The sequence below is a fragment of the Manduca sexta genome, chromosome 21, assembly GCF_014839805.1.
Source record: "Manduca sexta isolate Smith_Timp_Sample1 chromosome 21, JHU_Msex_v1.0, whole genome shotgun sequence".
NCBI lineage: Eukaryota > Metazoa > Arthropoda > Insecta > Lepidoptera > Sphingidae > Manduca > Manduca sexta.
In genome coordinates, this window is record NC_051135.1 from 12823870 (window position 1) to 12883528 (window position 59659).

At 33.3% G+C, this 59659-nt stretch overlaps 1 protein-coding gene across 2 annotated transcripts; it reads left to right on the forward strand.

The window, feature by feature from the left end:
- Positions 1-6660: 6660 nt before the first annotated feature.
- LOC115447790 (neuropeptide CCHamide-1) lies at positions 6661-38006 on the forward strand. 2 transcript variants are annotated; one of them, XM_030175021.2, is made up of 8 exons: positions 6661-6721; positions 21972-22082; positions 27711-27785; positions 33072-33107; positions 36169-36260; positions 36721-36815; positions 37150-37258; positions 37781-38006. In XM_030175021.2, exons 2-8 carry the CDS (start codon positions 21989-21991, stop codon positions 37802-37804), a joined length of 525 nt encoding a protein of 174 aa, XP_030030881.2. In that variant the 5' UTR covers positions 6661-6721; positions 21972-21988; the 3' UTR covers positions 37805-38006. The 2 variants fall into 2 exon arrangements, with proteins under 2 accessions (XP_030030881.2, XP_030030889.2); XM_030175029.2 differs by lacking the exon at positions 27711-27785.
- Positions 38007-59659: the final 21653 nt, after the last annotated feature.

Below are 59659 nucleotides of genomic sequence, written 5' to 3' on the forward strand. Positions count from 1 at the left end.
ACTGAGAGTGTAATGGCGTTTAGTCTATCATGCAGACCCAATGAGGATTGATACTTGGCAGAAACCTTATTACGTCGAGATTTTGCGTATTTTTTATGTGTATTCTTTTTATTACTGTGAATGACGAGACGAGCTTGCTGTTCGCCTGATGGTAAGCGATACGACCGCCCATAAACAGTAGAAACACCATCCAACACCTTGAATTATAAAGTATTGTTTGGTATTTTACTGCGTTTTGCCATCCAGAGAAATGAGATGTTATGTCTTATTATGTCCGATAGTTACACTGGCTACAATGTCCTTCAAACTGGAACACAACAGTGCTACACAGTGTTGCTTTGCGGCAAAAATAGACATTGCGGTGGTACCTACACAGGCGGACTATCACATATGAGAAACGTGCCACCTGTAATACTATACACGTTTTTCCGATAAGGTACAAATATTTTCAAGTTTACTAACCGAATTATTTTAGAACTTTAATACAAAGCGATATGAATTCACAATTTTATGGTTTTTTTTTATACATTTATGACATAAACTCATCTAACAACGCTTAGCGCGTACTCTAATGTTAAAATCTTTGTTTTTTATTACATGCGAGTGTAATGAGTAAGAACATGAAAAAAAATATAAATAAACTATCGCACGTAATACGGCTCTTTGATATTTTAATCAACAGTTTTTTCAGATTTTCGCCGGCCATCTCATCACTGCATGTAAAAATCTTTTCAGCTATTGGCATCAAAGTAATGCATCCAAACGAATATTAATTAAAAACAGCGCTCATTTCTAACAGTGTTTTCTTGGTTATTAATTAGTTTTCATAATGTTAGAATTGTGGTAAAACTGGAAAAGATTTTATTTAAAATGAACATCTCGTTAAAATAATTGCATTATAGAGATTTTATTTAAATATATTTTATTAATTAATTTCCACAATTTACTGGTGGTAGGCTATATTTCATATCCGCCGGTGCACAAGGTGTTAAAACCCGCCATAGCGGCCCCCGTAAGTGTGTTGTAGTCCAGGATCAGGCTGAGTATATCCAGTTCCAACAGACTGGCATAAGTATGTCCAGAGAGGTAATAAATAGTCTCTCGTCGGTCGACAGTCTATTGGACCCCCCTCCACTTACCACCAGAAGTAGTGGAGTCACTTTGCCGTGCAATACTGGCCACTATGACGTGTTTTAACACCTTGTGCAACGGTAGTCGCTATCCGGGCGGATATAGAATATATATACCATCTGCCTATTCTTAGATAGTTGTTTTCTTTAACACTGAAGGGATATTGATAGGAGTTTTATTCTCTAGCGTTCTTACTAAAATTCTATCATTTATAAACTCCAACCTGGATAAGACCAATGTGGAAGATAAAACGCATAAATTCTTTAATTAGTAGAAGCGGTCCATGCACTACAATGGAACTGTAAATATATAAGATAATTAATAAAAAGGTGAATTTTTAACGAATTATTTCTCTTGTGTAGTAATTTTACAGAAAAAATAATTGTTCGACAATGTAATTAAAAATATACTTTAAAACTAAAATATAAAACTGAAAATTAAAAGCTCATGGTTGAACTTTCATAGAGAATTTTTTAAACAACTCTTTCAGTAATGCAACACTACAATTATACGTCAGTGTGAGTGATTTAGGAGGGTATTGCTGTTATTATATGACATGTTGATGAGGATGCATTGGACAATGAAAAAAAGGCGTATGCGTCATAAAATATGGCGGTGAAAATAAATATTATTTTCATATTGGGTTACATTTCTGAACTAGGTGATGCTCGTGGCTTCGCCCGCTTAAAGGGCGGTATAAAAATATGTAAAGTAGTCTGTATTTCCGTACAGTATGTGGTATAATTGTGTGCTAAATTTGCATTTCATTCGTTCAACGGTTACAGCTTTACTACTAACATCATAACTAATTTTATTATTATTTGCAATATTAGGACCGAATATAGCCCGGTTCCTAACAAAGCGCACCATCCATGTTTTTGTTTTTTTGTGTGGTAATACAAAGCATATTACGATTTTAGGTTAGGTCTTTTATACATTAATTTTATAATATATGGTGATATATTGCAATGTAATCAAAGATTTTTCATTATATTTTTTCATGAAACGATTTTATGAATTTTTTTTATTTAAGTGGGCCATTAGTTGTTCCATTATTTTATTAGTAAAATTATTTATCAATAGGTAATGCTGGGACTAAATTAAGGTGTAATGTCATTAATTATCGCGCTAATCGAGCCAACGACATAGCGCAATAATTTGACAATGGCAGTTGAACCTTGACATTTTGATTTTAGATGCGACATTTGTCTGATTGTCGCGTATCGTGAATTTACGCTTTAATTATTGCGATAATGGTTATTCCTTTAGTCGTATCACCACGAAATCACTATTTCACCTAATGTACCTTTGAATTATATTCACGTAAAACAAAATTATAAACCATGAACCAGTTAAAACTATTATTTGAAACATTACCTATAACAATCAGATTTTTTTTAAGTACAGACCCCGCAGTCTGCACCGCGGGAAACCTGCGAACGGTATACTGGTTCCCCCCAGCTTAGCCACTGCGGGGCCCTGGAGGAAGAGAGGAAGAGGAAAAATAGGGGAAAAAAGAAGGAGGAAGAGAAAGTAATAGGATGGGCGGAGTGAATGGGAGCGGAAATGTTCACGAGTCCCTCATAGGCCTCTATGTGTAATTGCAACCATGGGGTATACACTTCACTGTGTGCCTAAGGCCGCGACAAATATCCCCCCGTGCATGGGCGTGCATTCGATGTGAAGACCGAGCGCACAAGAAATGTCTAGGAGAGTGGGGGGGGGGGGTAAGAATAAGATAAGAGTGCTTATAGATTTTATCCATGTACAATTGGTTTTTCCTGTTTTCCACGCTGCTGCCCGCGCCGCCGCCTGTGGCTGAGTGCTGACATGCGGTGCATAGTCCATTTGATGCTATGGATTCATTTTACTATGTGTGCTCAATAATATTTTGTTTGGTTATGTACGTATTAAGCTTTTTATAGTGTTTTTAGAAGACCTTAAACAAGCATATACAAATATTTTTTGGGTTCTAAATTCAAATCGTATATTAAAATTGTTAACTGTCTGTATGTTTGTACAAAAATCACCCAAAGACTACTGCATAGAATTGCACGCAATTTTCATCGGTGTATTACTACAGATCCAACTTAAAATATAGGCCACATTATATCCCCGGAAAATATAAAAGAGGTCTTATATCCCTGAAAAACGTTGGCCCGCGAGCTGAGCCGCAAACAGAAGCATTCTTCAATAAAACGATACTACATTAAAAACAATCAGATTCAAACAACCGAAATCATATGCCAAATATGACTTTAGAACTTATCTAAATATCTCTCCGGTGCCAAGTTTCTGGTAACCTGTCCAACGTGGGCGTCAGTAGGCGAACGGCATAATAATTCGCATTCGGTGTCCAATATTACAATATGGACTTTTGGATATGCGTCTTGACTCATTACAGATATCAAACCAGTGACAAGTGTAAGAGTTGTTCGACCAAGACCATAATTAAGGAGATTACAGTTCCCATTAGTAAGGACAAGGTTTGTAAGCCCTAAAAAGTGCTTTCTCCCATTCGATTAAGGTGTAGTGTAAATCTAAAAACAAAACCGGAGAAGTGCAAGTTCGACTCGCACTCAGTGGGTTCCGTATGAACTAGCTTTTTGTTATTAAAGTGTATATTTAAGGTTTTTAAGTTTTCCCTTAACATGTACTGTAAAACATTGCTTCTTGCCCAATTTCATGATTTTAGGTTAATAAAAAGCGTCCTATAGGTTTTGATTTCCTTGTGAAATCGCAATATATGCAAAAAAAGTGATATAAATGGTCATATCATTTGATGGCGTGAACTTACAAGTTTGATTTTTACAGCTAAAGAGACCTTAGATACGAGTATTTGATATTAAAATCAACTTGATACCTCTATTGGTCTCACGATCAATCATAAACATTAAAATTAAACATGGAATTTCGAATCGCATTTTGGGACATTCGAAGTGCTGTATTATCTCATACTAAGATTGTAACATCATCTTTATACCTTAGGGCAGGGATGGCAAACCTTTAATGATGACGTATATGATGACGTACAATTGATTATTAAAAAAAATATGGCCTGTAACGTGCCTTTCCTGACCGGTTTTATCTATCTGAGTGCCACTTTTTAGCGGTTTTTAATGACCCAACTAAGTTTTTTTTTACTTCAAAAGGCCTTACTGCACCTGATGTTATCAATCAATCAATCATTTCAGCCGGAAATCGTCCATCGCTGGACATAGGCCTCCCATTGAGCGCCACAGGGACCGGTTCTGAGCCGCTCTCATTTATCAGACTCCGGCGACCCTCACCAGATCGTCGGTCCATCTCGTGAGGGGCCTGCTTGCTGTTAAACGATGTGAAACCCAAAGAAAGATACATATATAATATTTGGCTTATTACACGCATGCCCGTATTTTTTCACGTGCCACTACTGACACGCTTGCCACTGGTTGGCCATCCCTGCCTTAGTACGTCAAAGACTGGCCCTTTGCCTTTAAGAATGAAAGAGATAATTATTCTACACAGCCTAACGCACAAGGCTAAAGTGTTTTACACCCACGGTGTGAAACCCTGCAAAGACTTTTGAGCTATAGAGAATCAGCCACCATGACTCCTGTGTCTGCAATATACGAAGAAAACTTTATGTTATATGTCTAGATATCAGTAAATAGAAGTTATTATTAGCAATAGAAATAGTATTTACATGAACAAAGTAACCTATGCTAATTTATAACGCTGTAAACTTTGTATGAAAATACTAATCTCGGGAACTACTGAACCGATTTTGATTTTTTTTACTAATAGGAAGCATTACTCCTGAATGCTAAAGGCTACTTTTTACTCCGGAAAAAGTATTTTACGCGGACGAAACCACTTGCAAAAGCTAATATTGATACTGGTATTATTATACTGGTACCTAAACAGATATAAATAAAAAAAAATCATAACCAAAAAATAAACTATAATCAGAAATAATCTTTCATCTTTTTATACAACCTAATGACAATAGTTTAACACCACCTGTTAAAAGCGGCCTGCATCCAGCGAACTGCGAACTCGAACGTTAATCTAGAAATCTTTAGGGCTAGCCTATGTTCAGCAGTGACTTAAAAACGCTGAAGAAGTATTTTTCTATACGTGCCCTGTAAAGTGATCCTATTGCACCTAATGGTGAGTGAAGTTGGGTCCAATAGAATATTGAATGACGAGAGACGATTACCCCTCGGCAGTCGACACAATTATGCCGGTTTATAACCGCATATGCATAGTCCTACTCCAAAACGCGATTTACTTACGTGGGCCACTATGACGTTGCACCTTGCGTACAGTCGTTGCTCTCCGGGAAAATACAATATCCTTTCACCAGCAAGGATGTGTGTTTAGTAGCTCCGGCTATCTCCATCCTCATAAGAAATTTAGCAACAGTCTGTCTCAGGTTACTTTATTTTTATTTATTTTATTAATCGCCAGTGAGTAACACATTAGGAACAAAAGAAAGCAAACACTCAAATCATACTACTCAGTTACAGAACACCTCAATTAAAATAAAATATTACATCGGATATAATTTACACTAAAGGTTTTAATATGATTTAGTTACCTTTTAAAAAATATATCTAGGGTGTTTAATTGTTTTAATTTAACGTTTCAACCCTAGAATTAATGATAGATAATTCACATTCCATAAGGAATATAAGACGCCTAAAAACGACCATAAATATCACGTTAAAGATCGTATTTCAAGTAAATTATATATGTACGGAGTCTTGTATATACTGTTCAAGATTATAATCCTTAGCGATTCCGTGTTTCAAAACCTCGGGAAATTCGCGCGATATAGAATTACTGATGCGACTTGTAGCGCAAAGCTCAAAAAGGGTCTTAGTTCGAATAATCAATTTTGATATAAACTTTTTACACAATTTTATATTTAAATAGCTTAATTTTCAAACGCGTTTTCAAAAAGGCTCGCAATTTTAACCTATTGCATTCTATTTACTATATTTATATGAAATATGGCAAATTCAAGTTAGCAAACAAATGAAATGGTAATCAGCCATTAATACTAACGAATAACATGTTCATTATAACACAGTAGGTGTGGTATATACCGGGGGCACAATAGATTAATTGCGAAGGTTCCAAATTATATTTTTTTCCATAAAAGTTACACTAGGCTTAGATAACCCATTAATACCAACACTTAAAAAACAATAGCCTTGGGCATTTTGATTACAGCTTCTTGTAATTGTATTTTCTTCTATTTTCCGTGACGAGTTTGTTGAAATTCATTAAAATTTAAATATAACCATAAAGTTTTGTTTATTGACTGAAAACTCCCATTAATGAAGATTATTTTAATATGCGCAAAGAAAATAAACATTCTTAATTTAAATTTATTTCTAACGCACAAATCTCCAAATTTTAATAAATTCTTAATAATATTAAATTTAAAAAATGAATATGTAACGACAAAATAATGTCGATATGAATGAGCATACATTAGTCGAGCTCTGTGTGGTATATAAGGCGCGGAGACGCGGGCACAACAAGTAGATACCTGTGCACCGTGGTCAGTGGTGGTCGTTTCAGCAACCAACAGTAGTCGGTGAGTAGAACGAAATTTACAAGTTTATTGGATGTATGATTTGTAAAAAGAATGCGTTCTAAAGATTTTTTTAATTTAGAATTTATACATTTTAATTTTATATTCCAAATTTTAAGTCAGAAGTTATATTATGTTGTAATTTAATATTCCAATTTTAAATGCAGAATTTATATATTTCAATTTAATATACCAAATAACAAATTCTGTGTAAATGTTACATAATATAATATTACGATTTATTAGTTGTAGTAACAATTAAAATTACTAACAAGAATAATATTATGTTAGTTTATAGCTTTTTTTTTAATTACTATTAACTTACTATTGTAATATTTTTGTATTACAATAACAAGTAGCTAAGTGCTCCATAATAAGTGACAATATGTTACATAGTTAATTTAATACCTAAATAATTAATTTCATATGTAGGTAAATCTACTTTTGAAAATATATCTATAAAATAATTTCCATTAATTTTATTAATCTTTAAAAACAAATATCTAAACACTATTAAATTCAGATACGCTCTTTAAAAACCTAAATAGTATAACTATAATATTTGAATATAATCGAATAAAATAATTATACTAATTCAAAAACCCGTAGCGTTCATCGTTCACTGCATTTTCTGAAAACACGAACTGCATACATATCGATATATGAACTTGTCTGTTTTTCCAACAAACTCAGGCACCGTGAAGCGTCGCCTCCGAATATTCCTATAAAATACTAACCGGAGTAAATAAAATATATCGTTAAAACTTCTGACGCGAAATATTTCAATTCTGTTTTATTTTTGTTGACGCTGTGTACATATTTTTGAGTTAGGTTTAAAATTAAATAAGAAATATTTTACAATATGCGTTCATTCTTACGTAATTATTATTAGCAAAACATGACAGTGGCATTAACCACTATAATTATAATCAAATTAACTATAAAATATTTTAATACCTTTGGAATATAATACTGATTCATACCTACTACTACATAATATTAATGTACTCACAATTACTTTTGAATAAACATAACGTGAATTAAATAATACACCATTGATTGAAGAAACGTAACAGTTTTATTTTTTTTAAAGTTTTATAAGTCGAAATGATCTCGCCACATCACTTTTATGTAAAATAAATATTTTTTCCTATACCCTGATTTCTTATATTGATTTCATAACATAATTCCATCACTAATAATTGATTACAAAGGATTCCCGTCATTTTCCCGTACAATCATTCCCGAAACAGTCTTGACATACATTGATATTATAAGGGCCCTATACACAGTTGGCATCATGTTTCTCAATTGTAAACTTGTAGTTTATGGTATGAAAAGTCCCATCACACAACACACAATCACGAATTATCTTCGAAGAGTTATGCAGAGGCGAAACTAAGGCACCCAATTTTCGCCAAGTGTGTTCCGTCCCATGATGTGATCCGAGCCTATCGCCATATCGGGCACAAATTCTAGACTTCTGGCTGATACTGAACAAAAATAGTAGAGAAATAGAGTCCCATAGAGCTATTAAAAAACCGATTTCCAATTACTTAAATGCCACAAGTCACTGTCTTTTACAACTGTATTCAGGACGACAACGCGGAAATAGCGCCTTATGGTGCATACATAACGAGCGTTTGAACCGCAACGTTTAGCGTTAAACTTGACAGGAAACTTCAAAGAGAAAGGCATTGCTGTTTTCTGACATGACTTCTCGGATTACTTTGCTGTACACATTTGATTTGTGTAACGATTTTAAATAAGTATATTAATTTTTTTAATGTGAATTTACAGTACTTTGGAATCGTAGCTAATATCTCGAAATTTGCAATTCACATACGCTAACAATAAAGTAGTGAGGCGACAGATTACATTAATGCATTAAAATACCAATAATTGTAATGCTTTAATTTATTATTTCAAAGTTCCATAACGTCATAGCGTTTTTTTAACCGCTGCGTTTTGAATCTTCGTTAGAACGCCGCGTGTTAACGTGACGTCATCATAACCGTACACAGCATAAAGCGGCACGTCACGTTGACTTCATAAGTATGTTTTGGAAGGACACTTGGACCCTTTCTCGTGTATTTGTCTAAAAAATGGGGGGACCAGAGCAAACTTCCACCCCCGCTACGGTTTATAATAGCAACCTTATTGGAGAGTGTATTGGGTATATTTTAAGAAAATAAAGTTATTTCCTGATAACTTTTATGTATTCGAAGATGATCGTAAAGTTAACGTAAACTATGCACGATGCACATTCCTGCGATAAAAAGTAGCCTATGTGCAATTTCACGATTTGTTCTAAAAGTGTGTTGAAATCCGAAATCCTGTTTTTAACGGTTTAAGCGTTCATGTTGTACCAACTTTCAGTTTTATAATATACCTATAACTAGCTTTTGTTCACGGCTTCGCCCGCGTGAAGGAGTTTTCCGGAATAAAATACCCTCTATATAATTTCCCCGGATAGAAAGCAGCCTTTACAATTCCAGGGTCTTAAACTATCTCCATAGCAAAATTGATAAAAATCCGTTCAGTAGATTTTGAGAAAATCGATAACATACAGACAGACAGAAACTTTATTTTATAATATGTATAGATTATTAGCACGATTCTTTTTTTACGCTTCTCAACACCTCTATATCAATATTCCATCACGCTGTTAGCCAACAATATTTTCAGACCATGATAAATGCTAAACCTTTTGTCATATTCGATATGATTTCAATAAGAATGAAAGACATGCAAATTGCGCTAGAACAACCTGAGGATGAAACCCAGGAAGGAGCCAGCACTATAACAGATTAAACCTGGAGTTTAATTAGAACCTCTCGTTTATGATCGAACCAAATGTAGGACTTGTGTTTTAGTTGTTAATTTAACCAAAAGCAATAGGAATATTAATATGAGGTCTAAAGAAGCTATGACTGGTCGCGTTAAGTTGCTGTAATCTGTATGTTCGTGTGATTATCAACAAAACCGCTGCACATTGTTGACAAAATCGTTATTAATGTATAAAGGATACCCCTATAAAGAGACTTAGCTTTAATTAATGCTAGAAAATTTGCTTTACTGGCGGTAGGTCTCTCATATGTGACAGTCCGCCTGGGTAGGTAACCGCAATGTCTATTTCTGCCGCCAAGCAGCAGTGTGTAGTCACTGTTGTGTGCGGTTTGAAGAACATTCTAGCTATTTTAACTACTGGATATAGTAAGACTTAACTTGACCCTGAATGGCGAGCGAGAATACCAAACAATACTTTGTAATTCAAGGTGTTGATGGTGTTTTTAATGTTTATGGGTGGTCGTATCGCCTACTATAAGGCAAATAGCTAATTCGTCTCTACATTTAAATTAATAAAGGAACATTGAAATAAAACTAAAAACTATTTAACGGATTTTATCTGTCTAACATTCGCGTAAACATAAGAAATCATTAATAAAGGCACTAAAAGTATTTAAACGCAACATCGAGAGTGGAAATAAACAAATATTACCGTAAATTCCACAAAATCAGTTATCATTTGTTTCAATCTAATATTCGTGTAAACTTAAGAAAACATAAAAATACTTTATAAAATATTTAAATAGTTTTTTTTTAGTTTTCCGGAGTACAAGTACCGTTATATATTTCCTCGGGATAGAAGGAGCCTATAACCTTCCCAGGGTCTTAAACTATCTCCATGCCAAATTTCATAAAATCCATTTAGAAGATTTTGAAAAAATCGATCACATACAGACATACAGCTTTTGGGGACTTTGTTTTACATATGTATAGATTATAATTCTTTTCATGGGTCTGTCTGCCTGTCCGATAATATTTATCGAACTCAATAGCCCGATTAACATATCTTTTACGTGTTTTACCCTTTTCTGAACAAATGTGATGTCAAGTAAGTTATTCTATACTGGACTGGTTATGGAAGGGTAACAATTTTATTTGACGTTAAATGGTCACTTTTCAATATCAAATATTGACCTGTTATTGGTTAATGTTTATGTTTTTGGATAAAGAAATGTTATTAATTTATATTGTATCATTCTACAGTCCCTAATATTTAGTATGAGGCTCCGATTAGAATAATTTAATGATTTCTTATGTTTACGCAAATGTTAGATATTGAATAAAACTATTTTTCTTATTATTTTGCGGTTTCCCAAAGGGAGACCATTATTATATAAGAAACCGCAATACAACCCGAAAAATAGTTTTATTTCAATAGAATAATCTGGAGAAGATATATTTTTAACACCACTTCTTATTTCAAAATGAGTTCTTCATTCGGGTTAACCACGTCTTGTATTAAGTTAACTACTAAATAGCAACAAAAAATAGCTTACACGCCGTCATAAATGCCCGATTTTACGCGAATCATTGGTCTCCAACACCAAACAAGTATAGATAAAGAAATCCATTACAACATTACCTATGTGAATTTTTAGTATTGTAAAAAATAAGTCTATTGATAACATGTTGTCAATTTCTCAATTTGGGAGGCACACTCAAAAGGGTACGAGCTACGTATAAAGCAGCGGATTTACACCGCAAATTTGAAATAATAATAATTATTATTATAACTAAAAAATGTTTTTAATCATTAAAAAATTTACCAGGTATTTAAATTCAGAACAATAAAAAACACACATATATATATATATATATATATATATGTTTTTTATTGTTTTGAATGATAATTCTGAATTTCTGAATTTATATATATATATATATATATATATATATATATATATATATATATATATATATATATTGGTAGGCTCGCTCACCATACCTTCATAAAACGGTAAACTTAAAATATAGATGTAATGCGCTTTTGCCTATCATTTCGGGTGGCGTGGGCGTGAAATTATTTGACCATTTCATTATCAATACTTTAAGTAGTAGGACGCGTAACGCCTACAAATCCAATCCAATCAACCTTAGGACGTAATCAAAGGTTTTTATCAATTGTGTCCAAATATTCGGATTAATCTTCTATAAGATTTTTTATGAATGAGTACGGAATTTCATTTCCAATGGTTGTCTTCATTTACTTATTATTTCCTACGGTTTCACGCGTATTAATATTGGCGTTGGGGCTAGATGTTATTTTTCAAATCGATGCCCTAGTTGGAAGTAGGTATGATAAATAATCAGTATAAAGGAAGGTCTGCCAGGTTCAAAACCCAAAAGAACCTCTAAGTTTTGAAAAGTTACAATTCTTTGAGAAATATCGTTTGCTTTACCGATGAAGGAAAACATCGTCAGAACTGAGGAAACTTCCATAATAATAGGTATGTGAAGACTGCCAAAAGCCAACCCACATTAGGCCAGCGTGGTGGACTAATGTCTAACACGTTCTCTATAGTAGAGTGGGCCCGTGCCCAACAGTGGGACAATTTAGGGCAGATATTATTCTTAGTATAAAATTTTCTTTATATATATATATTATATTAAGTAGGGATAATATTCCTTGTCAATAAATATACTATTTATTTCAGTGGTTACACTTATAAAAGTAAGTCATCGCTGTTTAACTGATCGTTGCTTCGTTATTTTCTCTTACCTCAAGTTTTAATGTAAATACCCACCGGATACAGAAAATCACTAAACAATAATCATTGTAGTGCAAAACAATAATCTTTCTAAGTATTATAAGTTATAGGTTTAGATTCGTATATTATGAATGTGATTTATTTCTTTGTGCAAACAGATGGGATTCCGCTGCAAGGTCCTGAAGGAATGATGTTGAACAGTTAGAAATGAATAATATTTTATTATTGTATGTCCCGAAGGACGCAAGTTAAATGCATTATTGAATATTAAACTACCGTACACAAGGTGTTAAAACCCGCCATAGATGTCCAAGTATGTCGAGTTCTGAGATCAGTCTGTGTATATCCGGTTCCAACAGGCCGACATAATTGTGTCGACTACCGAGGGGTAATCATCTCTCGTCAGTCGACATTCTAGTGGACCCGACTCCACTTACCATCAGGTGCAGTGATGTCACTATCGAGCACGTATAAAAAAAATGAACACTTATGTCCTACAAGGTGTTGCGATTGCGCGCACGTTTGCAGCCTTTCTCGTTACAAAAGCCGCTAAATCATTTTACATCCAATAGATTACGACCCATACCATAATCTATTCCACAAATCGGGTAAAAAAACCTTTATTTCCTACGCGAGAAAGCATACAGGATAAATGTAGCCTATGTATTGATGCAGGACAAGGTCTATGTGTGTGTCAAATTTCATTCAAACACCCAAAAATTTTTTGCTAACTTTCGCCTTACTCATAATATCAGTAAGAACTGAGATAGTCTCAAGTAAGATTGGACTACGAATCCAAGATATGGTGATATACTTTATTTTCAGTTTAGCATATTAATATATAAATTCAAAGTGTATGATGACTTCTATTCTGCATAGAATATTGTAAAAGTATAAGGAAATTACTGTGAATCATATATTATATACAAAAAAGCGATGTAAAAGTAGTAGCTGTGTACTAAAGTAGTATTGCACACCGGCACCTATCCAATGTATTTGAACATTTTTATGTTTAAATCCACCTGTATGTTAAGAACCTATGTATATTCTACAATAAAGGATTTCTATTTCTATTTTGCGATTACTGCTACTGTGGTAAGGGTATTTAGTTTGTGAAAATATAAAAGATCCATTCTGAGAGTCCAAACCCAATTTCATCAAAATCGGTTTAGTGGTTTTGTCAAGACTTAACAAAATTACTTTCCCGTATATCAGTACGGGTTGATTTTAAAACCATATTTGGAACGTATTCATTTTAAAATATAGAATCTGTCCACAAGACAATAAACAACGAAGCAAAGACAAGAAACAAAAGTTCCCGAGGCATTCGCCAGGTTGTGTACCTTTTGTTGTTATTGTAACTCTAAAAACAATATGGAGTTGGTTTTTCGTAACTATAATTGGACGTTGTTTGATATTCCTTTTTTAAATTTAAGACTTTTTAAATTAAAAAAAAGAATTATTTAAATAAAAAAAAATAATAATTGAGATCGTATTTTTTTATTATATACGGGGGCAAAGAGTTGCGTTGCCGGCCTTTTAAGGCGATACCTCAAGGTCAATTTTCATACATTTTGTTTCACCTTTAATCTGGGTAACTAAACAAGTATTGGCAAGTAAAGAATTTAAATTCACGTCTAGTTAGTGATGTGATGAATTTAATATGACGAAATTTTAAAGGCAGAAATATCCATGATTATTAATTATTTTTACGTTTTTCTTTCAACTGCGAGAACTAATCACTAACTAGACGTGAATTTAAATTCTTTACTTGCCAATACTTGTTTAGTTACTCAGATTAAAGGTGAAACAAAATGTATGAAAATGGACCTTGAGGTATCGCCTTAAGTAGGTATTTTTAAGTGACTTCCAGAAAAGGAGTTTGTCAACTTTTTTTGCAGCTTCGAATAAGGGAACGAGCTTGCCGTTTGCTTGATGGCAAGCGATATGACCGCTCATAAACAGTGGAAACACCATCCAACACCTTGAAGTACAAAATATTTTAATACCAAAATAGAAGTTTAACGAACGCAGCCACGAGTAAAACCTAGTTACGTAATGTTCACGAAAAAGAATATTAATTCTTATGCATAGCAATCTTCTAACTACAATATTATCTATGACACAACATACTTTTCCAGTCATAAAATCTGAAGATCTTAATGCAGACCGCATCGTTTCAACTGGTCCTTTAGAAATCCCATTTTAAAACCGCCAGTGTATCTCAGAATGTCATATTTACTTGCAAACAGAATGGAATGCGTTTTACTCGACTCTGGAGAGTTAAGTATCTGCAACAGTGCATTGCGACTGATAATGCAATGTTTAAATTCTGATATTGTTAACTGCTATTGGTATTTGCATAACGTTAAAGGGTCCCAGAGCTGAAGTTGTCTATGACATAATGTTGAAAAATTTGGTAAAAACTAAAACGTATTAAAGTCTGAAAATTATTTGTATTCGTAAATTTAAAACAAGCATTGGTTGAGACAAAAATAGCTAAAAAAATTACATAGTTATTGTAAAATTAAAAATTTACCCACCTTTTATAATTTATTTATTTTAATTGTGATAGCAATATTGTTTTTCTATTTTCAAATTCAGTAGTATTTTATAAAAACCTGACATAAGCAACTTTAGTAACAGATGTGTAACCAAATGTGATTATTGTTAATGTGCTGCGCTTTGTATGTTAAACAGAAATCGTTCGAGTTAACTATTGTAGCCTAGGAAATAGGGTAGCTAATGCATATTAATTTGATTCCCTGTAAAGTATATATTGTAGAAACAATAATTGATATTTGTAAGTGCTTATGTAAATTTGATTATATAACACATCGTTCCCTTACGCCATTTTCTAGTATTGTATACCTATATATTCCAATCTAATTTAATATAAACTTTCATGAATGGAGCTGATTTGCTTGTTTTAACATAACAATCCTAAAAAAACTTTAAGTAATATAAAGCTTATTTCTGAGTGTTAAAGTTACTTTTTCTCATGGTAACGGATATAAGCGGATAAAATCGGGTGAAACACTTAGTAAAAATATTTAAAACGCGTGTCGTGAAACACATTTGTAATGTGAAAAGTATTCGTTCGCGTTTAGAAAATTTCAAGCGTTATTTGTTCTCATTGCCAAAACACGTATTTAGATTTTGTTACTCGCCATAATTTTACTTTACAAGGTTTTAAATAATTTTGCCTTGGTATTAATAATAGTAACAAGAATTATAATTATTGCTTATTGCTGGGCACAAGCTTCCTCTATTTCTTGGAGGGATAAGGCCACCACCACGCTGGTCTAAGGCATGGTAGACTTCACGTACCTTCGAATTTCTTATACAGCTTCTCAGATATGCAGGTTTGTTTCTTCTTAGGTATGCAGGTTGGCGATATTTTCCCTCAGCGTTAAAGCAAGCTATAAATCTCAAAGAATATACACATAACATTAAAAAATTCTGGTCCCTTTGCGTTTTGAAACTGCGAGGCTTCATAAATTCCAATCATATATCTTCGAAATTCTTCTCTATTCTTAGTTGGATTAATACGTATGCTAATGAAAATTTCATTCCAATTTACAAACAAAAAATCAGTTCACAACCAAAGTTGTACTAACTCGGAAATTGTTATTTGATCATAACTTTCCCATTAATGGAATTAAACCTACTCCCAGTTTTAGCACATGGGGCCATGGAAGTTACACATTCATTTAATAAAGCCAGGCCTACCAAACAGTACAACTTTAAATGTTTGACCATGTTTCGATTTTACTTAGATAATGGAACGTGGGCTGATTATAAATTGTTAATTTTTTTATCGGTTTTAAATATTTTACTTCCCTTTCAATCATTATGGACAAGTGTCTCTAGCAGATATGCAACTATTAAAACTGAAAAAGCCATTTTACCAGCTTCAATATATTTTGCCAGTTATCGTCCAGTGGTTACAATTCGCTCGATTATAATATATTTGTAAATATTATACATTTATTATTCTGCATTCCTATATGAACTTTAGTCAAGCCGATACCACACTCCTTCGCATGCGCAATATGCTCAAAAATGGGGACAACGTTTTTTCTTCACCTATTAATATAAATAGAAGACATCAGTATCCGGTATCTGGAACTACAATCCAAAACAATGATCATATTTGAATAACAAGTTCAAATGTAATTAGAGTCACAGCCTCCCCATCGCGCTCTCAAACCCCATTCATTTACTATAGGGACATTCACGGTTGACATGCGTTCGTAACCAAACTTTTTTTTCATGGGGAAAATCCTCTTGGATCCCCACCTACTATTGATAAGCTAGATATGCCGAATTTTTACTGGCTAAAAACCCCATGTTGGTCTCAATCTGTACTAAATAAATAAAAAAACAATCAATTGTATATCGATTTATGTCTGTGTATCAGTGACAAAGGTTCAATTTTCCGACAGGAAACTCAACACAACCTAGTACTAATATACATAAAAGCGGTTTGCAAATCATTCAAAGATGATTAGATTTTTATAAATTACGAAAGGGAAGCCGGTAGGAATCGAGTTATATAGACCCTTCGCCAGTGCAGTGTTATGATGGCGCTTTTGCATCGTTGCTCAGTGCGGGTAATTCTTTGAGAAAGGTTTTAGATTTTTAAGTAGTCCGGGATTTGAATCTCTATATAGGAATGAAACATTCCATCACGTAGTAACGCGTGTCGCGTTCTGGGATTAGCTAGTGTATATCCGGTTCCAACAGGCCAACATAATTGTGTCAACTGCCGAGGGGTAATCATCTCTCGTCAGTCGACATTTTATTACCATTATTACTACCATCCACATATCATGCGTCATGGGTCAATGTGCCGTGCCAATATAAAAAAAAAAAAAAAAAAAAAAAGAACAAAAAAAAACCGTCGTTGGGCGGAAAATTAAGCGATAATTGAATTAAGCTTTTCTGTCTACCACTTAAGATAAAGGCGTGGGTACATTAAGGCTAATTTACCAATCTTTGAACTCTGGCGACTCACGCAAAATCATACGCTATTACAAACGTCATCTTAGGCCATAATACCCCTGGCCTGTCGGCTTAGACCTGCTTTGTCAATACCCTAGCTAGTTAATGTTATGATATTTTGAGGCTATATCGTGTGTAGATGTATATTTAAATAGATTTTTTAATGTAACAAAATGTTGAAATAATCTAGCACATTATAGTATGTACTAGGAGAGAAGGAATAGATTGGTGTGAAAGCTTTCATCCGAAATAGTCTTAATAATCACTTTTTCGGAATCAAAATCTCCATACATGTTACCTAGGACTTGGTTTATCTACTTGAAAAAGATCTGAATCAAAAAAAACAAATGTAGTCTTCCGACATGCAATTAGTGGCAAGGCGAATGATGTAATTATTATTTATTGGACTAACTTTTGATGTAATTGGGCTATGAATTCTACCCTTTTTAGATATAAGAAAGGGTATCATAATTAAGTTATTGAAATTTAGCATGTAAGCCGGAAGCCGTTATTTATAAATAAAACATGGTGCCTTAAAGTTTAAAATATTTTCAGTCCAGATGTAAGTTTAAATTCATAATTCAATTCATTAAATTTGTTTTCATATTAAAATTATGAAATAAACGTCATGAGCAGAAACGAATTAAAAAGCCTATTTAAATAGTATCGTCTTAAGAATAAGAATTCTATTCACAAGGAAAATATGGCGGCTGTCTTACCGGTTGGAGACATGCAAATGTATTGTTGAGATAAAGAGTAAGGCTAACTATAGTGGTAAGCGGCAGCGGGAAGCGGTAATAATATTTTATGTTTTAGCACGTGGGGAAGTATTTTTAGGCTCATCAGATGTCGCTAAGAGCAAGATCATAGATTAATATGATGAGTTATTGATATCAGTGTCGTTATCATATATTTTTATTCAGTTAAGGCGATACCTCAAGGTCCATTTTCATACATTTTGTTTCGGCTTTAATCTGGGTAACTAAACAAGTATTGGCAAGTAAAGAATTTAAATTCACGTCTAGTTAGTGATTAGTTCTCGCAGTTGAAACCGTTTAAAAATTTATCAAGTGTCAATATATCTCACAATCACGTAGCACCGCTTTGGCGGTAAAAACAATAGTGCCCTTCATTACTAGCAAAAATGTTTTTCGGGAAAATAAACTAAATGTTCGTGAGTACATAAGAAAAGTACCAATCACTAAATTCCAACGAATTTAAAACATGTGGTTAATGGACATTAAATTCCTATATCTACAATATCTTGTCTACTAATTACTTCAAAGTTGATACTTAAAGGGTTTATCTTAGAAATTATATCTCCGAAAATAGTTCCACCTAATAGAGCGTATAAAATCTGTAACTTAATGCTCAAGTCTCCTATTGTTCTTACATTGAATGCTTCGGTTAGGAAGTTACATTTATTAAAATCGCTTCCGCTTATACATAATGTCTCATCCCAGGCAATGATTATCTTTTGTTCTTTTCTAAGATACGTACACCACGAATAAAATACTTAACTCGTAACGATTTATACAGAAAATTTATAAAAATATGGTCAGAGTTCATGAATTATGCAGTCAGATAAGATATTGCACTTTACTTTCATTGCAATTTTACTTGCCAACTTGAATATATTTTTCTTTTGAGCTAATTAAACCTATCACCTCAGAGTTTAATATATTTTTTATGATTACACTTCTACATATTGATATACAGGGGCATTTTGACATTGCGATAACAAGTTAAACCACATACTTCTTATCTTGACAACATTTTACCATCAGATATTGTAACCATAGATGTAAAAAGGGTAAGTTTCGAATAATATAAATATAAATAAAAGTAATTTTACACGGCCTATGGCCACTACACGAACAGAATTTATTGGATCGGCAAAATCATAATTTCAGTCAGAAATATACTTCGCGCATTATATTCGCACTAAACTAAAAAATTATATAACTAAAACTATGAATTAGGGCGAAAATATTTGTTATTCATGGTGAATTTTTGGCACAATGTTATCATAGGTAAAAATGAATATATGATTTCATTTTGTAACGCAATGTAAAAATGATCCTATATAGTTGAATCACGAGACTAAGTTTGCAGTTTTGTATTTGTTTCAGTAAGCCGAGTGTGCAATAAACCATGGCATAGCATTCACAAACACTACATTTTAAATGAAACAATGTTTAATTACATTGATCATTAACAGAAACATATTTCTAACAACTCAGTCACCTGCAAATTTTCAAGATATCCACCATAAATATCTTCGGACTTTTAACTACTTAACTTCTTTTACACTATGCGACTTCTAAGGTGTTATCGACGAAGTTGGCCATTTGCGGTAACTTCATATAATTAGAATCGACTTACTTTATCAACCATAAGTTCTTTATTAATATTGTTGTAACTTACAGCTGTATAATTTGTTTAACTATCAAAGTTAATTTTATAGTGTAAATATGAAGTAAATTTTTCAATCGAACCTCGATCAGAGCCTTATGACTATTTAAATAAGGTTTAAATTTGCGAGTGAACGATTTTTCCATGTACAGCCTTAACAGTGAGCGTAAGCTGATTTCGCAAATATTGAAGTTTGTGAAACGTGCGGCGAGTAGCTTGGGTATATTAAAATATTTCCACTGATAATAATAATAAACGTTTATTATCAAAAAGGCAACAATATTGACATAATATATCTGCGACTCTTGAATGCAACTTGTTTTTTATTGCCTTGAATGATGATGCGATCTTTCCGTTTGCCTTGCTGTAAGCGATACGACCGCCCATAAACAGTAGAAACACCATCCAACACCTTGAATTACAAAGTATTGTTCGGTATTCCACTGCGCTCGCCATCATGAGACATGAGATGTTAAGTCTTGTTATGTCCGATAGTTACACTGGCTACAATGTCCTTCAAACTGGAACATAACAGTGACTACACAATGCTGCTTGGCGCCAGAAGTAGCCATTGCGGTGGTACCTACCCAGACGGACTCTCACATATGAGAGATCTACTTCCAGCCTATCCTTAGAAACCTTGCAGTTGAAATAAAATTATTTTCCATACTCGGCAGCGTGCTATGAAGGCTGCAAAGTCTTCCTAACTTCAGACATATGCATTCTCATACTATAGTTTATGAGGGTGTTAAACTGATGAAAAATTATACAAATTGTTTTACTTTTAAAAAGCTATAATGTCTTTAGTAATATAGGGTATATTTTTCTTTGTTTGATTTAATTACTGGAAAAGATTATCTCCGGACGGAGCCGCAAGCAAAAATAGTTTTAATGTAACAATACAATAGATGTATTATTTGTGTTTCAATAAAATATGTAAGACACCACCTCGCAATCTGAACCTAAATTATATACAATTTTGGACCCTATTCCGACACGTGAGAGTGCACAATATAATTGTGGCTCAATTTCCTGTTACCTTAAACGTTCATCTCGTGTAAATTGGGTAATTTTGATACGCAACAGGTCAAGTGTTTGCAATAAATAGTCATATACTCCAACACTTGGGACGTACAATGCCCTGTATGGTTTGGAAAATAATACTACGTACTAGATCTGGCGTTCCGAACACTCACTATGTTCAACTGAATTGTACTGCAATCCAGTATTGGTTGGCATTGTACTTAAACTCTATTTAAAGCGCTTTAGCACTGCATGTTTAAAAGGTTTGATTAGACGACGATTGATGTTTTAGCGCTGCAGCGAACTTTGGTTCTAAGTCCAGATTTTGAACAAATAGTTTATATGGACGTTCGTGTCTATAGAATACACGTCAATGTATATAGCGTAACTACTTAAATTATTTATTGAAACGACAAACTAATGAAAGTTTTTTTTTTTATTATTTAGATAATACTTTTTCAACGTACCTATTACATCACGAATAATCTTATTCACGCAAATATTTACTTATTTATCGACATCCCTAATGAGTAATTCACCGAGATTGCTTGCTCAATAATTTAGTACCTTTACATTTAGACGCGTCTTTCTGTTATATAAATAATAACATTGTCTGGCATTGTGTTTATTCATTTGTGGGCGACTCATTGGTAATTCACAAATTTTTGGCATAAAACCACCGTCTTCCTTTATAACTGTTAATGGCTGGTTGAGTTATGCAGATTAAAAATAAACAGCCAGTATTCTATTTTCAAAATTATTTTCTTTTGTAATGAGAAGATATTTTTTTCGCAACGAGACACAAGTTAAATAGGTTTGTTTATTATATTATTTTCATGTTTTAATATTGTTACATCGACAAATATATTATCTTAGATTACATCAGGAAATCAGACATAGCATCGCAAACGTAATGGATGAGGCGAATCTGTAATCTTACTGAAAGAAAAATGAAAAATATTCTCTTTCGTAAAATAAGATACTTGGAAATCATTATTTAAATATACATAATTAAAAGTAATACAGTGGAAATTTATACCCACACGCTTGCATACAGTTATTTTTCAGACTACGCTTAGTATCATAAAAGTTCTTTTGCCTAATCTCCAAAAAAAACTTAAGAATCTACCTCTAACTACTCCCAACATATAACTAATTCAACCTAAGATGTTTTTATTGTTGAATTCAACCATTCTCGTTTCCGATCCAACTGCATAGCATACTTAAAAATATTTTATCCTTTGTTGCAGTACTCAAGACCGTCAAAATGAACAAAGCTTGCAAGGCCAGCACTCACAGCGCGACTGCGACCAGGCTGTTCGCATTGTTACTAGTCATATGTCTTGCTGAGTGCGTCACAGGTGAGCTTAGGACTATTGTAGAGATGTTTTTATTACTACGCATTTTTTAAGGAGAAGCGGTCGATAGAGTCGCTGTTCGTTGATTAGGAATAACATTACCGATGTCATTATTTTGATGGAATTCTTTTTTTAAATATTATTTTAAAAAAATATTTTATTACTTGTATATTTAAGAAGTTTTATTGTGTATTCGTAATAGTTTTTAAATGTACGGTATATATAAATATTCACATTTTTCGAACATTGGGACGTGTTTTACTAGACTTTTTTTTAGAATGGTAAAAAAATCTGCGGGGAGTTTAAAAAATAAATAAAATACCACAATGAAAAATAAAGTAAAATCTTTTATTTATGCAAACAGCAGTAATAAGTTTGTTTGAATAATATCTGAGATTATCCGTCTGGATCAAAGTAAATCTCATTCCCGCGCTTTTTGCCGACAATAATGGACTTGCGAAAGCGGGTGACGAAATGCGCGCGAAAATGAATATCACCTTTAATTTCATACATGAATAAATGAAAAAAATAGTAAATTATTTATGTAGTTTATTTTTATTATTGCTAATGTTGTAATAGTTTAATCCAGTAATATATTCTGCGAAAATAAACATTAATCCTATAATATACGAGTAATAAAGAAAAAATGGATTTGGTTTGTTTGTTTTCTCGTAATGTTTTACTGAATTTTGTGCAAATAAATGTTTCAAATGAAACACAAATGGACATTTCTATAAAGAATCTATTTATACTGACCAGTTTTTGTGTCTAATAATAGAAATGAAGAATGCTTTTGTATGGACAACATCTTGTTCCTTCAAAAATATTAACTTATAGAAAACATGATCTATCTAAGAAAGCGGATTATAACTCTTAGTATAATTAATATAAAATACATATTGGAAAGTTATTTATAACATTATGTTAGCTAAATATATTATTGCAAATCTTTATAGCCGTTCCTTCAGACATTAAAATGTAACACAGATGACAGGAAAAGTGACCAACTCACAAGTTTTTGCAGTATCCATTTCGCCGTATGAAGATCCATTACAACAATTGTAGGCAACAGTATTTCTTTTTTAGTAAAATAAGTGACGACTTGAATTGACGTTATACAGAAAAAGAAGTAGAAAGTAATAAAATGAAGAGAAAGTCTTGCATGTCTTTTTTCATGGAGATTTGAAGTACAATATGAAGCTAAGAAAATACCTACATTTTATTTCTAGAATACTTCTACACGAGGTATTAGATTACGTAGTAGCTTCACAACCCTCATGGTCATATGGCGAACTGAGATGTTGGTCGTCCGAAAAGTGACAATATTTATTTACACTTTAGAATAATACGTATTTAAAAATATTTTAGCTCTTGAACAATACGAAAACAATTTTATTTCGACGTCGAACATTCGCATGAACATAAGAAATCATTATTCCTGTGGGACTTTTGTTCTGGCAATACGGTTAGATAAAAATAGCACAAAAATCTAGATAATAATCATTCCGTCCACGTTTAAATTTTTCTAACACGCACGTTTTGATTTTCGGCAAGTTACTTACTGTCACCAAGTTGTTGTCCCCGAAGACAGTTTATTCAATAATAGACCTTCACGACATTTATTAAGTTTTAAACTTATAAATCACCAACGCGATATGTCAGTTATTTTATCTTGTTTTTTTTTTATTTATTATTGTCTGATGTTAAATGTCCACACCTAGACATATTCTGAAACTGTATTTTAAATTCACAATTTATTACATAGATAATACTGTCAATCTACAATAAGCTATATTTTCAATTCACGATTCATGGATCTTATTTAAAAAATATTATACAGTGATAAAAATAAAAAAATAAAAATATTATTTAACGTATACAATGCTACTATAATAGTAGTGAAATAGTTTGAAAATACGGCAACATTTAGTGAAAGTAGATAAAAATTGTTTCAGGTATCCAAATGCTTAGGGAATAAGGACGAAAATTAGATTTGTTAATTACTTCAGTGTTCGAACAACATTTATAAGAACATAGATTCATTAGTATATTTATTTTTATAAATTAAAAAGTCTTCTGCTCAGTTATAGTTCAGTGAAATAGGAGATTTCTAAAATCAAATATTTCATATTTACGGTTAAAAATGTACTCAACCATTAATTGATATCATCATCAACATCAAGTCCACTGCTGGACATAGGCTTCATTAAAGACTTTAACAATATAATAATATGACAATACTTTATGTAAATCCAAAAAAGATAGATATTTTCCACAACTCACATACAAAGTTCAGACAAAAACTATTGAAATATTTTGGTTCTTATGCCTCCAATTCCTGATTTCTTTTTTTTGTTTTTTCGTCCTGTTTGCTTATTAAGCATAACATAATATAATTTTAGTTATTTTTTAATTTATATGTTCTCATATGTAATAATATAATTTAACAATGCACGGCATTACTTTAATGGATCCTGTGTATTCCTTTAAGTTGTTTGTGCATCTCTTGTGTAAATTAACCCCCTTATTTATAGACGTTTTTTATCTAAGGACAGAGTAATGCTGTGATAACAAGTCTGTTTTTCAGTACCCAACGGGCCGTTGTGATTGGCTCATATTGAAATACAACAATATTAGCCAATTACAACGGCTCTACGTCTACGCACTGCGAAGGCTGTCATGCCATCAGCACTGAAAAACTTGTTATCACAGCTTTGCTCAGTCCTTAGATAAAAAAGTCTATTAATACGGGATAGATGTATAACCTGCTAGACAACCTAAAATAAATTAATATTTGTAAGTTGTGATATAAATTTTATTATTTCCGGACCAAAGGTTGAGAATTATTGATTCCGAAGGCAGACAATGCTGTTAAATATTTCGAAAGCCTATTAATCAGAACAATACGTTTGAACAATTAACAATTTGTTATTCGTAAACACAGCACAATTGACTTCACTTGAAAATGTATAGATCTATTATATAAGTAAGTATTTGTGTCGTAGTTACAAGATATAAAGGATTTTGAATTAGGTATCGAAATAAAAGTATTTTTTTACCGCGTTTTTTATTATTTTCTACTTTCGAAGACTTTACAACCTTTATGGTCACGGAGCGGATATAAGCCGCAAAACTAATTTGATTTCTAACATTCACGTAATTTCATCACGTTTTATATTTTTTAATTTTCTGACGGTTCGAAGACTGCAGCCTTTACGGTCATGAAGCTGATATAGTCAGAAAACTAGTTTTCGTTTAACATTCGCGTAAACATAAGAAATGATTATAGAGTAGAAGGTTTTAAGCCTGAAGAATACCTCCATATTTTTAGTTACATTTAAATCATAAGTTTTATGTTATGGATAAGCTATGGTGGTCTACTACCTGTGAGATATGACGTAATAATGTACGCCTGCACTGGCAGCTCTTTAGTCTAATAATAATCTATATAAATAAAAGTGAATCACCGAAATGTTTGTACATGCTGAACTTCCAAACGACTGGACCAAATTGGATAAAGTCGGAAAAAGATTTGTATGAAAAAAATATTTTAAAAAATTATGTGTTTTCGGGTAGGTATTTTTATGGTTTAGATTCAATATTGCACCCAATTGCGCTGTAGTTGAGTTCTAGGACTTTATTTTTATCTCCTTTTTAGGGCAAAACAACGTTTGTCACGGTCGCTAGTAATATGTATATGATAACCCATTTTGTTTAATGTTTTGATTAAAATCATTTACAAATGATGTATTGTTTACGCGTTCCATTTTACGAAATTAATAAAAATAACTTATTTTCCTCTAAGACTATTACGTAGAATTCCCTACGGCTTTGACGTTAAGTTTACCATGGAATACAAAGTAAATCTTAAACTACGTTTTTTGGGCACAATAATTTTATTCGAAATTTATACAAAAAATATTTTGCAATTAATCAGGGATTGAATGCTGCAAAATATTTTTTATTAAATTAACTTACATACTTATATTAATTTTCATTACTAAAGTCGTAACCTCCCACGCTATTTGTCAGAGATATTAAAAACGTCATAATACGTCCATAAAACTTGGCAATCATAGAGCATACTCGTAAATCTAGGGTTTCTATCAAATTAGGTTTATTATTGAAGTAAATATTGATTGATTATACAATCACTAGGTTATAGAAATAGATCAAGTTCAATTCGTTAAAATAACTTAAGACTTGATTTATTTTGATAGGAGCAAGTTTGCCTCAAAGTTATTTAGACATAAATGTACTTGTTTGAAATTCAACGTCTTTAGAAGTATTTTTAGGAATAGGCTTTGCTCACGGTTTTGTCGGCATGAAAGTTTCCCTAGATTAGTAGCCTATATCTTTCCTAAGCCTATTTTCATACCAAATTTTGTCGTAATCCGTTCGATTGTTTTTGAGTTCATCGCGTTCAGACAAACGCAACCGGGGACTTTGTTTTATAATATGTAAGGATTATAAGTTCCGCTTATATTAAATGTGGTTAATTGCAATTATTTTGTAAAAATAACCGTAAGCATACATAAACACAGAAAAATTGTTATTTTAATTTAACAGAAATAAACATTAAATTATAATATATTAGCATTTGCTCGCGGTTTCGCCGCGTGACGGGGTTTTCCGGGATAAAAGTCCCGCTATATATTTTACCGGGATAAAAAGTAGTCTATCACCTTCCCAGGTCTTAAACTATTTCCATACCAAATTTCATAAAAATCCGTTCAGTAGATTTTGAGAAAATCGATCACAAACAGACAGGCAGAAAAGGGGTCATTTTTTTATAATATGTATAGATAATAAACACCTATTAGTAATAACTAGATGTAATGCAAATATTAAAATATCCTCTAACCTAAAACACCTAATTCATGTTTCGACGTACAATGACGTCATACCGTGTAATTCCTGTTAATTCATAGTAAAGGTAATGAAGCGTTGTAACACGTACAATGCGGTGTAGGGGACATGACGTGTATTGTTGGGGTAGGTCCGCACGACATCGCATAGAGTAATTGTGCTCCAGGAATTGAACCGTTTTTTTTTTATCATTCATAATCTGTATTCAATTTTTTTTTACTGACGCTTCTTGATAGTAAGTTATTGAGAATATTAATGCTATAGTAATTATTAATAAATATGTAACATAATTTAGCAATGTTATAACGCGTTGTAAGGAGTGACGCGGCAGCCGGAATGTGCGTGATGTCACTCAGCTGGTGAGACTTTTATATAATATTTTTAAATCCACTGGCATTTATTGTCTGCTACTCTCGATGCGAGTGACACAAACGGCTGCCGTGTTATCCCGCTAAAAAAAAATTATAATTGAAAGATTTCTCGGTTTTTATCGTACTCCCCTAACACCAAGTTTAACAACAAGCATTTAACGAAGATTTGGGAAATAGCGCTGTAAATAAACAAAACACCGCTTTTAACAGCATAGTTACACAAAATGAACTACATTAGCTCAATTTAAACGAACACTATATAACGGCAATTTAAAACACAAAGTAACCAATAATATTTTTAAAACGTTATAACTACGTGGTGCGGACATTGTCACAGCGGGCTGCGGGTGCGCCGGGATTAGCTAATAACTAATACATGTTTGATCCACAGAGCAGAGAATTAACGGTAGGGGTAGCAAGGCGTCGGTTATTGAGAAAGTCAACGGCTGGCGCAGTCAACGCGGAGGTACGTCGGTGGAGCATGCGCTTTAGCTGTAAATAGCGTGCACAAGTAGTGTAGATGCGCACTTTTCGAATTTCGAATGATTCGTCGTCTATAGACGTTATTAGTTTAATAATAGGGATTGCATTAAGGCAGCGAGTATTATGAAATGGTTACGAAGATATAACGGAATTCTCATGCTAAAAGTAATAGCAATAGTAGCCATTCACCTAAATATCAATTGGTATTGAATTTACTAACAGTAAAAAACACCGATAATATGTATATTAATTTTATTTAATAACTGCTGCCTCTATGTTAGTTGTCTACTCTATGTGGTTTGAAAGAGTTAGTTAGTTTGAAATATCATTTTTAAAGGAAACATGCTATGGGCATACGCCATGCATGCGTTTGCATACAAATCTATTAATTTCCATGCACTTTCCATAGAATGTTTTATGTTTGTTTGAATTCTTAGAATTCAGTTAGCTATTAGGTTTAGTTAGAAAAATGATAAGCGCACTTGGAATTATGAATGTAGTTGTTAATTTGTAGTTATAATTATAGAGTAATGAAATGGAAAAGTCCATTTATTTTCGAAATAAACCAGCAGGTCTAATGGGAGTCGTGTATATCATAAGTATATTTTTGTCTGTTTTCGTTCAGGTAATGATGTGTTTGGGTTTGGACACTATTGAAGTTTACGAAACCAATTCTTTTTACTTACTTGGCAAAGTGACCACTACACCTAATGGTAAGTGGAGTGGGGTCCAATAGAATGTCGACTGACGAGAGATGATTACCCCTCGACAGTCGTCACAATTATGCCGGCCTGTTGGAACCGGATATACACAGGCTGATCCCGGAACGCGACACTTACGTAGGCCACTATGACGGGGTTTAACAACCTTGTGTACGGTGAGGATATAAAATATATCCTACCACCAGCATCGGTAGTATTGGATATCTCTGGAAAGGATCTTATATGGATGGCATCACCATTTTATGAAGAAACCTGGCTATTACCATCAGCGGTCTAATACGTTCTATATTTATTTACATAAAAAAATACCAACTTATTTCTTAACATGTTTCATATAAGTAATATTAAGATTAGCAAATGAAAGTGATGTTTAATTTATATACAAAAATAAACGAGACAATATTAACATTTTAATTGTGTATAAGTTAAGTTTAACTTAAGTGACTCTGATATTTATTTCTCAAATAAACGGGTCATTTAAACAGACGCTAATACAAATAGTCTTGAGAAGTACTTACTGTTTCCAACTCTTAAATAAGGTTTTAATTACTTTTGTCAGAACAATGAATATTGTTTGTATTTGCATGATTTTTAAAATCTTAATGGTTTTCCTTTATTTTTTAACAAGGCATGATAAAGTAATGTAATGAGGGACATTCATTTTTTGGCCGCAATGGATCGCTAATAGATACATTATCGATAATTTGACACATTATTTTTTAATCTGTAGCCGCACTTATTTTCAATATTATGACATGAATATTTGAAAAAACTCGTATTCAAAAAAGAATTATTTAAAAAGCTATAATACTGGCTGAATGAATGAGAATAAAACTGATTTTAAAAACAGAATTACGAGTATTAGAAAAATGATACTGGCACGAATGAATGAGTAAACCTAACCGATTTTAAAAAAGGAATTGTTTGATATTATTTTCGTGACCGGTGAAATGCATTGTATTAATGTTGTGACTCGAGTCACGTGTTGCGGTCCTAAGATCCATCTCTTTATTCAGGAAGCTGTGATGCTATGAATAGTGTCTACGTCATATTTGCATGACACAGGTGTCAGTGGCTTGTGCACACGAATCTAATGTACATTTGACCAAGATTTTCAAGTGAAGAACGATGAAAGTTGTAAACGAATATATTTAAAAGTGAAGAAGCTATGAATGAATAAATCATCAAACAACTTACCTCTTGCCCTTTATAGAGCTGATGCTGAAACATTTGGTCTTGAGTATTTTTATATTTTTACTGTATTTACTACGGTTTTTGATATAAAAGGATGAAAAACTATTTTTCGGATTTTATCGTGGTGTTTATATTATGTTACTCTTCCGACGTTTTGAATACTTCGCAGTCATCATGGTCACGGGTGGACTGAGATGTTGGTCGTCCGAAAACTCAAAGTTACAATATCTACCTACATTTTACAATTATAAAATATTTTTAGCGGTCCGATCTACGCAGATTAAGCTCATTGTCTTAAATTCGTCGGGAGGAAATCATAAAATAAAAAAATTGCGATAAAATCCGAAAAATAGTTTCGAAATTCAAATCACAATAAAAATAAGAAATCTAGCATGAAGCCAGAACTAAATATTAATACTGTTAATTATAAAAGTAACGTAAGTTCCTATATTCACCTATAAATAATAACGCTTAACACTTTTGACGGGTTATACAACATTTCCAATTCTACCAACACTAGAAGCTAACTGCAACTAACAAAGAAAACTAATCAATAAACATCTAAGACGTAGACGTCCCAGAAATCCATCCACACTTCACAGTTTATTCACAATTTCATTTTAAAACAAAGGAAAACACATTATAGGTCCACTGGGAAATCGCTATGCACCGGCACAGATTTATGTTCCGTTTGTTACGAACTTGCCTATAATCTGTTTGTTTTTATTGCGAAATGAAATAACTGATTCTGAATTGATTGTTTATTGAGGTTATTTATTTATTAATACAGTTTACATATACAGAGTATGTAATAATGATAATATTGATCCTGTATTATTTACTGTCCCACTGTTGGGCACGGGCCTCCTCGATTACTGAGAGGGATTAGGCCTTAGTTCACCACGCTGGTCTGGTGCGGATTGGCAGTCTTTACATACCCTCAAAATTCTTTTTAGAGTATTTCTGAGTCATGCCGGTCTCCTCACGATGTTTCACCATTAAATGATAATCCTCAAAGAATACTCATATAATTTTAGAAAAGTCAGAAGTGCGTATTATAAAAAAAAATACAGTCGAATAGTGTACCTCATCCCTTTTTTGATGTCGTTTTTAAATTATTAGCTTTCTGTACTCCTTTATATAAACTTTAACTGAGTCAAATCTCATACTCACTGTCCGTGTAATTTGCGTAAAAACGTGTACAAAGATTTTGCTACACATAGATTGCATTATACTGTATTTTATGTAGATTGCATAGAACATAGATAACGACACAAACTAATTAAGCATTATTCGCTATTCGGTGAATTCTATAAGTCATTGACAAGGCTATTAGATTTGAAATACGTAATTAATGCTTTTCAGTTGGTAAAATTGAGTCAGATCGTAACACCGTCTTTACTATAGCTGTTCAACAGTTAATTAGTGTTAAAAGTTTTTCGTAAGGAACCACAATAAATTCAGGTTGACATCAGTTCAAACTGTGATCTAGATATACAATAATAGAATGGTGCTTTAATAAAATTAGGAAACATTTGTTAAAACATCCAAGGTAACACATTGAACTGATAACAGACTGAACGAGTAAATAGTTTCATTACGATCACAATCTTTGTATGTTCGTAAAAATGGACCAATTAGAATCGAGTTTTTTTGACTTGCTTACAGGAGACATATATTGATTGGTTTATTTTCAGGATCATTTCGAAAATGAGGAATTGAAAATGAATTATTTATTTGGAAACGGTATATATTATAATAAACTCAAATATTAAAGACACAAAATTAATAAAATGTAATAAAGTAACAAACATTCAACGCATTCTCGACTATACACACACCTGAAGACTTAACCTCTTTACACCTATTTGAAACTATAAAGCTATCTTGGGTCAAACTGCTTGAGGTTATTAAATAGAGGTCCATAAGCGCACCGGCTGTATGATCCTATTAAGTGGACACTCCCGGCTAATGCATCTGATGGGATGTTTATGGAAGTCGCGTGTATCGCCCACTTACATTAACTGGATATATGTTCGATGGGCCGGAGGTGGAGATGGAATTGTGGGTCATGGCCTCACTTAATTTCAATAAATGTACTTATCATTGGAAATATTTGGCCTGATTTGTGACACATTGCGATTTCTTTATGCTCTTTTGCTGGCCAGTGTGGACTTAAGTTAAATGTATTACGTACATTCGTTTAGGTGCCGGGCTATTAAAAAAAAAATGGCATGCTGTGTAGTTTTACACCTGCAATATACTTACGTATTATTCGTGCATCAATGAAATGGCTACTTTAATATATTTATTTTAAAATTAAAACATAAATTTAACCCTATATTTCCATCTTCCGATAAATTATAACAATCAAATTAATTTTACATATTTTTGCCACCTTCGCCTATCCAAACTCCGCCCCTACACCCTATCTCAAGACATACGTGCACACGTTTTGTCTATCAATGTTAAATGATGGAAAGATCACGTATGCTCTTCACGGACCATTAGTTTTGTACCTAGTTTTAAATGGGATACTTATAAAAATGAGTTCAAATTTTGTTCTGTTCTTCAATACGAATACTGTGGTCTTTGTAATTTGTTCCGGTTTGATAGATAAGGAGTTGGTAGAATTAGTTGTATGGTACTAATTTCAGTAAACAAGTATATAAAGATGTGAAAGCGCAGTGCTTTGTTTATACTTCTAAATTGCATTTCGGATGGATCACGGGCAAATGTAACTGTAGATAGCCGACTAGCTTTTATTTCGGTTAAAGAAAAATGTGATAAGTAGAGTATATAAATATGAGTTAGTAAGAAAGATATTGATTGAAGATAACCAAATATAATATGTACAATAAATGAAGTATGGAAGAGGCTATTATAATATCTTGGCATGGAGAAATGGACAAATTATGTTATATTCTGCTAATTGTAATGCTCAGGTTTATAGTGAGCATGTAACCGGTTTTATCACAGACTTTCACGTTTAGCGCATTTTTTCAAATTATACTTTATCAGCAATAAAATGTAATTTTATGCACATTTTCAAATTGGACAATAAAGGGTCATGTAACAATCTTAAGGTATTAATATAAATGTTTCCTTTGTAGAGGACACATTAAGGTCCCAGAAATATTGTATTTATAGACGATCCTTCAAACCCAAAAATTGCCTCTCCACCTACAATCTAATTTAACATGAAAATTACAAGTTCTTTACATAATTCCTAAATTAAAATTATCTCAAATCCTTTGACGAATTTATTGTTTCGAAAATTATCTCTTTCTCGTTAATGAGATAATCAGCTAGCTTTGTAGGTTAAGTTTATTAACAAATCTGTATGATTACAGGATCGTGCCTCAGTTACGGACATTCCTGTTGGGGAGGTAAGTCTTAATTACTTTTTAATTCCATTACATAAGCCTATATTAGTACAAAATATCGAATTTCGTTTTAAGCCTGGTATACACGAGATAATTCTCGAATGACAGAGGCGAGATGTTGTCAAACAAACTAACAAATTATTTGCCTATTTTGTTTTCTAGTAAGTACTTAAGTGGAAGTCTGGTTATTAGTGAGAGTTAGTAAACAATTCCGTTATATTCTTGACCCTGGCTCGCGAGAAGTTTGTCTCATGTATATTAAGCTTAGCGTATAGAGTTGCACGATTCGTGCCAACTTCTAATTTAATCAGAGGGTTCGGTTGATATGGGTGTCCTGCTGCCTACAAAATAATTGTATACGTCGCTAAGAATTTACAAGAAGTATTAGCGGTTGATCATAAAAATAGTAAATTGACTTACAGAATCCCAGATATACATAAGTATTTTTGTTTTTTTTCCTTATTATATAATCATTATCAAACGTCGTCATTAGTTTTAGAAAACTAATAAATAACATACAGCCGTACATTTATGTGGCTTTACCCATTATGGCAGATACATACTCAATTCCCACTCTGTTTGATCGTGGCAAACCATTCGATTATTTCCATTAATCTCTTTATATTCTATTACAAGTTCATGATACTCTTAAACAAAACCCTTCATTTTGTACTCAACTATACTGCGTATGGAGTTTGATTGAATGTCCTAAGCACATCCTATATCCTTGGAATTCTAGCAGTGTAAATCGTGACATAAAATGTATATCCCCTATATATCACGATAGGCATAGATAAGACTTTATTATTCTCATGAAGATTAGCCGCTTCATTACAACTCGGAAATTTATTGACATCAAACTATACCATTCAAAGGAAAACGATGCAATTTGTTCACTACTAAACCTATGCCAAGATGATATTACTTACAAGCTTGATAAAATACCTCCATAGAGCAATTCCCATTCGCGTGTTTAACATCAAATCTGTTTGGCAAAGTTCAACGATTTTTCGAATGAGAGTTTAAAAGATGAAAAATTTTCTCGTTGTTCAGAGATATTTACATAGAAATCTCGTAACCGTCTTGCAACATTTTTGCATAACTATCCTCAATTACTCTCTCTCTACATCAATAACTATCTAGTAAAGATGAACCTGTTAGTTCCCACAGCAGTAAAATCCCTCCGTATCGCGTCACCATTGCCATTATCGTTTATATTAGTTCCATTTTAATCCCGCGGCTTATGGTTTATTGTGCAATAAACTATTCTTCCACGTGCTCCTCTGCGCAATATTTTATCAATGCGAGATATCATTCAGATCCGGTGGCGTAGTTGAATACAACTTTGCCACTGTAGTAGGATACTCAATGAAGTATTCTGTACGACTTCTGGCCTTAGATTCGATCCCTGGATCTAGCACTACTATGCTGAGGGTCACTTCTAGTTTGGATAAAGTGGTAACTGTTAACGTATCCTGTACGACTTCTGGTATCGATCCCCGAATCAGGTATTGCTGTAATGTCTCAGGGTCTATTCTAGGTTGGATATGGTGCTAGCTTATTATAACTAGTATTTTTTTTAAATTTAACACGGGCTCAACCATGGGTCAACCATGCTACTCTTACATTTCCTGAAGAAAACCCCAGCAAACATCCAGGAATTTGGAACTATGGCCGGTTAATGTCAATAAGCTCGTCCCTCATTGCAAGGGATCGTAACTGGTGAATTGTGTGATGCACCCCTGACCGCCCTTGCAAAGAGGAAAAGTCGACACTATCTATATAATATGTAGATATCTTTGAACTAAGAAATACATTCTACAAATCCGTCTTCTTTATGTTCAAGTTTCCCAGAGACGCTCGTCTTTTTATTCTTCTTTCCTTTAATTCGTTATTATGTAATATCTACTTCTGGACGTAACTACAGTCGATTTAGTTTCTCTCAGTGCTTGTGAGCATCTAATATTCTTGCTCAACTCCTGTTGCTTGCAACGTTTGGCGACAATGCTCGTATGATTTTTCATACGTCTGACATGATAAATATAAGTAATATTGTAGATGTTATGCGTAAAATGTAGTATTGATGTAATTCAAATGACGCCACGTCACCTATCTCTTCTTTAAATTACCGAGCTATTGTTAACATTTATATATATAATACACGTCTTTCAAAGCTCAAAAGTAAGCTCATAAGCATCAGCCCCATAAAGATTAAAAGCTCATCCCGTCACCGAAATTAACCTGATGAAACAATTTCATCACCTGTGACATTAATCCGCTAATGTCAGTCAGCCCTAATGGCACTAATTTGTACGTGACTGCTGTTAAAAATGGCAGTTTGGCGGAAAACGCGATTAGCGTCGCGAATTTTGAGTTTTTAATGAAATAAAATGTATGTTACATGTCATTAGGCTGATTTTGGGATGCTAATCTAGGATTTAATACTCGTGTTGTTTTCTATAGTAATGCCAACAGAACTCAATTGTTAAGATTAGGTAGAATTTCTTTTCGATATTTGAAATTGCCTTTTAAAGTATAGCTACACGGACATATTCAATTAACATTTGAGTGTTTAGTAAGAATCTTAGGGCCGTATTAATTGGTGCAACTGAGTTTCGCTCTAAAATGCAATATGAACCGAGACGCTGGCAAATTCAAGTCAGCATCGTAAGGTCGTCGCTATAACATAAACACATATCAAAAACATCCCAAATGGTATCTTAAATCACAGCATTTTGACAGCTAGTTTTAGTTTTTGAATAACGCCGACTTAGCTGTTAACAAGATCTCAAATGACAACTTAAGCTTTGTTTATTAAATAGTTTAATACATTAAATGTCTACTTGAGATCCTATTCAAAGATGACATTGATTTCTAATACGGCCCTTATATTTGTACTAACTTAACATATTAAATTATCATTAATTTCAGCAACTTATGAGTTAATATTTTTTATTGTTAACAATTAAAAATATTATTTAATAATTTCACAGCGGTATAAAATTAATATCTGGAAAAAAAACCGCAGTACTATTGTACTCATTATTGTTGCATTGGGTTCCAGCTCACGGCAAACGTTCAGGCAAGCCCCCAGCAGCCGCTCCCGACTGGTACCTCACCAGGATACTCCGTCGCATGGCCGCTAACGCTGAAATGGTAAGCAAATTATATTTAACACTTTAAGCGTGCAAAATAAGTACGACCAATTAACAAGGGTTTGTGAAGTATAATGGCAGTTGAATGGGAATAGCTTGATTTGAAAATCATAAAAAACATGATGAGCCGCCCATGACATGGTGGACAGACATTTAAGTCAATTTGACGATTAAATTAGTGAATAGATATAAGACGTATAGCTGCTGTTGCTAAAAGCTGAAAAAGATAAAAAAAATGTATCTAAAATTTATAACAATAAAATTTTAAAATGTTTCTGTTCAGGATAGACTGTATCCTGTATTGAATACATAAGTATTGTAAAACTGTAAGTAAATAATTACTTCTCTGAATTTTTCGTATCATAAAACCAACCAAACAATATTTATTCAAAAAGCTTCAACTTTATTTTACATATATCATATAATAGCACCATCTATATTTTGTGCTCTCAAACTTCCAGAACCGCGTCCAGCCCGAAGAGTCAAAATACGACGATCTCAACGCCATCTTCCAGGTGGACGTAGCAGACGACACTCCCGCCACAGACAGATTGCTGTGAGTTTTATTCATCTTACTCAACAGATGTCACTACTGTCTGAAATACACATAAAGAATTGTCTCAGTAATGCCCTCACAAATTGCACTACAATGTAGAAAAAGCGATCCCGCGCGGCCAATAACAAACTCTTTGCTGTCAAATATGCATTTAGCGAAGATTTCGTCTACTATTCCTAGCCTAAAACATATAATGTAAATCTTATCTAATTTCTAATAAATAGGTATCATTCTTACTTTTCTTATATTATCTATAATTAACAAAGTTATTAAAACCTCATGACACCTTCCAGTAACATTTTAATTATGGTATATATGGTATGGTATTTTCCAGTGCTGTTAGCGGTGAACGTCCAATGGAGCTGCCTTTCAGCAAGAGCCTCGATGCGAAACCAATGATCGATGATGAAGTACTCTCCAAAATGAAGATTTGGCAGATGATGGTATGATACATTTTAGCATTTTGATAATTAAAAATACTTATTTTAACTTAAAAAAAACTTTGATTAATAGTAATATAGGCGGTTAGTCATTTTAAAAGTAGTCTTTTAAATATTGTTACATTTTAAGTGAAAATCTATACAACTTGAAATTAAATTACTTACAATCTTATTTGATTATTATTTCGCTGGTTCACTATTACAAGGTTCTATGTTATATTTGATGTAAAAATTGGATTTTATATATCACATAATTATAAGTATTTTTCCGTGCAAATTTCCCATAATCCTAAGAGATAAATAAAGAGGTACCCATGAATTATTAGCTCTTCTAATTTGTACCAATATAATTTTTTTAATCTCTTTTTTGCAACATAAGTAAAAATTAACTTAGAACCTTGTAATAGTGAGTCCCTATAAACTATATCTTGTTTTCTAATTTATTTGGCGATAAATAAATCACTTATACGTCTTAAAATATTATAATTATAATCGATAAATAACCTACAATTATCTATTTTACAGAGAGAAGCTCCCGAAGACAAGTGAATAGTAAATATGATAACCCATGACTGATGTTATTCTATCAAAATTGATTTATAAAACATTTAATTTAACACAATATATTGTAATTAATACTCTGTAAGATGTTTATATAGCCAATAGCAAGGCTGGGTTGCGATTGGCCATAGTTTGTATATAGAATAAGGTTTAAAATGTGCCATTCCTAAAATATATTATTTAAACAGGGGATTGTGGTTTTATTTGAAGCGAAGAGAAATGAATTTTCGTTTCGTAAACTTTTACTTTGAAGGTTCGCTTATTTAAGTACGTATTCGTCCTTTCTCATAGAAACATTTAAGGTTATTTACCTTAAGGTCCATTTTTCATACATTTTGTTTCACCTTTAATCTGGGTAACTAAACAAGTATTGACAAGTAAAGAATTTAAATTCACGTCTAGTTAGTGATAAGTTCTCGCAGTTGAAAGAAAAACGTAAAAATAATTAATATGCATGGATATTTCGGCCTTTAAAATTTAATACGACGAAATTTTAAAGGCCGTGACTAGACGTGAATTTAAATTCTTTACTTGTCAATACTTGTTTAGTTACCCAGATTAAAGGTGAAACAAAATGTATGAAAAATGGACCTTAAGCTATAACCTTAATGAATTCTTGTTGTGCATTATTATATTATACTGTTATATATTCTTTTTTAAACCTGAACGGCTAAATTAGCCACCTGCACCTGATGGTAAGTGGAGTGGGGTCCAATAGAATGTCGACTGACGAGAGATGATTACCCCTCGACAGTCGACACAATTATACCGGCCTGTTGGAACGGGATATACACAGGCTAATCCCGGAACGTGACGCACTTACGCTGACCACTATGGCGGTTTTAACACCTTGTGTACGGTGGTCGCTATCCGGGCGGATATATCCTACCACCAGAAATATTCAGTCGTGCTAATAGGAAATATGCTATAAGTTTTTAAATTTTTCCTTACATTTTTACATTTAGTATCTCTTAGGTACATCTTACATAAAACATCGTAAATTTACTTAATTACTTATATTTAGAACCGAGCGGATAGTATCTAATGCTTATGTCCATTTAATTATTATTTAGTACAAGAAAAACAATTCACTAAGGGTCTATTATAATTTAACTAGCAATAAAAAAGGAAATTTATTCAAAACATTGTCATAAAAATAACATAACTTTTTGTTTTGATATATTTAAGAATATCAAAATGGAATTAGTACAGTCTTGAAATAAAACTATCTAAACGGTTTTTTATATTATAATTTTCTCCAGACTTTTTGAAGACTTTGCAGCCTTCATGGTCAGGTAGCAGATGGAGGAGTTGGTCGTCCAAAAATTCAAAAGTACAATATCTACCTACATTTTACAATTATACAAAATTTCATTTTTTTTTAGCTTTTACAAATATGAAGAAACCGCGAGAAAATCATTTTTTTTTTTATTTTATTGTATTACATTCGCGTAAACGTAAGAAATCATCAGTCTTCAAACAGTTTTCTTTGTTATAATAATTACAGCCCAGTATGCGCTGTCCCACTGTTGGACACGGAGTTCTGTGAGGAGTTCCGAGTTCCGTGAGTTCCTCTACTATAGAGATTATTCTTGTTACTAAGTTACTGTTTTTTCTATTGATATTATATTGTTAGTAACAATATTAATATATGAGGCTCGTTGTCTCCATTGTTTTGTACTATTTAGTTTGCTAATTTCTCTAGACTTTAAAAAAATAATTCAATCATGAATGGAGGAAACCCTAATTTAAGGAATATTTCATATAATACATTCTTAATTTAGAGACAATTTTAAATAGATATTAGATTAGATTATTAAATAGGTATTCTAGAACATTTTGAAACAATTTAATTAGCTATAATACGAAAGCTTTACCTCCAAAATCTAAATTAGGTTTTAAATATTATCTCACCTATTACATATATTAAATATTTTGTTATATTTTATTTTTTATTTTTTTTTATATTTCACAGCTATCATCATAGTACGCCTTGATTGATGAAATTACTCAAAAATCGCATTACAAATATATAAGCAACATTCCAAGTTTCATATATACAGCATAAAACAATTTTTTGTAAAAGTATATACTTCATTACCTCAACTAAGCTATACAGACTTTAAATCGATAGCATTTTACTGAACAAAGCATGAATACCTTTCTTCAAAGGGCCTATAAAGTATGAATAAAGTGATTCAAGGAATAATTCCTACTTAAAGCAAACACAAAGTAAGTCATTACGATCACACAGCGCATCATCATTACGCTACGCACGCAGATTTACAAGGCAATAACACAAGTTTTCTCTAAAAGGTTCATCTTAAGCTATAACATTAATCGCCCTTTATGTTTTGCAATAAGAGATACAATGGAACAGTTTTCGTAATTTTTGGGAATGTGAAATCTTTGTTTGTCTGATAAATTATGAAGTTTATGTGTTATCATTACTAGTTTTTGCCCGTGATTTCGCCCATGTTAGCCTAGAGAACAAAATTAGCCTAATAGACTTTTGGCATGATGAAGATTCTTTATAGGGAAATTATTTTCAGAATCAGACCCGTAGTTCCTGATATATATTCAAACATAAAAACTTTCCTCTTCATAATCTCTGTAAAGTCACTTCTGCAAAAGGTTGAGGTTTATAGAAACAACGCCATCTATAATTAAGTGTTTGCAAACATGTTTGATTGATGACGCAAAATATAACAGACATGTTTTATTTTATGACTGTCAATAATCGTTTTTTTTTTATTATGTGGCATGTGGCGGTTACATGAAGTAGTGGTCGCCTAGTGGTCCAAATTAGATCGCAATTTATTAAACGTTTAAGTTTGAACGTTATTGAGGTTCTTCCGCACTCTTTCTCTATATGAATTCTAATCATGCCAAATCTCACATTTCCCCGTGTGCGCAATGTGCTTCAAAAGAGGAACAAAGTATTTGCTTTACGTATTAATATAGAGATATTTATATCTCAATAAATAAATTACTTTTTTTTATTTTTAAATGTTATTACGAATAAAAAAGATAACCCAAATATTACCAGAGGCATGAAATGTAATAAAGATTTGTGACCTAATTAACATAAATGTAGGCTGTCTGCCCAGATATTTTATTTAGTCTGTATTCAGGTAAATTTTTAATAAACAAATAGAATATTAACGAGCATTCAACCAACTGTTTTAGCTTTATTAAGGAACCAAAAAGTTAATTAATGAGTTAAAGGGATCAGAAAGTATTTGATGGGATTAAAATATTTGATGAGCTCCAACCCCGAACTTTGTTATGTGATTATTCATTTTTTAATTATCGTACGACATGAAGTTTAACAGTGTCAGTTTTGAATGGATAAATCATTCAAATATTGGTTCAAATGTTGGTACTTTTATGGCATAATAGCCCAGTACATTCCGATCTAAATCCTGCAGCATAAAGCGAAAACATATTTCCTGCGGAAGGCGCACAATGATGTACAATCTTTCGGCTTTTGTGTCCTTAAATTGTGACCGCAGATGCGACAGAATACTACAACGGTAAGTTTTGTGTAAATATCTTGTCATTTTCATTCATTATTATTACCACTACCAACATTATAAAGAAAATTATATGTGAAAAAGGAACTCTATTTTATTATGGACGATTTATAATTATGGACGCATTTTCATGGACAAAAATAGTTCGAAAAGAATAGATTGAAACTTTTGATTATAAATAGTTGTGAACGTGATGAATTTTATCATACAATGATACATCTTGTTACAGGGACAATGAGGCGCAGCTGTCACCCGCCAAATGGACACGGAGGTGACCACGAGAAACAGAAACTTACGACTATAAACGGAACAAATCTGTAAGTATAGGGGAATCCGATTAAATATCAAGTTAAATTTACTATTTATACCGCGAGGTAACTGCTTGAAAGTACTATATTGTATGAATTTCAATAATGTTTACAAAAGTGTTACATGCATTATGTGAAATTTTATATTTCAGGATGACGGTAATTTGGTATGAGTTTTGCCATCCTTAGTTCTGCATGTTTTTATTATTATAAGTAGATAGGCTAGACTAATTTGCTCCGCTAAACGAGCACAACACAATGCATTCCATAAAGAAACTTCAATCCGATGTGACCGTATTTGATTTGTTCTAAAAATTCGTAAAATTACATACGAGAAATTATAAAAATACATTTAGATGGCTGCCACATTGAAAATTTAATTTCGTGGTTTAGTAGTTAGTACAGAATCTGTGAATTATACATAATCTTTAAAACTACTGTCTGATCACGTTCTAACAGCGCGTGTCTCTAAGCTGCTACTCATAAGCAGCGTGTAATCCATGCACTTATGAAGTTGATCTTCAAGCACCATCCTGATTTACCGGGTATTTGAATGTAAGCCTAATATGACGTTTTATTATATACAAGGTCTTTCAAACTTGACTTACTACGGCATGGCGGTAGAAATAAACCAGGACAAATTACCTACCCAGATAAACTTTACACATAGTAAATATTTACTTAAGTCTTCAGATCTTTTACCTTAGTGTATAGGGTCATTTTAACAACGCGTTACTAAATGAAACCACATACGTATCTTGGAAATAACACTGTATAATAAGTTACTTGAGTCGTAGATGTAAAATAAAAGAGTGTAACTTACGAACAAAATAAATATTAATAAAATGTAAATTTAATATTACACGCTCTAATGCCACTACTACTACTTTAAGAGAATTCGTCGCAGCGACATCATACTTTTAGTCAGAAATACACTCACGCACACGCCATATTCGTATTAAACTACAAAATGATAAAAAAATCAAAATACTAAAACCAGGATTTTTGGTGAAAATATTAGTTATTAATGGCTGATTTTTGGCACAATGTTAGCAAAGGTGAAGACGAGTATGTGGTATAATTTTGTAACGCAATGTGAAAATGACCCTGTATATCTTGATGGAAGCAATTAACTTGCAGCTTCTTCGTCATATCAAGCAAAAGTTTATACGTGCAACGGTAAATCGATTTGTTAAAAATAACTTATTTAATAAACATATAATATTTAATCATTAGTGATATAAGCGCTTAATCTTCACATTCTAAGTTCCATGTAAATCACCTCGCGATATTAACAAACGAACATCATTACAACCTAACACATTTATATTAAAATATTAATTTACAAAAATTGCCGCAGTCCATACTCTTCATAACGGAACAGCGCCATGTGATTTGGCATTTCTTTCATGTTGCGTTTAATGGAAGGTGGGCGACCATCGACCTCCACGATAACTCACACGTGACGGACAATGTGCGATAACTCTCCGTTTGTGCTCGGACATTGTCAACGCACATAATGCGTCCGTTCAAACTAAGTGTATTAGTTATTTTGTTCTCATTCATGTGCATTAGGGCTGACAGGCGTGTCTGCCGCGGACGCATCATTTACAGGCCGGCATAAATATATCAAAATATTTCTTTGATTCCTTATAAAAATCGCAGAGCTGGCTGCGGATGAAGACTTAGACATTTCCGTCGGAGGAAGCCCGCAGCCGTCCTTAATGCGCCGAAAAGAGCCACCGCGGAGTTTTAGTTGCGAGGCCATTGCATAGGTTTACTTTAGGTTAGGGACTCGCCCCCCCCTCCCAAGGTCCCCATCAAATGGGGTAGGCTCTTTGCAGGGCCGTAAAGCAACGGTTAACCGTACATAACCGCTCCACCCCCAAAGAAGGCTGGGCGATAGTTTCGGGTATTTTCTCCGCAACAGAAACAACCAATATAACTTATAAGTGCAACAATGTCTTACAGAATAGTTCCACATGCTCAAAACATGTTAATAACACATTCAAATAATTAACAATAATACAACAAAATTCACATATTCATGACAAATAATTATAATACTAGATTTATAAAGAGGGCAATTTATACATTTCAATTGTTAAGACATGTCATTCCCATACATAACGTTAGCGTTAACGATTGTAAAAAAATATCTTGGCCACGGCTCCAGTTGTGATAGTCATATTCCCGTGCCAGGTATTAAAAAAAATATAACATAATTATGCCAGGTCCTTTGAACACCATCGTGTTTATAAAAATAAAATTATATTTTTAATAGAAAATTTATAGCACTAATGCGGTTTAGATGTGTTCTTAATTTAAATCAGTAATGAAAGACTACTAAAATCATAAAATTACATTATGTTTTTTTTAATTATTTTTTTGCGTGAAGGTCCTAATTCATAAAGCCAGCATTTTAAATTAAGGTAATGAGTTTTTTGTTTAGTGAAGACCGAACACTAAACATTCTAAGTACCGAGGCGGCGATAACTGCCTCGGTGGAGTTGAATTACGGTATCACTGTAGTGCTAAGGTTTTGGGTTCGATTCCAAGGTTTGGCAGTGATATTGGGTTGTTATATTCAGTATCAGCCCGGAGTCTGGAGTTAGTGCCAGATACAGCGATCGGCTCACCCGCTATCACATCATTGGACGTAATACAAACAGCGGTAAGTTGATACAAATGCAAATTGCGCCTCTGCCCAACTCTTCAGAGACAAAAGGCATGAATATGTGTGCGGTGATAAGTCAAATCACTAATGGAACCGTTTATTGAAATAGAGTAAATTCTAGAAAATTCTTAACTCTTCATCTCATTAAGTCTTAACTCTTGAGCGAACGAACATAGAAAATATTTGAACAATAAAATCTTATTTACCGCTAAGAACACTTTAATCATTAAAAGGAAAAACTAGATTTCTTTACAACAGCACAATTGTGGTTCGTAGTCTTCGTTAAAATTATAGCTTAGTACATCTATTAAATTAATTGTTTTATTTATTATTTTTCTCACAAAAGAAGTACATTATTCATTGCATAACTAGCTATGTTTGCAGCTCCGCCATGAAAATTTTTTCTGTTTTTTTTTTTTTTTTCTCCTGGATAAAAGTATCTTTTGCACTCAGGAGTAATGTAGCTTCCTATGAGTGAAAAAAAATCCAAATCGCTTCAGTAGTTCCTGAGATTACCACGTTCAAAGATAACCTTCATCTTATATATTAATATAGATAAGGCTCTTTTTATGTTAACAATTAATTTAACAGTAACAACTACTCACAGGCAAAAGTAAGAACATATTAGCGATGAGAAATTCTTAAATCCTTAAGTACGCAAATGAAAATAGCACCTAAAAATTCACTACATCTGTAACAGTAATTGATTATTTCGACGTTCCACCGCCGTGTATAGGGGTGTCTCCACATGATAGTCTTAGCTCTAACTATTCTCAAACGAAATAGACACGCACATAAAAAAACTACACTATCATAACAACAAACATTAAAAAACAACCCATTTTAAGGTATTTTTATCGATTTATAAATAACAAATTATTGTCTGACTAGGTTATTTTTTAATTTTAGTTTAGGGTTCAATAGACAGTCTCACAAGTATGTTAAATATAAAAATAAATATTACTCGTTAAAGTAACTTTGTCATTAATATTATTGACCACAGATTATTTAAATGACTAAAAAATTTGTTAAGAAACAGACTTAGTAATTTTGACAACACTATATGACCAATTTTATTTAGTAAATTTGAAATATGTTTAATATATTTTCATTACTATCATATAAATATGTGCCTAGAATTACTACTAATAAAATTAATATGTTTGTCGTATTAAATCTAGACATCATTAGCTAATTTTTTTTTTAATGAATTTGAACTAAATTATATAGAATACGTAAGAAGTAACACAAGCGTCGTCACATAGGAATTGAATCAAGAATCTTACAACCTAAGAACGTTGCCATAAGACCAAAGAAGATTGTTATAAAAATGCCGGAAAGTACGAAAAACCCATCTAATCTCTAGTCGGCTAGTCAGGCACAAATCCGACTGACTGGAGATATTCCACAGAAAATGCTATAATGTGTTCCTCACCGTCTGACAGGAGATATTCCACAGAAAATGCTATAACGTGTTCCACAACTATATTTCGGATTTAAATCATACGACGGTGTGGCTGCACCGTTATACACTCATAGTTGATGCCACACGATCGCTTGAGCTCGAGCGCATCTGTGCTCGCGACATTTAAATTGCAGAATGTGTCGCCACTCGTTAAACTGATTCTATTGGCTCGGATATCAGATGTATGGAGGTGGTAAGGTTTGTATTGGATTTGAATAGTTTTCAGATGGCATAATGTTAATAATCTGGATAGGAAATGTAACCAGTAACCTTTTGACGTTAACATACGCTGATGACATTAAGTACTAAGCAACTTGTAATTCGAACAATCAAGATCTTATGACAGAAAAATAATATTTTGCTCTCGCTCTCTCTCTCTATATGTTCGACTCGGAAATGAAAAAATACTTTCAGACTCTATTAGTTCGTTTTTGCTAATAGCGCCACACACATCTTTTATCCCCACAGAGGTAGGCAGAGACGCAACTAGTGAACCAACTTGTCGCTGTATTTATTCCATTTTATAATGTAACAGGGGCAAATCTGTTGCTATATCGGGCACTAATCCCAAACTTCGGCGTTACATTAAGTAGAAAACCAACCAAGGATTTGAACCCGGAACCTCCGAACAGTAGTCCTACTACGCCGGCTATATACGCCACCGAAGCATTCAATTCAATATTCCAAATCTTCCCAACACTTTGTTACCCCTTCCAGCAATAATAACGTGTATGTACTAAACACTCGTGTAAATTGAATTTTTCATTGCGCTCAGATTACCTGCGGATCTAAACGGTTCCGCGAATACAGCTGCTAATAGGCTTCGAATAAACGGTTTTATGCATATGAATGATGAATGTCTTGCTTGATGGTAAGTGGTCACTACTGGCTTGAAACACATACTTAAAACAAACAAAAATATATCATTCCGTTACACGCGAACGGGTAGGCGAGGTGCAGTTCAGATCGCAGGGGCGAAAGGTCCATATAACCCAATAGGCTGTTTAACTTATTTTTTATAACTTTTATAAAATACTAGCTGACCCGACAGACGTTGTCCTGTCTTAACTATGAATTTGCAGCGCACATTCTGTCAATCGCTGACAGTTATTTACAAACAATTGACAGTTATATAAAATTAATATTTTCGTTAAGTTTTCTTAAATTTTCTAATATTCCGCGCAATTTTTTGAATTTTTTCTTTCATAAGAACCTTCTTTTGACAATAACAAACACAACAAAAAAAATAGTAAAATCGGTCCAGCCGTTCACGCGTGATGGCGTGACCAAGGGAAATAGCGATTCAGTTTTATAGATATACGTCGTATAAATTCTAAAACATAAGAAATCATTAAAATCAAAAATCCACAATTTATAAGCCATTAATAATTGATAGTAGGGGCAAGTATCAATAAACAGAAAAGAGACGAATTACTTGCCTGTGACGTCAGCGGTCATTACGATGCGTGCGAAAGAAAGAGATAAAGTGACATCCCCACTCCACGCCCTCTTACACGTAGGAATATTTTGAATTTGAACTACTGCGTCATTTCTTATTGAATTTTAATGCTGTTTTCACAAAATGATTTCTTTTTTGTACTAATTGCTTTTACATATTAAGAAATGCATAAAAACATACATAGTCACATGCCCTATTCCTACAGGTTTCCCGTTCGTAATTTATATAAAATATAATTATCATTAGAACGATTTTCACACATCATTTATGCATATTATTAGTACCCATATGTTGTGTCGGTTTCTCTTTCAGAGTATTCCAACCTCCGCCACTGGCAGATGACCCACGTCAGTGTCGTGTTCTGGGACCAGCCTGTGTATATCGGGCTACGACCGATTGCTATCAATACCCTATAATACCACTCCATATACTATAAAGTGCGTGCAGTTACTTTATGAATAAAAAAATTACAATCACTTCAATTAATATCTAAACCGATAACCAATAGATTATTAAATAAAACCTCTGCCTACCTCTGAAAAGAGGAAAGCGTGATATTATAGAGTTCAGCGTTGATTTTTAGTAAACGGATCTTTCACCACATTTCCACCCCACTTCAATCTATTTAGGTACCTATCGAAAGGTAACCCGGTGTCAGATAACAAAGGCAAAGAAAGTGGGTAGTTTCGGGTAGTTTGGAACTACGCCTTAGGCTTAAATGTAGAGTTAAGTTACGTATACATTAATATTATATTTAAATACGATATAGCGATAAGCTTGAACACTTATTAGGTAGAATATAGACAAGTTGTTGCGTTAGTCCTAGGCTTGAATCCGAGGTCGGAGAGTGATATTTGGGTTTTTTTCTGCTTATTATTAGCGTAGAGTTTGGATTTTTTTCCCGATTTGGCGTTAGGCTTGCCACCTATCACATAGTGGGACCAAACACACTTGACGAATGTGGGTGCCCTAGTTGCGCCACTGCATACCTCTTCGGGGATTAATGCATGTGTATTGTGTGTTTGTTTTGTTTTTGTTGCAATAATTTTATCTTTACAAATTGGAGTAAAACTGACCCCTGTCTAACTTTTACGAATCAGATTGGAATTACACAATAATGTAACATATTAAAAGGTATATTTTCTAATCATTAATTTTTAATAATACAACGGTGCAATAATATTCAATTATAATTAACTTTTGCAACTCTCTGTATGTGTTGTAAAAATTCCATTAATACATTAAACAAATATAGCTCCATAATATTGTTACTATTAATTTCAATCCGACATACAAAGCTCATCTAAGCCTCGCACTAGTTATTACTGTTTGAAACCTGTTTATAACGTCAAGTGTAAATGCCACTTAATAAGAAGGTTCTCTAGTGTCATAATTAAATATAACTAATTTAATTTTTGTTATGTATCGTATGTACGATTAATATAAAAATATAATTTTAAGACCACGGACCCTAAATCTAATTTAAGTATCTTCTGCTATATGATTAATATAGGTTCTATAAACAACAAGAAAAAACTCAATAAAATATCACGCCTTAATCCCCGAAGTGCGGCGCAGAAAATACAACCATGGGACAGAGAAACCACTTTTTGCCAAGTTTGTCGTCCCATGATTCAATAGGGGACGAGCCTATCATATTATCAGGCACAAATTCCACTCCGAACTGATATTGAGAAAGCTACAGAAAATATATCATAGTAATTAAATATATTTAACTTCTACCCAGACCTGATCACCAGACCAGATACCTCAGAGAAGCGGTCATACGCGCACACAATACAACCGCTACCGAGAAACTAGTTGAATAAGGGCATTTGAAAAAGTAGTCAAACACATCATGACACCTTCCCCAACTTACCCAAGGCGCCTACAGAACTCTAAAAACTAACATTACATCTAAATAGCTCGTTAAATACTGTTCGTTATCCGATAGTTAAGAGCAGCTCATTTCCTTATCAAGCGTGTAACGGGTCACAGTAAACACCGGAAAATGAGAGCGGGCGTCTCATCCCACCCCCTTACGCTGCGCCGTCTGAAAATAGAGGTAATAGGAGTTTTAGTAGCAAAATTGTTTATGACAAATAAGGAATATTTATGTTAAATCGATTCTTACATATTCGACATTCTCCTTTCTTTTGAACCTATAGGAATGACAAGTCTATACGTCTAGATACATTGCTAATCGACTGCAAGATATAGCATCAAAATGCGCTATTATTATTTTTTTAGAGGCACGGAAAAGTTACCCCATTGCACCTGATGGTAAGTGGAATGGGGGTTCAATAGAATGTCGATTAACGAGAGATGATTAACCCTCGACAATAGACACAATTATGCCGGCCTGTAGTACATAGGCTAATCCCGGAACGCGATACACTTACGTGGACCACTATGGCGGGTTTTAACACCTTGTGTATGGTGGTGGCTAAAATGTAAAATATTTCCTGCCATCAACAACATTTATTTAGTAAACGAATTAATTAAAGTATAACATCGTTTTCCAGCGTTTTTTAGCGGCGATAGCCTAGTTGGGTATGGAACGGACTGCCAAGACGAATGTTCGCAGATTCAAATCCCAAGGGCACACACCTCTGACTTTTCTAAAATCATGTGTGTATTCTTTGTGAATTTATCGTTCGCTTTAACGGTGAAGGAAAACGTTGTGAGGAAACCTGCACATCTGAGAAGTGATCTATAGGAATTTTGAAGGTGTGTGAAGTCTACCAATCCGCACAAGGCCAGCGTGGTGGACTAAAGCCTAATCCCTCTCAGTAGCAGAGAAGGCCCTTGCTCAGCAGTGGGCAAGTATATAATACAGGGCTGATATTATTATTATTATCGTTTTCCATTCTTATCTCACAGAAATATGAATGGCTTCGTTTATGGCATGAATACCGTAGTGTAAAAACCTTGATATACTAAAGGACGTCGTATTAAGGCCTCAAATTTTGTTTGTGAATATTTTAGTTATACAGTAAGTAGCCTTATGTAATAAAGAAATTCTCTTTGAAATTTACAATAAAATCTCATAACATATTCGCCTGTATTAAGGTCCTATAATTACGGGAACACAGAGGGCAAACAAACAATTTGAAGTACACGTTACCCATAGAAATAAATTGTATTACATATTACATATTTACACAGTTAAAGTGTTCCAACATACTTGTTAGAGTAATTAGGGTGTTGGACACGACTGAATTATAAGGGTTAACACACACTTATTGCCTAGCAAGTTATCGCTTTACGCTGTCAAAATATTACAGTGTCCATGATTTGATTTTATACAATATTTTAATTTAACAAAATTGTTTTACATAAAATTTAAAAAAGACATAATCGTTCGGCGAAAATGGCATTAAAATACATCGAAATTTATATCAATTATAAATTAAAAGAAAGCGATAAAATTCGGACGAATGTAATAAAAATATGTTTACATGTATGTCAAGAAAACTTTCATCACCCATATCTTTACGTTTTTTTCCCGAAACTATTTTGTAATGATTTAATTGTAAGAAATTTAACAATTAGATATATAAAATGAGTCCCGCGTTCAGTTGTAGACGCATAAAAGAAAAACAATGAAATAGCGCGAGTAAAGTGTTTTAATTATAACAACGCGTGAAAACATTGTTCTACTTAAGACAGATATTTTGAGTTGAGAATTCGTTATGTGTTCTCTGAGACTCGCTGAGTTTCTCCGCTTGGTTTCATAAAATGCGTGCCACTGATCTTGGCTTACAGGAGCTGTAGTTAGGTGGTGGTGTGAACTATGCGGGCATGAAAGTCACACAAAGGCATGCTGTGAGCAATATCTAATCGTCATAAAAAGTAACTAAGACCTCACCGCAATAACTTCTAAATCACTCGAACAATCTACAACATAGCATTTATTCCTAAGTTTATGCCCCCGAGAAATCAGAGTTTACAAAAAAATAATCAAAAATAATGTTCTTATATTATACTTCTATTTTACAGCCTTATTTTTCCGCTAATATGTGGTAATAAAGTAGGGCCTGCGTAAGGAAGGACCTAACAGATTAGGTACAATTTCTTTTTTTCTCAACAGAACCACAAATTAAAACCATTACGGCCTGAACCCATAGGTTTGCCAACTCTTCATTGCCGCACCAACAAGCTTTGGAATAGGTTCTCTGGACGCGTATTTCCTCCTTGCTATAATTTTTCCGCCGTGAAGAAGGGTCTAAGTAGGCCGGCATGATTGCCATTCGACACTTTATCTGGACGGCATCGCGCTTACCATCAGGTGCAGTGCAGTTACTTTACCTTGCAAAGAATAATAAAAAATCCGCGGCCAATTAGTTCTTCGTGATATGGTTGTTTATCCTGAACATTTACGTGTACGGTGGGCGCTATCCGAGCGAAAAATATATCCTACCACCAGCAAACTTGCGTTATAAACGTAAGGTATGAAATTCGATTCCTACTTCGGGCTACTCAAAGAGTTTTGGATTGAGAAAAACACGAGTGGGTTGCTCGGTGTTAGAATTTATGCCAATTACTTGATGACGCCATTTTACTTTGTCTTCCTGGTCTGATTCATGGCAAATTGATGTTCTCATCATCAGCACAGCACCTAGACTAATATAATTAATATTTTATTAGGTATATCTAGTTAGCAAAGTCCTTTATTCTATACATACTCACGTACTTAACTAAATAAAGGTTCAAGAGAATCAAACTACATTATCTATTGCGAATTGCATCGTCTGAACAGTAAATCAAATCATCAACTATAATTATACTATCATTTCCAAATGATTGCACCAAATTACGGTTGCAATTAGATTTTATCCAATTAATGGGTCAATCGACTCGCTCCTAATTAAAGATATCGTTCTAATGTTACTATTATAGGAATCAGTGGCGAAGTTTCGCTGCTATCACATCACGGTGATATGTGGATGCAATATTTGCGCCTCTGCCCCTTCGACGATAAAAGTAGCGTATTTTTTGCAGTCTTGGTAATGATATTCAGAAAAAGTGCAAAACAAATTACATATGTAAATTCCTAAATTAAAATAAACATTGCAGCATTGATGAGTCTAACAATTATTTTTAAAAATCGTAAACCATAATATCTTCGCCACATTAATACTATTTCTAAAGCGCGAATAATTAAGTGGATCTAACAAGTCTCAATGTATGGTTAAGATTTGAAAGTGTATTGTGTGGGATAAAGTAATGGATTATTGCGAGGTTATTGTGTTTTCTTATTTCAATGCGGTACGACCTTCTAATGTCTTAAGAATTAAGAATTTCTAAAGATTAATTAATAACCACGGATCAACAATTTCAGTATTTCTGTTTGAAAGTTATATCTCGGATTTCGAATTATTTTTATATTCGTATTCAAGTTTTATATTGGAATATATAATTATAAAAAAAAATACGGTATTATATTTTAAAAAGCACGTTTATTATTATTAGTATTCGGGTTCGGAATTTGTCACTTACATGTTCGTAATAAATCGCAATGGAGCGATGGTTCCAACCATACTAAAATCAGGTGTACGGATTGCAGTATAATTCAGTGAACACAGTGAATGTTCAGAACGCCAAATCTAGTATGTAGTGCTTATTTATCGATGCATTGTAGTTTTTTGTGCCATATTTAATTACATCTATTTAGCGAGTTCGAATTTGACACAAAACTATTTACCACTGGATTTTGGACAATCATGCGCACCATAGATTCTATGTCACGATTAACATGGCTAATACGATTACCAAGTATTTAAGATCTCATAACACAGTGGATGATAATTTCTCTTTGATTTTGGTCTCCTGGATGCGGGCACGGTTATATGACCTGATGGTAAGTGGAGTGGCGTCCAGATAAATCAACTAACAAAATATGATTATCCCTCATCAGTCGAGACAATTATGCCGGCCTGTTTAAATCCGAAGTTGGTCACGAAACGCTACACACTTTCATGGTCTACTATAGCGGGTTTTCTTTTCGAAAAGTTTCGTTCTGGGACAGATGATCACACAGAAGACTACTATCTCGACTTCCCCATCGCGGCTATACCCACTAATAAGTATCTCGCCATATTACCACTATCTAGTCAGGGACAATTTATCTCCAGTCCCTCTAGTTTCGTGGAAAATTTTACTGTGTTCATTAAAAGTTGAGCAATTGCGGGCTGATTCAAACTCCGTCTAGTTGTGGATAAATTGTTATTTTGTTGCAGTCGTTACTATGTTTAGTTTACTAAACAACTACTACAAAATGAACGCCTAACTGTTGCATAAAATAGCAATGATTGGGAAAAGTGGACACAGACGATATCGCTTAGTAAGACCGAAGTCTCACTTTTAAAGCTACGTATTTTAAAATCATGCTAGCCTATTTTTAGTCCATTATTTTGTATCTCGTTTTCTATGGAGGGAAGTGGACAATTAATATTTCCAATTGTTCCCTATATTTTTATTTTATTAATTTCTTTGCGGGATAAACACAAATTTGTTTCTTCAGCCTCGCCGAGCTTCATCGCGCGGTGGCATCGGAGTTGTATCAAGTGGCTGACTGGATGGCCTCTAATAGCCTCTTTTGAATTTTAGAAAAAGCTAATGCAGCTTTCCTTGATGTTGACATGTGTGCTTACATTAATGGCATTAATAATACTCTCTTACAACACCGAAACGAAGTAACGGTCTATTGTTGAATCTCAGTGTTTGAGAGTCCCGACTGCAAACCCTCAATTTATAATCCCTATTTCTTACCTTAAAACCATTAGGCTGCCATAACTAAAGGATTGCTAATTGTCCTTATATGTTATATCGACAAAATTATAATAAACGATAGTCATTGGAACGACAAATCATTTAATAATTCCTTTATTGTTTCGTGAGACACAATTCGCTCGTAAAATTATGAAGGTTACGATTAAAGGACTAGTTATACTGTCAGTCACACTGAGGCTGATATTTCGTGCTTACTTTTATACGAGAGACTATTTCGACTTTACACCCGTATAAGACTTCTATCAGCTTAGTTCTTCAGTGACATTTCAATGCCACCAACCGATGAGACTGAGCGAGTCTGTTAGGTCGATTCGATTTCTAAAAGAAATTATAAAAATCATAAAGGAACTGAAATAATATCAATAATTGAATATGGAAAATAACTATACAAATTTTACGCGTAATGTCTTTGAAGTTATAAAATTAACAAATCTCAGATTAAAAGTCTTACAAGAACCGTTAAATTTTAAGGAATAAAATGCAGTATATTTAGTATTCATTAACATTATAATATGATGTAATTTTCGTTTTTGGATTTTACTCTGCCTCATGACCATGAGGACTGTAAATTCATTGAAACGTGGGGAGTAAAATAAAAACTAAAATCGTGAATAAATCATAAAACTAATTTAATCATAATTTTCTTTGTCTACGCAATTTTCCGTAACTTTATAAAACTACAACAATCCATAATGATTTCTTATGTTTACGCGAATGTAAGACATCGAAATAAAACTAATTTAGGATCGTTCGCATTTTTTTACTTATAACAATTTTCTCCTTTAATTATAATTGTATAATTTATTTATTTATTTATTTATTTAGGACAGCCAGTAGTTATTACAATGTTGCTTACACTAAATAAAAAAAAAACAATATTATAAAATATAAGTGTAACACCTTCTTAAGGCAGTCACAACATGCACTATTTGTGATAAAAAAAAAGATAATTTGCAAAACGATACACATACACTCTAATGGCAATTAAAACAAAAGACACATACAAGGACTACTAAGTATTTAAAGAGTTGAGATTCAAAACAAATGTATAAATTCTAAATTTAAAACTAAAAGTAAATATTTTCACAAACTTAACTTGGAATGAACGGTGTAAAAAAAAAAAAAAAAAGTATTGTAGTTAGATATAATAACTTTATAACTGACATTTCGGACGACCAATATCTCGGTCACCTCCGCAGCCATGAAGGCTGCAAAGTCTTCGAAATTTCGAGAGAAAATTATAATATAAAAAACCGCGATGAAATCCAAAAAAAGTTTTATTTCAATATAAAACAATTCAACAAACACAATCTGTCATTAATATTAGATACTTAGAAAAAGACTAGCCCAAAAACTTTCAAAACTCACTGTAATATAACAATAATAAGTCATTAACCCACGGCCATATTGGACTCAAAAAGAGCTTCACAATTTCATTCGACCAATATAACCAATTTGAACATTGAATATAAATATCAAACATAACGTAACCTGAGCCCCAGGTGTCCTCTCTAAGGGTCCGTATTCTAATATCTGGACCTTTATCGCACGTGAACACAGACCTTTGATTGTAACAAAACCTTTGATATTTCAGATTTCGATAATATCGTCCGAATTTAAGAAATTTCGTATGGGCTAGTCATGATTTTTTGTCGGTTATGTAATTTAGTAGGTATATTTCATAGTAGCGACTTATAAAAATCGATTTTAATAATTGGTTGATATATTTTCTTATTCTACCTACCCATATCCTGTTGCAATTAGAGGTGATGTAACATACTTTGTCATGAATGATCCCATGAGCCTCCTCCGGGCAAACGGTCTTGAGCATTCTTTACATATATTTACGACTCATGAATTACGGGCGGAAATAATAAAGCGGAAATTTATTAAAAAATAAATTTTAGGTATTTTGGAAAATTCTCAACAAAAATATTCCTTATTAAATTGTCTTACATAGAGTGTTCATTGCAAAATAAAGTTATGTATACTTTACGGGAAGATGCATGAAATCAAAAATTTTAGTGGAATTTTCATTATATGGATTTCAAATAGATAGCTTCGAAAAAATACGGTTGGGTGAAGTTTTGCAGGGGGTAATTAATGCCTTCAGTCAATCATCTACCAGACATCTAGCCCCGCTATAGGATACCCGATTTGGGGATGGACTCCAAGAACTCCTTCTATAGCCCAAATACACCACCACATGATTAAAGTGGTGATAATATTTATATACTAGCTTTTGCTCGTGGTTTTGACCGTGTGGTTTCACTATAATCGGTTCAGTGGTTTCATTATGAAAGCAATTTATTAGATTAGTACAGATTTTATACATTTCGAAATTCGATTAATTCATTTAGATTAAGATAATGCCTGCCTCGGTGGCGTCGTTGTACTGCATGCGCGGTACGGCAGCGCTCTGGGGTCCTGGGTTCGAATCCCGGGTCGGGAAAAGTGATATTTGGGTTTTTCTGCTCAGTATCAGCCCGGCGTCTGAAATTTGTGCCCGATATGGCGATAGGCTCGCCCCCTATCACATCATGGGAAGGCAGAACACACTTGGCGAAAAGTGGGTGCCATGGTTGCACCTCTGCATACCCTTTTGGGGATAAAATGCGTGATGTTGTATGTGTGTGTGTGTGTGTGTGTGTGATTAAGATAATAATAATACCTTCACCAAGCGTAATGCTATTTATATCGATTCATGTTGCGCGTCATCTCCCAATGTTGAGCCTGCTACTGTGCAACATTGCCAAACATGTCGCCGTGCAACATCGCATGTTACGCCGCATTTGTTTGCTGAATTCGTGGGGCAAAAGAACTCCAAAATTGGTAATTCATTTAAGAATATTTTTTTCCATGAACACTCACAATTTCTTCAAATGAAATTAAACTCCAGGGGAAAATTTTGGAGGGGAAGAGAATGCTAGAACCTTATTTACCTTAAGTGTTAAATGATAAACAAACATATTTTTTAACATCATTTCAGCTCAAACAAGTTGATTGAGGGATAGTCTTGGTGAGTATATGTAATAATCGAAGAACAGATAATAAAAACGACAAATAGAAATTCCTAAATCATGTTTTAAAGATATTTACAGTAGCGGCCTTAGGAGCGGAGGGCAAACTGGCGGTGACTAAGGGTCCATATAGCCCAATTGCTGCCGGCTTTCCATTCGTAATTTATGTAAAATCTAATTATCATTAGAATGGTTTCTAGACGGAATTTATACATATTATTAGATTTAGAACCTATATGACGCGCCGGATTCTCTTTCCAAAAAAATCATCCTTCGCCACTGCGAACTGGACAACCCAGGGCCTCGTGCTTAGAGGAGGAGCTTTCTACGGCACCTAACTACGTACCGATTTTTAAAGCACCTCCCGATTCAACAAACACATCTTAAGGATCTTACCTACATCAAATTATTGAAACCGAAGACCTTTTTTTTGCTCAGGCTAATGTTGCCACTAGTTATTTAATCCAGATTATTTGTACCAAATAGGTATCACACTCCTTCCAATAGACTGAGTACTAAGGACTCCTCTCTCAAAGTTCAAGTATCCTCTGTCTAACCTATGGTAGTATAGTACATTGTAAGTTGTAACTAAAATATTCAATGTTGTAACTGGTAAGGACAACATACCCCGCAAGTAAGCAACACCAGATGCGTTGTTAGGTAAATACAACTTTGAACCTAGTACTAACTGTACACAATGTTTACAATTTTGCTTGTTAGTTTTCTGTTTTTAACCCCCAACGTAAATGGAAGGGTGTTGTAAGTATTTTGTGTCTATTCGTAGCATTATAGATCTTAAATGAAGGAACTGCTCTTGATTGTTTTTTTATTTTCATGCTTATTTCGCCTTTATCATCATCAACAAGATACCCTATCCAGATTTCCAGAATGGTTGGAATCGTTCTGCATCCAGATATTTCCTGCGTTCTTTGTCCTTACTGTTTGTACATCTTATGCAATAAAGAAATTATTGTAATTTTGATTGTTTTACTTTTTACTCAACCTTGTAGAGAATTAGGATATCAAAAATGTTTAAGAATTTGTTTAGTGGGTTGGTAACAGAATGATTTAATTAAAATAATAATTTGTGTAATGTAAATAGTTGTAAAGAGTAGTAAAACCATCTGTCAGAATGCGTAAATAGGACAAACACCATCGAAATAGAACACGCTCAGCATTCGCCAGGCTGGTAAGAGCTTCGCATTGTTCATTTTTGTTGTTGAAAGCGTTAGAGTTAGAAGAATTCTTTTCATGCAGTAAATATGATTTATCAAATAGTATTATGACAGCTCCAAGAATATTTTGTTACGTACTGAAATCGTCACAATATGTTCCTAACATAGTTTTTTTCTTTCGTTTTTTCTGTAGGTAAGTATAATGTAACAGTCGATAAAGACACTTGCCAAGTACAAACTAATAGTAACAACACACCCTTACTATTTGGGTGTATTCGTTACTCATAATTCATTCGCCAATATTCTAAATGAGGCATAAAAGGCATAAAATATCAGCCATGTATTATATACTGTCCCACTGCTGGGCATGGGTCTCATCTACTGCTGAGAAGCATAATGCCTTACGCCCGAAATTAATAACCAATCCTAATCCAATGTATGCCATCTAAGATTGATAATTCATTCGTTTTTATGGATATAGCATGCCAATAACCAATCCATAGATTGAGTAAGCTATCTCTAACAATAATCGATCTTTGAGAGGACGGATTACAGATCATAGATTACCCTCTGTTTGAAAATGACAGTTTACGCTTGCCAATACTCTATCTACCCGTTTTGACATTTGATTTGATTGTTGTAAACAATCGCATTTTCCAATCGGACCAATTCCTCAGTTTACTCAATATGTTTTGAATATCGCTTACACTGATTTTAAGGGTAACAAAAAGGCAATGGAAATATCCATATTCTCTAGTGACAGTGACGACAGTGATTTGGAGGGACTAGCGATACTGATAGCGAAACTGAAAGTCGCGCTTCATCACGGGTAATGAAAAGAGTTAACTACATGCAGACCCTGGATGAGTTTGATTTCACGTTTAGATTAGGCTTTCGAAATCTGCTTGCCAATCAGTGTTAGTTAAACTGATCTCGTATATTCGTGTTACTTCTATGTACAAGGTAAATAATTTTTGACATTATTTACAAAAATACCGTACCTACCGAACTATTAGATAGGTACTAACAAGGGGCAATTGCATCGTTTTTTCAGGAACTATGGTGTTTCTCCATTCCATCAACTTTTGCTGAGGAATAGGAAATATTTATATAATCTTTTTCAGGACATTTGGTACATGGAAACGTCGCTTCCCTGTGATTGCATTGACATTGCGTTTATCTTTACCTAAAGTTCAAACAAAAATAATTGCAACTGCAGTTTTGCACAATATTTGTCGGAATCACAGGCTAGAGGAAATTCCAACCGAAGTGGAGTTATTAACTGCTGATATTATTAATTATGAGAACAATATAGAGAATCAAGATGTTAGAGAAATAACAGCATTAACAAATAACTTCTTTACTTAGTAAAATAAAATACCTTTACAATCACTGCTATTTATTTTAT

Bases quoted from the DNA above. Each gene is read 5' to 3' on its own strand.
- LOC115447790 (XM_030175021.2), top strand. From the start codon at position 21,989: ATGAACAAAGCTTGCAAGGCCAGCACTCACAGCGCGACTGCGACCAGG. The intron at 22,083-27,710 runs GTGAGCTTAGGA...TTTGATCCACAG, and splicing joins TCTTGCTGAGTGCGTCACAG to AGCAGAGAATTAACGGTAGG. The intron at 27,786-33,071 runs GTACGTCGGTGG...GTATGATTACAG, and splicing joins CTGGCGCAGTCAACGCGGAG to GATCGTGCCTCAGTTACGGA.